Source organism: Chenopodium album, chromosome 18 (genome assembly GCF_948465745.1).
Source record: "Chenopodium album chromosome 18, dcCheAlbu1.1, whole genome shotgun sequence".
NCBI classification, from domain to species: domain Eukaryota; kingdom Viridiplantae; phylum Streptophyta; class Magnoliopsida; order Caryophyllales; family Amaranthaceae; genus Chenopodium; species Chenopodium album.
Window position 1 is genome coordinate 50,086,661 of NC_137851.1, and position 72,089 is coordinate 50,158,749.

The following is a 72,089-nucleotide window of genomic DNA, read 5'->3' on the forward strand; positions in this document are numbered from 1 at the left end:
GCGATGAGCCACACGCCCGCCGGCGAGCCTCATAGCCGGAGAAGAAGAAGAGGGGCGGCGGTTTATGGGAGAGAGAGAGAGAGGATTTTTAGAGAGAGAATGTTCCTCTAATGTATTTTCTAATATATGTTCCTCTCCCCCTTAAAATTTCTTATTTTCCTTAATTTTATTTTTCCATCTCACAAAGATTTGATCATCTTATTTTCCTACCTTATTTCATCTTTGATTATTCCCCAAGTAATCTCTTTTGCCATATTATTTTCATGACAAACACACTTTCCTAAATTCTATTATTCTTAATCACCTTATTATCAAAAGTTTTTATATTTCTTTATTCACTTCTCCAAGTAATTTCCTTAATACTTTTTACCATAATTCTTCCCACATTCTCTTGTCATAATTTTTGCATGAGCTAGCCTATAAATACCCCTTCATACCTCTCATATTCTTCACACCAAAACTCAATTCTCTTCTTCTCTCTTATTCTTCTTTTCCCTAAACCTTTTCATACTTTTCTTCTCCTCTTTTCATACAATTATTATCCCGTATACCTTTGAAGCCAGTTTTCGGGCACTTCTGGTCAGTTTTTGGGGTATTGATGTTTCACAGAAGATTGTTCCTCTCGAAAAATCCTTGAGGTTAGGCTAATCACCCGATTCGGAGTTATATTGAAGGAGTTATGACCTCTGCAAGTTCTGCCTATTCTTTCCAACGAAAATTCAATTCTCTTTAATCCTATTCCTTTATCTTATTCATGGTTAGTTTTCTAAAATACAAATACCTATTTCAAAGCTATAATTTTATATTAAAGTATTATTTTAAAAGAGTTTTATAGTCCATGCACATTAGATTTGAGTTTATGTTGTGATAACCTTATGGTTATGTTATTTGTAAGGTGTATTCGTGATTGAACTTTGAAAGTGCAAAGTGTTGATTGATATTTGGAATAAAGGTTCTTGAGGTTCTTTTTGTGTGGTTTTTCTAGCAAGGATCAAGGTACGTTTAGGTGGCTAGATACCTTTGAAAGTGATTGGTTTGAATAACATGTTTTACATGATTTGATTGGTCATTGAATTAAATTGATTTGAATTATGATTTTGAAATAAATTATGTTTGAAGGTATTGACTTTAATAAAAGTATCTTGAATGATTGATTTTTAAATCATGTTTTGAATGGTTTGGATTACTTATCGTGTTTAAATAAAGGAATTGATTTTAAAAGGCTTGTTGAATTAAATAAAGGTTTTTCACGGAAGAGGTATTGATTTCAAAAAGTTATTAATATGAGATTATATTCATGTATTTATTTACAAGGTTTGATTTTGAAAGTATGTGGAATTAATTAAAAAGGATTTTGAATTATATTGGAACTATTGGATATTAAAAGGATTTATTGAACCATTGAATTGTTATTATTAATGCTTTATAAGCATATTAGTAATCCCACTATGCGAATTTGGTTTATTGATAAGGCCTTGGACTTTGTATGACCGGGTCTTTCCTCAAGAATAGCCTTGTAATATAAGGAGACTAGCTTGGGGGGTGTGCACACTAGGGTGAGGAATTGGATTAAAAGAAATTGGTTCTTAATAAAGGAATTGGTTTTATTAAGTATTATTTTGAATATTGAATCATTGGAATCGGTTTTAAAATAATGAGTTTGGAATTTATTGGATTAATTATTGGAATTGATTTTTAAAGCATGTTTGCAAATAAATTGAGTTTACATTATCTTGCACTTATCGTACTTAGCATAATTTGCTAATCCGTATTTCCTATTTGTTTTGGTTCGCCCTGTTTACCTTAATGGTAAGCAGTGTTGACTAATTTCAGGTAGAGTCAATGATTGAGCATGTGGAGTCCCAGGAATGGTTTCACCTAGATTAGGAATGTTGGTCTTTATGTTTTATTTTGAGTACTCATGACAATGGTTATTATTATGGTTTAATTAATTAAAGAGTATTGAAGTTTCCGCTGCAAAGTATTGGTTTTTATTTAGTAAGTTTTGAGTAGCCTTGCGTAATCACGCGACGTTAATACGCCCAAGTCTATCTCTACGGTATAATTATACGTATTATACTGGTATTTTCGTACAGGGAAATTTGGGGGTGTTACAATTAGTATGGCACATGATTTTATTTTGATATATTTTTGTAGGATAAAAAAGCTGAATACATTTAGATAGATTTTTTAGAATAAAAAGTTAGTTTAAGGTTTTGTTTCCAATAAAATTTGGATAGATTTTTAGGATAAACTAATTGGTTTAGAACACTTTTATGTATAAATTGAATTATAGCTTTCAATCATTATCTTATAAATTTTGTTTCAAAAAAAAAAAAAAAATTATCTTATAAATTTAATATTTTTATGTCATATTGGTTTTTCAAATAATTCAGGAAAAAAAAAATTTCAACAGTGCTTAAGCCACTATATAAAAATATTTCAGCCATTATTAAATATAGAGGTTTTTCAGTGTGACAGGCCACATGATGTGGCAGGGGTTACTTGTATGGTGTTACTGGTTTTGTCAGGGATTGTAGGTATTACTTATATTCTGGGGTTACTTGTAGGTGTTACTGTATTCTGAGTAACCCCTACAACTAACCCTAGACTAAACCCCCATACCAAACCAGTAACACCCTACAGATAACCCATACAAGTAACCCTAGAATACAAGTAACCCCTGACCAAACCAGTAACATCCTACAAGTAACCTCTGACCAAACCAGTAACACCCTACAAGTAACCCTTGTCACACCATGTGGCCACCCGCATACAAAAATTTGTATATTAAATAATATAAAGTTATACGATTAGTTAAGCCACGATATAACAATACTTAAGCCATACGATTAGCCAAGGAAAATTCCAACTTTTCGTAAGTGTAGTGTCGGTAACAACTAACCATACATAAGTATGTGGCTACGAGAGATTTGAGCCAAAAAGGAGGTTACAAATAGGTTTATTGTAACTGGCAAACTATTGCCCGTTACAAATAGGGGGTTACAAATGGCATTTTTTCCACTAGGATTTCATGCAAATAGGGTTTATAATTTGAATGTTGAATATTTTTAGCAAAGCTTAATTAGAATAATTTATGAGTTACGGGAATCTACATATGTATCAATATCAATAAACAATTTGGGCATCGCCTGGGGCACAAAATTAGTATAAAGAATAATTTAATTTATATTAGGCAAAAGCTAACGAAAGCCGCTCTAGGAGTGTTAGATAAGATTTTGACATTTATTTCCAAATTTATATTATTTTAGGAATCTAAATATATTAGATTGTTATCTAAGTATTGTATTTTCTTGTTTACTTTTATTTTACAAACTATGATGAACACTTTGCCTTTGCTATGACTCTTAATGTCTTTGACTACAAATTTTTAATAAATTGTGAAAAATGGATATTATGAAAGTACATATTCCAACGAGATAATAAAAGTAATTATCAAGGTCCAACATTGCAAGAATCTAATCCGAAGGCCAAAATGGGAAGTTGAAGTGAAGCATGTTTATCGTGAAACGAACCAAGCCGCGGATTGGCTAGCCAACCAAGGAGTTAATCAGAACAATAAATTTGAGTTGATTCAAGTCCCCCCCTTTAGCCTTAGATCGTATTTTACATAATGATGTGGTGGGTATGGCTGTGCCACAGTTTGTTCCACCTTAGCTTTCTGTTTTTATTTTTATGTTCTTTTTTGGGACCTAGCCTCTCGTCTGCACCAAAAAAAAAAAATATTCCAACAAGATCCGTTAAATTAGACGTCCCTCTAAAACACATAGTAGTAATTTTTGTTATTTTAGAGGAGCTAGATTAAAGAAATGCTTGCATTGGAGTTATAAGCATGAGTGTCATTGGATAATTATTACATTAATATAATGCATACTTGCATAGTATAGATGTTCCAATATCTTTTTTCATATATGCTCGTACCAATTTAGAAAATCGGTTAGCGTACTCCGTACCGTAGGTATGATTCAAGGAATACCTAATTATGGACCACAAAGTATTAGACCCCATTCACTTCACCTTATTTGTGCTAAACTGAAATCTATTAACTATTCCTGTCAAAAAAAAAAAAAAAAAAAGAAATCTATTAACTATTACTAAAACAGAAGTTGCTGACGTCACCATTGCCCACGTGTCGGCGTGTCGCTTTCTCAATAAAAAATTTTCCGCCTAAATGCAATGATGATGTCATTTTTTTTTTGTTTTGTTTTTTGTAGAGCTATCATATTTAAACATTTTTGAAATTTAAATATTGGAAACTTTTACGACATCTATTAACTATTACTAAAACAGAAGTTACTGACGTCACCATTGCCTACATGTCGCTTTCTCAATAAAAAAATCTCCCGCTTAAATGCAATGATGATGTCATTTTTTTAATTTTTTTTTTTAGCTATCATATTTAACATTTTTGAAACTTAAATATTAAAAGCTTCTACGACATTACAACTAAAACCTATCAATTTATCGTAGGAAATTGAAACAATTTTAGATAGCACACTAATAAATGACCTCCTACAGAACTATGAATTAGACAACGTTGAATAGATACTATATCATAATTTTGATGAAAATAAAAAATTTTAAAATTACAAAATATACATAATTCTTATTTATATTCATGTATAAAAGCGATTTATTTTTAAAATGTACAAATTAAAAATAGGTTTTATATAAACCGTGCATCGCACGGGTTCTAACCGAGTTAATTTTACTGAAACAAAATTATATTTGTTAAACTTAAATTATTTCTGCTAAACTTAAATTAATTTTACTGAACTGAAATTATTTTTGTTGAACTGAAATTATTTTTACTGAATTGAAGTTATTTAACTGAACTGAAATTATTTTTACTTAGGGCCTGTTCACATTTACTTAATTTCAGTTCAGTTCAGCTCCAATCAGTCCAGTTCAGTTCAGTTTAATTCAGTTCAGCTCTTAATTTCCCTCTCTCATAAAATATTCATTTCAGTTCAGTTCAGTTCAGTTCAGTTCAATTCAGCTCAGTTCAGTAAATGTGAACAGACCCTTAATATTATTTTTTTTAAGGTGAAGTGAAGAGGGCCTTACTGAAAGTTTTTTTTTTTTTTTTTTTTTTTTTTTTTTAATAAAAGATACATATTGTAGATTAGGAACGGCTTCTTACAGAACTGTAAGTGCCCTAATCTGATGATGAAAGAGTATATCTCAAAGTTAAGACTCTACAATGACTCTACAATCAAAGCTATACACATGCATGCATAATACATTCTCTTTGAGAAGATAATATGGTGATGGAGGATTATTATATTATCAATAAATTTAGAATATTACTAAATTTTTTTTTATTACTCACCTAACAGACCTTGATGCAATTCTCAACGATGCTATCAATTTGGGAGCAGCTTACAGTTACACAAGGCTCTACTGGTCACATGTGAAGCGTGAAGGAAATGTGGTGGCACACAATTTGGCAAAGTATCTTCCTAATGGTTTAGAGCAGATTTGGGAGAATAGCATTCCTGATGATATTTCTGATTATGTACTTATGGACTATCTTGCTGTTAATGCTTTGCTCCTTTTCAGAAAAAGAAAAAAAAAAAAAAAGAAGAAGAGTACGGAGTATTAACTTTTAAACTAGATTATTTTTGCACAAATTGACAATTTTAAGTAGATGTACGGAGTAATATATGTTCTTAGATTTTAATTTCATTTGTTCAAGAATAATTGATATGGTCAAATTAAACACACTTGATAATACATTAGATCATAAATATATACAATAAACTATATGTAAAATTTATCCTTAATAACAACAACAACTACAATAATAACATTTAAAAAGTTCAAGCAAACTATTATGAATAGATTAAGGACATTTATACCCGTGAAAAAGTAAAAATGTTTGTTTACACATTTATACTCATTAATGTCAGCTGCTTCTTTTTTTGAATTCTTATTAATATGTGAGGACACTAAAAATATTTGTTCACATATTTGCCCTATTTAATGTTAACTATCAACAACTAAATTTGTGGTATAAGGCCAAGTCAAATAACCTACTCAAACACGTGCGCACATCATCACGCGCGTTAGTCCCCTAATAAAATAAAATAAAAGAGTTGATATTATGAAACTTTATTTACAGTAACACCTATTTAAAAAGAATCATGTAGTTATTCCAACCCGGAGATCTCAGCTGCTGGTTGTTTCATTCATTTTAAAACCAATGGAGTATAACTTAAGCATGACTTAATTTTGCATGTTGGTTAGTTTTATACTTTTTATCCAAAAAAATTCTCCAAACACACAATTAATACTCAAAATATATGCACTCCAATGTACAGTACTCCGTATCATAATTTTTTTTTTTTTTGAAAAAAAAAAACTTTTTCCAACAACTCGTATTAAAGAATGTCTTGCTTAATTGTTTCAAAAAAAAAAAAAAAAAAAAAAAAAAGTATTGCTTAATGAAATGTACTTGGTATATCACATGCATTAGGATTTAGGAATTAGGAGTAGCACGTTATAATTATATACGAGTATATACGTTGTATGGATTAGAGAGGATTGACATTGAAGGCAAGGTTGACATTAGTGGGAGTAGCAGCTAACTAGTAACTACCACTCAATTAGTCTTCATATTTACGTTCTGCTAATCAAACTTCCTTCTCAAGGAAAGTATCAATTCAAGATATATTATATATGCCTTTTATTTTCTTGTATTTTTTCTGCTTATTTTTACACCATTGATTAATTCTATTCTTATTTCCGTGAGGGTAAGCTCCACCATCTTCTCTAGTTTAGGTTAACTAGTGGAATATATATTTGTATTTGTATATAAATTTCTTTTATAGTATGATTAATTAATCTTCAATTCTTATATTAAAGATTTATTCATCCAAATTCTACGAGCATATAGGTAATAACTAGTTTTGTGCCCGGACGATACCCAGATTGTCCTAAACTTTTTAGCTTGAAGGTTAAATACGATATTATAACCCCATTTTAATAATGTAAAATATTTCGACATTCGATATCATATCGCTCATTTATATAATAGTGTACTTTTTGTAGTTTTATTTATATATAAATATCTATGTTATTATTAATTTGATATTTTTGCACTTAAATTAATTCTAATAAACATATTATAAATGGATCTCATTTTAAAGAATTTTTTAAAACGAATTTTATGATGGGAATAATACTGAGTTATAATATATTTATAAAAAGTTATAATTAATTGTGTATATATGAAATATTAGAAGTATATTGATAATAAAACACTATACTATACAACATTTTAATCTTAAAAAATCTATCCAAAATTCACTTAGTTAGCATACTATGTGTCACAATAATACCTATTTAACACCTACGTGGCTCGTCACTTGGCGAAAAACTAAAATGTCAAGTGTCGATGTATTTTGGCCTGGATGCGAGACCGGCTTTATATATTAGTGATATGATTTAGAATAAATACGTGTTACATGCAAAACCTAATTAATCAAATACACAACACACTTATATATATATGTCCTTCATGTATAATATGTACCCTAGTACAGATGCTCAATTTATAATATAATATATTACGTACGAGTATCGACAGGCTCCCTATCACCTCCAAAAATATAATAATTCTTTATTATATTAGCATTATTATTGCATAGAGAATAATCTCCAAATTAGATATTAATGGGTTTTTGGAATGAACCCTTTACAAAATGCGTGATTACGCCTAGAGCATCCACTAAACCTCGATGCGAATGTGCCTTAATTATAATGGGAGTAAGAGTAATCTTGAAAACCCTCCAATAAATACTATATATAGCATTTAGAGAACAAACAAAGTCATGTGCCCTAGAAATTTAAAAAATGTAATGTTAATGGTGAATAAAGAAATACATGTCCCCTCATAACTATGTCCTGTTTTGCTTTATAGGAGTATATACTATTATGTACTTTAGAATATAACATGAACTACATCACTTTTTTTACCCAATACCAACAAACTTAGCTCCGCCAACTTCATATAGGCAAAGGATCAAGGATGATGGATGCCAAACGATGCGACAATTATATTGATGTTATATATACGCTTGTAGACGCATAAATTTGATCACTAATAATATTCTACTGGTAAAATTTGGGAATACTCAATTTTTTGAAATAATTCAATAATATGTATTTACATATTACGGAATAATATTTATTTTTATTTATATTTTAGTAAAAAAGTATATATCATAGTTAGTTGTATGCTGCAAAAGTTGAAGGGTTGTGAATCTTAAAGAACGGACTAGGAAGAAGTATTGTGGTTAGCTGACACTAGTAATCAATCAATGGAGTTGACTGGTATCACTACATCAATAATAACACTATAAAAAGTCAATTAGTTGGCATTGTTTAATTTATAGAGGTTGCGTTAGAAGTTAATACGGAGGAGTGTCTATTACGTATTTATCTAATTTAATTATTATATATTGTTATTGATACTTGTCACTCTTCAAAAATCAATTCAATATAGATCATCTATTGACCCTTAGTCAAACAAAGCTTGAAAGTTAGTAAGTACTACAGTAGTACTTAACAATATTTAATTATTCATGTCATCGCCAATAACATGAAAAAATTGTCACAAGATTTTATGGTTAATCAACTTTTCCCTCATGTCATCGAGTATATATGTAAGTCTTTACCCACTTGTGTATATAATTTTTAGCTTGCGAATATATTTTATTAGTATTTTAAATATCGATAATAAAATATATGGGTAAATTATTCACTAAATAGATAAATATTTTCAATCAAATAACGAGCATTATTAGAGCATAATCCAATGACAAAAGAAGTCAAAATAATATTGGAAGTTGACAAAAGAAATTTCCGTTGAGTAGAAACAAAATGGAGAGACGAGGGTTGTTAGCCTACTAACAATTATAGTGGTAAGACAATGCAATGATTAATACCAATTTAAAACTCTTACTACAAATTTGGTTAATAAAGATAACATTTTATATTATTTTTGACCACTAAGTTGGAAAATTGTAAGTAAATGCAATTGCAGACAGCAATCATCTTTCTTATATTTGGTGAATTTATTTGTCTTTAACTTGTTAATTCTTATGACCTAACATGACACAATTAATGGCCTAAACAAGGTCCACGTACCACGTTAATCACTTGTTATTAATTATTATACTCGTGGTTCATGTAAATCTATGGTGGTTAATTGGTTTTTATATAAAAGTTATTTTTTATAAGAGGAGCTACATTACTTAAAAGGTGCTAAATAAACCCCAAACGAAACCCATTGTGCAATTTAAATAAAATATTAGCCAATAATGTTATTATACATTTATACTACTACAAAGTACTATATATAACGGGGAATAATAATAATACAAAATATAATTTAATTGAACAAAAATGCATCTATTTGCCAAAAAAGACAAATAAAATGGTTATAAAATTGGATTTTATCTCTAAAATGGAGGTTTATTTATCTTTTGGTGAACAACTAGCTCTATATAGACTATAGAGCACTTCCTAAATGTAGCAACAAGAATTTAGATAAGTGGTACTTATTTATTTATTTTATTATTATTACTTTATTAGATTGAAAAAGAAAAATAATATTAGATTGGAAAGGAAAAACGCTTGGACTCTTTCGAGAAATGAATGTTGTTGAATAGAATTGTACAAGTACACACACATGGTAGGGTAAAAAATAGTGATACAAATTAAAGAGTAATTAATGAGATAACACTTATCACACCCATCTTTGGCCATAAATAGGAAGTGTGAAGAATAATAAAGAGTGGATAGAATACGTGGCAAAAATATTGTACTAATATTCTAATCTTATACACATTCTCTTTTGGTTTAAGTTTATCAGAGCGCAGTACATTTCTATTTTTTTTTATCCAATAAATTTTGTGTATATGAATCTTTTGACATCCCTTGAGAAATTAAGAATTTAAAATTAATCTTGCGATATAGAGTATAGCATTTGAATTTGCATTATATGCATTTTTGCCTCTAAAAATCAAGCTAAGCAAGTTAAGCACAAAGATCATGAAAATTGACAACACGCGGCATTGCCTAGGATGCACAGTACTTCCTATGTTATGTAATGAACATTAATGTATTTAGTTTTTGAAAATTTGCAAAATATTTGCAACATAATTTATTTGACAAAAGGTAGAGTTTATTTTAATCTCATTCATATTATACTTGTTTATCTTTTCTTCTTAAAAACTTGTGCATCTCTCATTTGCGATTATTAAACAACAATTGAATTAAGTAGTAGAGTAAACTAGTAACGAAATAAGCACTCCTCTTTATATTTTTTTTTAAATTTGTAAAAGCAAATCCTTGCCATTTATTCCTCATTCTTAGGAACCATCCAATTTGTTATTTGTTAATGCTCACAAGGCCCGCCATTTTGTCTCTATCAAGCAATTTGGTGTGCAAATCAATTTTCCTTCCAAAAAAGGGGCAAAAAATATTGATAACATTAAGCTCAAAATCTACGCTAATGCGTTTTCCAAAAGCATAAAGTTTAATATAAACTCGTTTTACATTCCAAGTTACACTATCCTACCTTCCCTTCTAAACTAAATACATTCAAATTCAATTATAATGGAAATATGGAATTGACTTGTTTCTCCAATGATGTCATAATCCACCATTCTTTGTTGGAGTGGTGGAAGTTATAATTTTATATGTTTTCATTTTCATAAACTTAATTTTGTCTAGTTTCATATCAGTTTTACTGATTACTTCCTCCGTTCATTTTCAATTGTAATAGTGAGAGTTTTACATTTGTCACAATTCAAATTTTTTTAATATTATTAAAAATATTATTATTTATTTATTATTAGAAGATCTACTCAACTAAAAAATTAAACTACTCCCTTCGTTTCAATTTGTTACTCCCCCCGTTTCAATATAATAGTCCCATATGGAATCAATCACATAAAATAAGAAAACAAGAATATAATATTTGGAATCTAACATTAAAGTAAAAAAACAGTTCATAAATAGTTTTGTCTTATTTAAATTGTTTTGATTTTTTTAGGAAAACCATCAAACATAATTGCATAATTTAAGGAAATAATTTCTTTACTTAGAGTCATGTCATCAATTCACAATCAATTAATTAAACCAATCAGAATTTAATATGTATAAAATAGGAATTTAAAACTAAGTTAAGAGTGGAATACATTCAATGTGGGTAGATCTTTTTAAATCGCCCAAAATAGTATATGGGACTAACAAATTAAACGGAGGGAGTAGTCCATATACTATTTTGGGCGTTTAAAAAAGATCTACCCACATTGAATGTATTCCACCTTTAATTTAGTTTTTATTTCCTATTTTATACATATTAAATTCTAATTGGTTAAATTAATTGATTGTGAATTGATGACATGACTTTAAATAAAGAAATTACTCCCTTGATTTATGCAATTATGGCTAATGCTTTCCTAAAAAAAATAAAAAAATTTAAATAAGGCAAAATTATTTATGAATTGTTTTTTACATCAATGTTAGATTTTAAATATTCTCCTTTTCTTATTTTATGTGATTGATTCTATATGGGACTATCATATTGAAATGGAGGAATAATATTTTTGTAAGGGTAATCCTCTTGGAGTCGTTTGTATTGATTGCTTTGTATATTTCTTGAATCGAAGAGGTGGATGAGATTTGAAATTCTAGTCACACTGACATTCTTGTTACACCGATGCTTCACACAATGTTAGCATATCAACGTAATCAAAAGCTTAAGTTGATAATTAAATATATCCAAAATTGGTTTATATGGTCTATTATTTTATGTCATTAATAATCCAAGATAAACCTATCTTTTGATTTAATTATTAGTGGCAAGATGAGATACCGATAGTAATACTAACTTTAAAATATATTCGTATAAGTTTATTTCTACATAATATCATTACTTTGTTGAAAATCAATTAAATTTAGAGCTTGTTCACATTTACTAAACTGAGCTGAACTTGACTAAACTGAACTGATTGGAGATGAGCTAAATTGAACTGAACTGAATAGAGCAGAAATGAATATTTTATAAAAGAAGGAAATTAGGAGCTGAAATAAGTTGAACTGAACTAAACTGAATTGAACTGAACTGAAATTAAGCTGAAGTGAACAAGTCCTTAATAATATGCTCGACCTATCTTCAAATAGCCATAAGTGAATAATTCATATTCAACTAAGTTATCATTAATTTAGAAAAAAAGGAAACTAAATTAAATTAGATAAGATGAACCGAACATAGCTTAAATACAACCCCTATACAAACCTCAAATTTGGATCACAATCATAAACTAGAAAGGCTACCCTTTAGTTTAGTTATGTGGGGGACACTACACATTGCACAAGCTGTTTGGATAACTAAAGATAGGCATGAAATTTGGTTAAAGATTGACTCCAAAAAATGACACACACATTAGGCAAATGGGCAATTTCCCAGCATCAAATCATCTCAAAATGCAGAGAAACCCAAACAAAGCCTAATAGTAAGGATGAACAAGCAGTGATTCTCCCTCTTTCCACACCATTTTTCAGAAGAAGATGTGCAATTCTAACTCCTTTGCTGTCAATTACCCTCATTTCATTGCCTCCTCCTTCCTTTGCAAGAGAGAGAAGGAGCAGAAAAACCATCCCTCTTGAAGATTATCTTACTAGCTGTTAGTTTACTTCTTTAATTCTTGATTTATTTCTTACTTGATTTCTTTCTATTATAATACTGCATGATGATATTTTTAGCTGTTTTTGGCACTATTTTGATGATTTTTTCTCATGTGGGTATGATTGAATTTTAAGTGGAAATGAATAATTGATTGAATTTGATGTATCTTATGCAATGTTAATTTGTTCTTTTGTTGATTTTGCACATGTGGTTCTTATAAAGTTGCAAACTTTTGCTTTCTTGGTGGGTTTTTGTCTGTAATTTTGTGTCAAGTTAGGTTATCCTGATAATTGATGTGATATTGGACTTTTGAGGGTGGAACTGAAAATTTATGTGCATCTCGAATGATTTTTTTAATGGTTCATAAGATTGTTGGTTTTGATGTTGGGTTTCTATTTCATAGAATTGGGCCTCCTTGAAACAATGAAACCTCCATTTGCAGGATATATACTTGTTTGTTGATTCGTTGTTTGTTTAATATATACTACTGATGCTTGTAAAAGAGCTGTCAGACTCGAGTCGAATCAATTATTTTTAACTTCATGATTTCAATTCTTTGTGGCTCAAAAATTCTGAAAAATGTTAATTGAATAATTCCCTTTGTTTCGATGTCAATGGTCTCCATAACCCTGGGATAAAACTATGTAACAGCCTCTTGCCTCTGCATGCTGAAGATGAATACAAGGAATAATGATCTTTTTTATCCATAAATTTATCCTTGTGCAAGGCTATGTCCGCTTCTTTGACCTGTTGATCAGAGTTGGATTTGTTTCTAATTTCTGATAGCTCAACAAATATAAAGCATCATGCGCAAAGTACAGTCTATTTAGGTGTCTAGTTGTTACACTTTATACATGCAGAATGTTAAATTGGGTTGTCAGAGTAAGACAATAATGGAGGTGTATAACATATGGAGTATAATCTAGTCCAAACAATTCTGCAATGACAGCCAACTTATATTGTGTTGATGGCATCTCTTTGGTGAAGTCAATACGTATGCAGATTTTGTTAAACTACTTGAAGCCAGTAAATGGCTATTTGCAAACCCTCAATTAGTGGCCAATGTAATTTCAATCCAATTTAAGTGCATAGGCATGGCGACATTTTACTCCTAAACTTTGGTTGAGAGACGAGGACATAAGTGCAGCAGCAACACTACAATGTTTTCAATTTCAGTAGCTTTTATAGAATTAAGCGGCACAACTATTCTTTTTTTTATTCCCTTTTCTCCTTCATTGGTGTGTTGTAACTCTTGTAAGAGAAGAGGCAGGGAAGAGGCCATTTTTAGAGCAAAAAAGTGAAAAGAAAATAGATACTTGGAAAATGATTGTTTAAATCATCTAGGATTTGTTGCTATTTTAAAGAATTGGTTTTTCATCAAGATGATACTGTAGGATATACCTGTGTCACTTCCTTGTAGATTGCTTTATTTTGGCTATTATAGTCTTTTTCTTGGTCGAGATATAGTTTTTCCCTCACCCCATCCCCCCTTCCCTCTTGTTCCTCTTCCTAGCATTTCTGTAAGCTCACCTAAACATGAACTTTGTGTGAATTTGGAAGCAGCTGATGGATTAAAGTACTATGATATTGATGAAGGGAGGGGACCAGTGGCTGTAAAGGGATCAATAGTTCAGGTGTGCTTTACTTTTGATTTTTTGTGCCTCTTCATGTATTATTTCAAATAGCTTACTCTGGGGTTATGGTTTACAGGTTCATTTTGATTGTGTTTATCGCGGAATAACAGCTGTCTCAAGTCGAGAATCTAAGCTTTTGGCTGGAAACCGGATCATCGCACAGGTTATTATGTTTTTTGCCCATCTCTTTCCTTTTATTGTCACTTTAGTAAATGATGTTTTATAATTGGCATTTTGAAGATAGTAATATTGGACTATTGCCCAGCTTTCTGCAGACATAGGTTTATTTATGTTTTCTTGTTTGTTCTATCTTATATAGATGCTTATGCTTTATTGTCAATTCACTCAAATGTTCAAGATAACTAACCTTTTCTGGCCTATGCCCTTTTACAACTTCCAAGTATCAGTATAGTGTGTTGTCTGCAGTGCAATACTCAGCTTCTGCATTTCTTCCTGCACATTTTGCAGCCATATGTATTCCAAGTCGGCTCTACTCCTGGAAGAGAACGGAAGCGCGAGTTTGTTGATAACCCAAACGGATTATTTTCTGCCCAGGCAGCTCCTAAACCTCCTCCAGCTTTGTACAGTATTGTTGAAGGAATGAAGCTGGGAGGCAAGGTGCAGTGTTCTTCCCTCATCATCTAAACCGCATATTTCTTATAATAGTCTTAATTATTTTATGTTGACAACCTTCGGATATTATTCACAAGCTAAGTTCTACATTCTCCTCTATCTCTCTGATCTCTCTCTCTTCCTCTCTTTTGGGTGTTTGGCTTCAAATGCAATAGAGGACTGTGATAGTTCCCCCAGAACTCGGATATGGGAAGAAAGGGTCAAACGAGATTCCGGTAATTTTTGATAAGTACTTGCATTATTTGATCAGCTTTGTTCAATTTTATTGCATGGTTCATTTGAAAACAAAAGCTGACATTAGAGTTTATTATTAAAAGCATGTCAAATTTTCATCTCACTTAGACTTCTCTTTCTTTGCCTTTTTTGCATTTGTGAGAATGTTTATATTTGGTTGAAGACATAAAAAACAGCTATGATTCACTTTCCATAACCCATCATATTGATCTTACATAATGAACAAAAGAAACATCAGTCTGTTCGTCATTTAAAAGATTTATTAAAAGACGATATAGCATGAACTGAATTTCTTGGTCCGGTGTTTTGAAATTCTGACATTTATCTTCAATATGGGCTATGTTCATCCTTTTTGCCTTGTGACTGCAGCCCGGAGCTACATTTAATCTAAACGTTGAGCTCTTGCAAGTAATTCCACCAGAGAAAAGCAGTTAACAGATGTTATTCCCTTCCTAATCGATCCCAAGGAGGATTAACAATTTTCCAATATGCTGATCTGTTTGCCAACAGTAAGCCAATATATGAAGCAAATGACTGTATAGCCTGCTGCCCTGGAAAACACAACGCCGTGATAACCTGTGTACAAATACTTTATACTCTTATTGTTACATGTCACTCTTCACATTCTTCATTATTTTTTCAACCCCTCAATCTCATTTTTCCTTATGTAGAGGCTTTCCTAACTAAGGGAAAGTAATGTTCATACATGTATTGGTAATGATTGAATTTTGGCTGATTTGGAATATCGTATCTTTGAAGTTTCAGAGAAGGGAAACCTTCAATGTAGAAAGGTTAATGCAGAGCTTAGTGTTACCGAGAGGATTGCAACTACAACTGCAAGGAAGGTTAATACAAGTCTTTGGTTTCCTAAACTACATAGTTTAAGGAAGAAATTTTAAAAAATAAACCGGCGAATTAGTTAAAATGATTTAAACTTTGGTGTTAGGGCTCGTCTTGTGTGAGACCAGCCACATCGTGTGGGCCAACTTAAAGTAACCCTTGTAATACCAATGATCAAGTAACCCTTATAACTACTTAGCCCACTTGTGTAAAATACTACTAAGGTCCATCTCATAATTCATATCTAATCGTTTACAATATAAACAATACCTCACCTCTTCTTCTTTCCATGTGGGATAACCTCCCACACATAACATTATTATTGGAAATACCCCAACAGATGATAGATGTTGCGAATGTAAGTAAACCGATATTGTGCGTGGACTCATACGAGTACCTCATGCAAATTTAGCACGTGTGCACACATTTACCAAAGAACACGCTGTAATGGGTTTATACTTGCTCATTTATGACTAGATGTTGGAACCATGGTTGCAAAGGATCTTTTTCTCCCAAAGTGTGCACAAACAAGAGATTCTGAAGGATCTAAAATGCAGCATTTGAGGGTATCTTCAGGATCCAAAATACAAAATAAGCAAAGCTGCTTGTTTTTGGGGTAAAGAGGTTATGTTATTTCAACATCTTTAACTTTAGTCTATGTTATACTGATTGCTTTCCACGAACTTGTATAGCAATAATGCGTGTATGCGTCAATAATATCATTATCAATGTTGGTGTTGTGGTATGCTCATCTCTTGCCTTTTATATAGGCTTGTAGATATTTTGAATAAACGTACGTAGTATTAACCAACTACTTTTACGAATACATGATTAGAGGTTTTTATTGTAAAACAACGACTTTGTATAATAATTGTTTAATACTTGTTTCGGCAAAAAATGAGCAAACTGGGCATTGAAGGGCTTCTTATGAAGCTCGGATTTGGGCCTTGAATGGACCTGCAAAATGAACCCCGAGCTCCAGGGGTGGACCCCGGGGCGGAGCCTCCGACGCCCCACTTAGATGCCAAACAATGTGTATTTTGAGAGGAGTTTAGGGGAAAGAGAGTGGAGGAGTGTAGTCATCTTAGTGTAAGAGTGACCTCCCCTTACCTTTGGCCCCTCAAAGGGTATTTATAGTAGTACATGATGAGTATTAGTGAAACCTAGTAGTACATATATGGGCCATATTAATACATTGATTTGGTTTATTTGGAGCCTTTTAGGCCTTTTTAAACCCTTTGGGCTTATATGGATAGAATTACCCTTGACTAAAATAAGTATGACCATTTTACTACCCAAACAATACTGATATCATTTATGTATGGGCAAGTATATCACTTCGAACTTGTATTGGTGTGCAATTTGGGAAGAAGGTACAAGTTTATCACCATGATAAAATCACGTGATAAGCTTATACTCGGTTCAACCTCATATATGTTGATTTTATTATGAAAAAAAATATTTTGCTGATTGATTTTTTTTTGTTGACTAAGTTGTAAATTTGTCAATTAATTTGTATTTTTCGTACTCTATGGTGATAAACCGAGACATTCTTCTACTTGTGCCTATGTGTTTATGATCTAATTTGGAATTCTCACTTTCTTCAAATAATGTGAAATTGTCATTTTTTTGGGTGCTGATATTACCAAGGCAAAAAAGCCATTTCCAAGGCAAATTATCTACCTGCAACCTGTAAACTTTAAGGATCTAAATATGTCAAGCTTATTTATTCAATAAAATGCTTTGTAATATTTGGTTGCTTTTAATATTAGTAGCTAAATATTCCATTCCCTAAAAAAAGTAGCTAAATATTCCAATTAAGATCATATTAATTCAACTCCAAATACGTTTGATGCATCTTCAAGGAGTTCTTCACGATTGATACTGTGTACTAAACACAACTAACATGCACATTTTCTTCCATCATTATATGATTATCAATAATCTGCCAAAGAAATTGGTAAATAATTAAGATGCAATATTTAAAAACCTTTGTCTACTTACAAAAAAAAAAAAAAAAAATTGAAACCAATTCTTAAGAATGTCTAGCAACTAGATTTTAAGAATTTGAGAATTGAAGTATCCCACGTATACAGACATAGTGCAATTTTTTATACAAAAAAAAAAATAAAAAAATAAAAAAAAATCATTAATGTAAATTTTCTTACATCTAAAAAAGTAAATATGAAATTTGTTTTGATAGCAAATTTAATAATAAAGGTACGTTGAACATCAATAGGTTTTAAGTTGACATGAAAACACCTTTACAAACTAATTAAGGGCTTGATAAATAAATGAAATTTATTAATAAAACAAATTTAGAGGTAGCAAATACTTGTAAAGCTTTGATAATGGTGTCTCTTCCAATAAAATGTCAATTATAGTGATTGTAAGAAGATTATACAAATGCCTTGGGAATATCAGTGTCCTTTTTTTTTATTTTATTTTTTTTATTTTTGAGGACATGTGAAATTGTCATTTGTCACCATAAAATTCACTCTAAAAATCTTACAAGTGTTCTTGAGTAAAAATTGCTGGTCCTTTTTTAAAAATAAAAAATAAAAATAAAATTAAAAATAAAATTAAAAATAAAAGCCCTAAAAATCTAATTCCAAAATTTCGATGTTTGTGAATGCCAATGTTTTGGCTTCTCCCCTGCCAAAAATGGCGTCTTTGTGCTCCCTTCGATTCCACTCTCAGGTACCCCTCTTTCTTTCTCTCTCCTCTTTGATTCATAAAAATGTCGAATTTCATAATACTCCTTCAAATTAAATTGCCTGCAATTTGTCTTGTTTCTTCAATTAGCATCGAATTTGTAGCAATGGCGTTGGAATTGAGCTCAGAACTGAATTTGGATTTGATTATGCCAATTTCAAGCTCAATCGTCCCAGAAATCATGGCGGAAAACTTGTGTTGACTGCTTCTACTACCGATTCCACCGTTTCCACTCAGTCCGATTCAAGTCGAAATGAGCGAAGTGCTTTCAATTTGGGAAAATCTTTCCAGAAACTTCAACAAGCTGTCACTTCTCTTCCTCCTGTTGTTGTCGTGGTCAGTTTCTGTTATAATCATATAATATGCTCGATTATTTATTAATTTGTGATAAAATGTCGATGAGAATTTCTAAGAATTGAATTGGAGATTGTTTTTATTTATTTTTTATTTTATGTTTTGGTATGGTACTTGGAATGAGGATAGTTAATAGTCTGAAATTGTTGCTAATAGTTTAGGAAAGGAGGAGTTTTGCACTTTCTATTATGTAGTCTTAACCTCAAAATCTAGGTAGTAACCAGTAATTGGGTACTTGATAAGCTGATAGCATGAACTTATTAGCGTCGAAGACTTCGGTTATTTGTTGGACGAATGCAGTGCAGCCTGGTTGGGGTGGGGAGCTGTTGTGCTCATGAATTATGATAGTTTCTTTTCAGTAATCGTAGCAAGGATTCGGAAAGGGTAAATGGTGTTCTTATTGCAAATTTGCAATGCTAGTGGGTGGCTACTTTCAAAGCTGTTGAATCTCTGGTTAAATTTCTCTTGGGAAGTTTAATTTCGTGGCGAGGATGGATGTTCTTGTTAATCTTGTCTAAAAATTTATTTCTACCTAAACTCTTGTGCTTCCCGCTAAATGTCAGATGGGGATTCGAGGTTGTGTCATTCCATGGAAACGATTATATTAATTCTCGATTTTTGAGAAATACTTTCAGCTTTTACAGGGGAAAAGATGTTGGAAGGATTGTGTGATGGAACAACATAGTCCTTTATGCAAGTTTTTTTTTTTTTTTTTTTTTTTTTTTTTTTTTTTTTTTTTTTTTTTTTTTTTGGAAACTGTATCTCTTGAATCCAGTCGCATTAATTCCCCCATTATACATGGTATGAGGTTGATTCAGGGCGAGAAACAAAGATGTGAAGGGAAGTTACAAGTCCGGTCATTTCTGTAGAATTGCTATCATTATGTAGATATAGATGTGTTAAGCTTTTGTACTCCTAGCTCCTAATGTATATTTATGAATTATGGTGCTTGCCTTAGCTTTTAATGTGAGTGGATGTGTAATCACTTATTATTGCCATCTTGAATTGAACTTGTCAAATTCCATCGGTGATATTCTATTCATTTACGACGATATGCTCTTCATTTAAGGACATTAAGGTGACATAAAATTTTTGCATTGCTGCATTAAATTTTTAATTTTCAGCATTTAACCTGATGATTCTTTGTTTATCAGATCAATAAGCATTCTGGAGCAAACTTAATACTTGGATTTTTTATTGCAACTACATGCCTGATTATTGCTGTGAGAATTTATGTGGCAAGACAGTTGAGGGACACTAGTCCTGGCTCTGTGGCAGATCTTGTTAGACGTGGCCAGCTCAGATCTGATAGAAGAGGCATGTATGAGTCTGATCTCTACTATTTAGCCTTTGTTACCTCTCCATAAGCTAGCACTGAATGTGTTTTCATGCTTTTTGTGCCTACTCTTTGTAAAGCTTAATATCTTGTTCTTTCTTTTTAACCCTTGTTAGATGCAACTTAGAAAATATCTACATATTATCAATTTTTGTATAGTTTTTAGGTTTGATGCTAGAAGTCATTTGGCCTATTATTTGAATGAGGGAATGTTGCAATGACTTAAGAGTGCAAGTGATGAATGTAATTGATGTCTGTTTCCTTGCAATGTATTCTTACAGCTCCAAACCTCTCAAATATGAAGACCCATTTAATAATCCTATGATCAAAGTAAGCAACAGTAATACTTCAGTAGAGATGTGTGGAACGGTTTATCGGCTGGCCCCAGTAACTCTGACAGAAGAACAGCGAGCAATCCATCAGAAAAGAAGATCAAGAGCATATCAGTGGAAGCGCCCTAAGGTGTTTCTTAAGGAAGGGGATGAAATTCCACCCGATGTTGACCCTGATACAGTCAGGTGGATTCCAGCAAATCATCCTTTTGCAACTACTGTTAGCGATATTGATGAAGACCTTGCACAAAACAATGTGTATCAAAAGCATGGAGTTCCATTTCGCATTCAGGCTGAGCACGAGGCATTGCAGAAGAAGCTGGAGGCCTTGCAGGGTGTAAGTTCTTGTCACATTTATTTGGCAGAGTAGAAAACCAAATTTGTAGCAGTCATAAAATCTTTTGTTTGAATATGATAGAGCTCTCTGTTACTCTTCTAGCTATTATGCCACTGTGTCAATGTCCCACTTCTTATGTATAGGTTTTTGTGACTTGGTTGATACGTCATAGATGTATCAGGGTGTATCCAAGGGTTGGAATCTGGATACAGGTACCTTGATGTAGATGAAGAATCTGAGTAGCATTCCCATTTGTAACCAAAGACAGCTACTAATATGTGAAACTATACCTTTCTAAAAGCTTAGACTAAGGGATCTAATGCCTAAACTTCTGACAAAGTGCAAGGAGCCTAAGCTTTAGTTGGCCATATATATATATATATATATATATATATATATATATATGACCAAGATCTGTGCTTTTTTATAACCTGGAATATGCCTGAGAGTTTGACCTGGATAATACTGTAGACCTAATTGACCTACAAATTGACATCTGATAACCATTAAACATTTTAAGTTAGAATTTTGCTGTACAAGGCTATGGTTAGTGTAATTAGTATTTCCTCTCTGCTTCTTTTGGCTTAAGAATAGTTTTACTTCTGAAATTATTTCAAAAGTAAGCTTGTCAGTTGTCGAGAGAGGGATTGTTCAAGTTCTGCTGTCAATTTATTATTTTGTCGTAGTTGATTGCAGTAGAAATTTGCTGTTGATTGGTTGAACTTGTTCCAATAGACAATACAAGCCACTCGATGTTAACGTGCACCATTATTTTGTCTCTACTGAGTTTTATTGTAAACTTTTTTTATACTCTTATTAATGATGCTCTGGCAGTCTGGTGTATCAAATCGCCCACTTCAATTTATCATTCTTTTGCTATTGGTTGCCAAAATATGCCTTCTGTTTGTTCAGAATCCTAAATAAGTTATGACACATTTTGCAGGAGCAAAAATTCAACAAGTTAGTTATTGATCCTGTGAATGCCAAAGATTTTGAAAGGGCCTACAGGACTCAGTCGAAATCACATGATCGTGCAGAGAGCAGGACTCAAAATGGCCAATTAAATGAGTCTAAATCTCCCAAATCAGATCCTCTTCCCGAGAATTCAGACAGCAATGCAGCATCCCCCGAAGATTAAGTCTGAGTATGCAGCTTCCCCTCTCCATCCCAGACCAAAATCACCAAATGTTTTATTCTATTGCAAAATTTTGCATGTCAGAGCTGAAGCATTTTATAGTTCATACAGCAGTGTACATAAATACTCATTTAAGTTACAAAATTTAGTGGCCGTTACTCGAAACAATACCTTTAAGATCTCCCCCTAATCTCCCTTTTTGAAGAACTGGTATTTAAGTTTTCTGAGCGCTAAGTAGCAATGTATACAGTTTTCGCGATAACACTTGATTTCCTGTAAGCATGTTGAAGTCTATACTTCAACTACATTTGATGAGTGAGAGCCTGACGTCGAGCAACAAGTGTAGGCAATGGATGTAAGAGATCTAGCAGCTAAAAGGGATGAATGAATTCCAACTTAACGTCAGTATGATAACTGAACATTAACTCTGGATCTGCTCACAAGATTGCCCTGGCCACACCTTCATATTGAGTTTCGACCAATCTCCAAACGGGGTGTTTTTTTTTATGCCATGAAGCCTCCCTTGTTTCAAGCTATCAACTTGAGGTGCTCAGTATTTCTAGCAATTGGTGCGTGCAATGCAAAAAAGTCCATGAACAATGGAAATCTGCTTCACCATAGAAAAAAAGTATGACAGTAGCGATAACTTCTAAAGTTCCTAACATTTAACTCCGTAGACGTTTTAGTATTTCAGACAATTTAAAAAGCTCTGAGGAATGTCAAAGAAGCAGGGCCGTGACCCATGTTTTGGTTACTGGTTGAATCGAAATTAACTGTATTTGAATCGAAATTACTTCCATCATGAAAATCACTAATCTCTACAAGAAAATGACTTCTCTGGTCAAATTTTTGCCCATTTATGATCAATTCTTTCTACTCGCCTACTCAGTCAGCAGCTTTAATGTAAAATACAATTGTAAAACTCTGATATAACTTCTAGAGGAATAGCCTTTGTTTCTGGGACCTTCAGGTAGACAAACACCAAAGAGATGACACAAACAACAGCATACAAAGCGAAGATGCCCTCCAAGCCGATAGTAGTAAGCATCACGGGAAAGGTGTAGTTAACAATAATATTGCATATCCAGAAAACTAAGGCACAGATTGAGACACAAACACCACGGACTCCAATTGGGAAGATCTCAGAACATAATAAGTTTGGTATGGGTCCATAACCCATGACGAATGTGCAGAAGTATATAATGACACAAATGGTTGAGATGACAGCATGAATCACGTCGCCCATGCTAACATAGCAGCTAATTACTAGGATGACCAATGATGCTATCAACACGGGAATTGTAGCAAGCAGCAGTGACCTGAAAAACAAAACCCAGATATTACCAATTTACAGTCAATATAGAAAATATGGGAGCATATATCTAATGCTATCTAGATTTTACAGATCATGCGTAAATTAAAATGTTATATTTGATCTGGGATATCCGTTTTAGGTAAATATTATACTTTAAACTGGGACGGAGGTAGCATAAGAGTAATAGAATAGATAACTGAGGTTAGTCACAGGATATATAATTAGGTGACAACAAGTTGCACACCTTCTACCAGAGATATCAATAAGCCTCATTGCAATAGCGATGCAAGGAAGCGCCAAGAAGGTCATCAGTGCACTGATAAGGAATGAGGCAGATGTAGAACTGATCCCTACATCAGATAGAAGAACTCCCACTCCTGCCTCCTCGAGAATTTGTGGGGTGTAATATAGAACACCATTTATACCAGTGACTGCACAATCAAAGAACAGTAAGAAAATAGTGTATAAATGCATGATGATACAAAGTAGACAGGATCTGAAGTAACTAATAGCACAAAACCAATGCTCAATTTGAGTTGCAGACAATGACATATAGAATACATAAGTTTTTTAATTTTTTTCAAATGTAGGAGTGTGTAGGACTTGTTACCTGCTGAAACATCTGAATACCAATTCCAACAACAAATGCCCTCTTGACTCCTGGTTCAAGTAGAGCCTTCCAGCTAGGATTATTTACAAGCCCTGACCCCTGAACACAGTCTTCCCCTCCCTCGAAAACACCACCATGAAGTGAAAGAGGAGACCAAGGTATAGAAGTAACCAATGGAGCATGCAAATTATCGTCGAAATCCTCCCCTTCTTCATCTTCCCCATCTTTGTCACCTTGATCTCTGAAAGCGTCCCACTGATTTCTGAGAGCATCAAGTTCTGCAGGCCGAGGGTAGCGAATGTTGCACTCTTCTGATGATTCTAAAAAGTAATCTTCAGGCTGAGGGTAGCGAATGTTGTACTCTTCTGATGGTTCTATAATGTGATCTGCAGGCTGAGGGTAGTGAATGTTGTACTCTTCTGATAGTTCTATAATGTAATCTGCTACTGTAGTTTCATACCCAACATGAAGGCCTTCAACTAGCAAAGCCAATTCACCTGTGAAAGCAACCTATTGAATTAAAAACAGATTCACCAGCAACAGCTGCTTAATCAAGTCATACATTTAAGCTATCGGCATCAAGGTTACCCCAATGCCTCTTAAACATAGCAGTAGAAATAGTGACTCAACACACGCTCTTTGGAGAGTATTAATGCTAGATACGTCATGTACAAACAATTCCAATCATTTAAAACCAGCATATTTAAATACTCTCGAAACTCCAAGACATGAATTACTTAGGAGCTCAACATTTAGAATCAGCATATTTAATGAGTGACTTATATAGACTGACAGGTGATTTTGATGGTTGGAATCCTAAATTGTATGTAAATCCTCCCATTAAACTCAATCTTACCAATTAAATTGTTAAATGTTCTTGTATAAGTCCATTTCTTACATGCCAGGTTCTTGCTGTGTTCTGTTCCTATCAATTACTACCAGAAATCTTAAGCATGTTAGACGAGAAAATTTAAGCAGGATATATAGTATGGAAGACTTAAGAGCTAACTAAACTAGTGCGTATCCAAGGAAGTATTGAAACTATGACTATGAGAATAAACAGTGACCATCCTGGTGGGATATCAACTCGACTGCTAAATCAAAGGGCATGGCATCTCAAAGTTTAGACTACTATGTTTAGATAGCGAATATTTAGATAGTTAATACACAGCAAAAAAAAAAAAAAAAAAAAAAAAATACTCAAAGACCAGGAACTAAGAAAATTCATACACACCGAGATGAAAATATGAAACCGCACTAGGTTACTAAGTAAAGAGTCAATTTAAGCTAAATCACTGTGGATGAATTGAACTATTATTTGAATCTACCAGTATTGCGCATTCATCAATTTAAGTCTTCACATTTAATACTAAGAAAACATCATGTTACAGTTTCATTTCCAAAATCATATTCAAACTTTGAGCTAAGACTTCGCCAAAGCATAATGCATCAATACCCCTTAATCAGCACTTAGTATGCATGCATATCTGACTGATGGATTCATAAAAATAACCACATATGACAAATAAGTAACCTGCTGGTCTTCTTGAATGTTATAGCTAGATTCTTTAGACATGTAAATTTAGTAAGAGAGTAAGAGATTCATCACCTGTGACATCATTATTGCTGCGTAATCTCATTAATTCCTTCTTGGCTTCAGATAATCTTCCCTTGCTGACAAGCCACCTTGGTGATTCAGGCAAGTAGAAGAAAGCAAACAGAAGATAAAAAACCGAAGGGATCCCAAGAACACTAAGCATTATTCTCCAGCTAGGTGATGCCATGAGTGACATCCCGAAGATTGAGCAATATGATAAGAACATTCCACCAGAACCGGTAAGCTGAGGAAGTGTATTTAAAGATCCTCTAATCTCTGGTGGTGCAGTCTCGGAAATATAGACAGGAACTTGGGTCACGGCCAACCGTATTCCAAAACCATCCAACAACCTTGCTAAAAGCAAAATATAGACATTAGGTGACCACAACATCACCAAACTTCCCACAAAGTAAAATAATGCAGACAATATGAGCAAAGGATGCCGACCAATACTATCTGATATGGCCCCCGAGCATGCTGTGATGACAGTGGCTCCAATGAGAGACATTGCCACGACAAGTCCCTCCATAAAAGTCGATAATTCAAGTTCTTTCTTGATGTAAAGAATAGCCCCTATGTGAAAATTGTGTAAGAACATCATGTTTCACAAAATTCAAAAGACTAGATAGATCAAATAAAATAAATAACAATGCTTAAGAAAACTAATAATGAACAGATAATTCAACCAACTTCAACCAAAACATGCTTTAAAAATGTTGACAATAAAGAATGAATCTTTAACTGCAGACCCCGGCAAAAGGACAAGCTATGTTAAGGATCATATGCATGAAAATTAGAGCAAACTAGTCGTCTGCTGAGAAGACGTAATCGTGGGAACTTGTAATATCCAAGTTTAAATTAACCAAGTCTTTATTTAAATTTTTGTAATTATTTTAGTGGACATTATTCAAAATCAATACTCTTAAATCTTCCCCCACGCTCCCTCCTTGAAGTAGCAATGTCTACAGTTGTCGCGATCACACTTGATATCCTTCACCACTGTAAGGCAATGGATGCAGGATCGCAGGACATCCAGCAGCAAAGAGGAATGAATGGACCCCAACTTAACATATATATGACAACTGAACTTAATTAACTCTGGATCTGCTCACAACATTGCTGCCCTTGGCCACACCGCCATCATATTGAGTTTCGACTAATCTCTCCAAACTGTGTTTTTTTTTTTTTTTTTATAAAATACCATGAAGCCTCTCTTGTTTCTAGCTATCAACTTTGGTGCTCAGTATTCTAGCGATTGGTGCATTGCAAAAAAATAAAATAAAATAAAAAACCTGAACTTTGGATAGTCTGCTTCACCTTAGAAAAACAGTATGACAGTAGTTATAACTTCTAAAGTTCCGAACATGTTAGATGTTTTAGAACTTCAGACAAACTAAAAAACTCCGAGGAATGTCAAAGAAGCATGGTCGTGACCCATGGTTACTGGTTGACCCAACAGGGTTATGTCTTTAATTACCAGTGGCTACTTAATATTTACATGTTCGTAACTTAGCCTTAGTGTGATAAAATTTGATTATTAATAATATATAATTAAGTACGACCATACGGAAGGGTTATCGTTCCCTAATACCTCTCAAAACAACCGCAATTACTACCACTAATACAATGAAAGGAACTACAATATGGTGCAAATAAATGGGAAACGATGTAAATTATTATGATCATTATGTAAATTTTTAAGGGATAATACAAAATTGATAAACAGAAAAGCTTTCATTTTCTATATTTAACTGTATTTGAATCGAAATTAGTTCCATCATGACAATCAACTAATCTCTACAAGAAAATGACTTCTCTGGTCAATTGTTTGCTCACTTATCATCAGTTCTTTCTACTCAGTCAGCAGCTTTCAATTGAGATGCAACTGTAAAGAACTCTGTGATAACTTCTAGAGGCATACCCTTTGTTTCTGGGACCTTCAGGTAGACAAACACCAAAGAGATGGCACAAACGACAGCATACAAAGCGAAGATGCCGCCCAAGCCGATAGAAGTAAGCATCACAGGCAAGCTGTAGGTGACAATAATATCGCATATCCAGAAAACTAAGGCACAGATTGCGATACAAACACCACGGACTCGAGTTGGGAAGATCTCAGAACATAATATGTTCGGTATGGGTCCATAACCCATGACGAAAGTGCAGAAGTATACAATGACACAAATGGTTGAGATAACAGCATGAATCACGTTGCCCATGCTAACAAAGCAGCTAATTACTAGGATGACCAATGATGCTATCAACACAGGAATAGTAGCAAGCAGCAGTGACCTGAAAAATAAAAACCCAGATATTACAAATTTACAGTCAATATAGACAAAATGGGAGCATATACTAATGCTATCTAGATTAATATATACAAAGGCACATAAAGCCTGAACTGATTTATGTTACTTATCATTGATCATATAAAAAGCATCTTAAAGTGAAAATCAAGTGCCAAATTAGTACTCCCTTGTGTTGCAGGTAGGGCAATTTAGGGCCCAAAAGAAAAGAAAAGAAAAGAAAAGAAAAAAAAGACTAGGGCAAATCATGGGTAAAGTAAAACGTTATCTTTGATCTGGGATATCCATTTTAGGTAAATATTAAACATAAAGCTGGGACGGAGGTAGTATAATTGTAATAGGATAGATAACTGAGGTTAGTCACAGGATATATAATTAGGTGACAAAAAGTTTCATACCTTCTACCAGAGATATCCATAAGTCTCATAGCAACGGCGATGCAAGGAAGCATCAAGAAGGTCGTCAGTGCACTGATAAGGAATGAGGCAGATGTAGAGCTGATCCCTAGATCAGATAGAAGAACTCCCACTCCTGCCTCCTCGAGAATTTGTGGGGTGTAATATAGTACACCATTTATACCAGCAAACTGCACAATCGAAGAACAATAAGAAAATTCTGTATAAATGCAGACTAATAGATTTTGAGTTGCAGAAAAATGACTGACAAATAAAATAGAAGTTTTTAATTTTTATCAAATGAAGCTTATTATGTAGTTATTCACATACAGTGGAAACAAATTATCTGCTATCAACAGCATAATTAGTGCATTGTCTCCATTAAACTCTTTCCAGAACCGCCGATGAAAGCAATGCTAAGAGATATAGTTGTCTATAATATTCTAGAGTTGCTTCTTATATGTATACAAAACCCAAGATTGACAAAGTCAATGGTTACAATTATTCCCCAATCTGACCGACACTGTTGAAAAGGTTCGTATTTAATTTTATTTTTAAAAATACTCTTTCAATCTACCCTGAGTAATACTCACCACAATTGCTACCGATTATATTGAAGATTTCCAATCTGAACATATTTAGTTTATTATTCCCACAAAAGATACAACACTATTATACATTATGATTATAATAGGCTACAATATAATAGCTCATTAAATTTTTCATGGTTCTTATTTATTGTGAATTAGCAAAAGATTGTTTCTTGTTATATCAGGTCATCAGAAACAGCTTCTTTATAATCATAGGGGTAATCTGAAATACCCTGCTAAGGCGGGATAATCCATCATGTACTTTTTTAAAAAAGTAAGATAAAAACATTGTTGATCAATGAATAAAAGTTCAATGCAGCCAATTTATCTGTATCAGAAGGGTAAGGCAGCATACATTTTGAGAACCCTAACCCCGTTTTTGTCAAATTCCTCTAGCAGTCTTGGGGTGATATCCGTATTGTTATCTATTTAAATGGTTGAGGGGTATGGCACTAACCACTAACCACTGACAAGTGACGTTATATTAAAGGGACAAAATATGAAAACCTTTTCAAGCAAGCATATAAAGAAACTGTGATGTTCATAGTCAGATAGTAAAGCGTATAGGATTTCTTACCTGCTGAAGCATTTGAATACCAATTCCAACGACTAATGCCCTCTTGACTCCTGGTTCAAATAGAGCCTTCCAGCTAGGTCCTTGAGAAGAAATTTCAGTTGGATGGACCATTGCAGGACCTACAGGATATTGATCCAAAAGCTCCTTGGAATTCAGTGCAGGATTATTTACAAGCCCTGACGCCTGAACACAGTCTTCATCTCCCTCGAAAATACCACCAGGAAGTGAAAGAAGAGACCCACGCATAGAAGCAATCCCTCCATCCTGATGCAGATAAACCCTTTTAAACTCTTTCTCTTTCTGTCCATCTTCGCCTTCTCTACCCTCTAATGTCCATGCCAACTGCCAACCCCCTCCAATATCTGTAGATGATACATCTTCCCCTGCACCTTGCCAGATGTTTCCACCACCCAAGTCAATAACTGTACCATGAGAAACTGGAGGAATACCATCATCCTCCTTATAAATGCTTGTTTGGTGTGTAATCAATGGAGCATGCAAATCACCATCATCAAAATCCTCCCCTTCTGCTGGCTCAGCTGTTGGTTCGTAATCATCTTCCCCATCTTGGTTTTCTTCGTCCCACTGATCTCTGTGAGCATCAACATCTGCAGTGCTAACCATGCTGCCAAAATTATGGATACTTTTCATGCTTCCTTGTTCAGGGAACTTTTCATGGACACTTCCAAAGAGAGTCACAAGAGGGTCAACAAAACTTTGGTTCACCATGCTTCCATGACGGGACCTAAGGCCAAGAGTACTCTGTCCAGTAGCAGGTTTTGCAATCCAGGAAAGGCCTTCTGTTGCTCCATATAACTTTTTCTTGTCTTTCTCGGTAGCTATTTCTGTCTCCTCTGATGGTTCTAAAGTGTACTCTTCTACAGAAGTTTCATTCCCAACACCAAGGCCTTCAACGAGCAAAGCCAATTCACCTGTGAAAATGACCAATTGCATTAAAAACAGTTTCACCAGCAACAGCTGCTTAATTAAGTCATACATTTAAGCTATCAGCATCAAGGTTACCCCGATGCCTCTTAACAGCTTTCTCCCTTATCATTACGATAACAGAAACCCATATCTTAATCGAAAGGGTAACAACTTTCTGCTAACCCACAATGAATAATATTTTCAGGCATTTAAATGAGCAATGTTGATTAGTCCATCGTTATCCAAAACCAAAGAAGAGCAAATAATGGAGATATATGTGACGAAAATTGGAAAATGTATAATCCTAGAAAAGTAAACTCTAATTATAACAGTAGAAATAGTGAACACATACGCTCTTTGGAAAGTATTAATGCTAGATATGTTATGTACAAACAATTCCTATCTAGTGTTAACAGACTCAAATGCTCTCAAAACTCCAAGACATGAATTAATCAGGGGATCAACATTAAAAACCAGCCTCTTTTTTTTTTTTTTTTTTTTTTTTTTTTTTTTTTTTTTTTTTGAGGAACCAGCATATCAAATACAAGTGACTTGTATAGAGGGTCAAAGAATCATCATTAGAACAGGTGATTTTGATGAATGGAAACCTAAATTGTAAGTAAATCCTCCCATAAAACTCAATCTTATCAATTAAACTGTTTAAAGTCCTTGGTTAAGTCCATTTATTACATGCCAGATTCTTGCTGTGTTCTGTTTCTATCAACTACTATCAGAAACCTTAAGCATGTTAGGCGAGAAAATTAAAGCAGGATAATATTGAAAATCTAAGAGCTAACTGAATGAGTGCATGTCCAAGGAAGTAACCGACACTATGAGAATAAACAGTTACCATCCTGATGGGATATCAACCCAATTGCATAATCAAGGGGAATATTATCAAGAACTACCACTAAATATGTCATTTTGTCAACAAGTACCCGATTAAAATTTTTATCATATAAAACTACCCTTAAATTTAAACTTTGAGTAGCACTATCCATTTGTGAATTCAAGCAAGAATATCCGGTGAGTGAGTGAGGCTCAATTTTTATTTTTTACTCCTAAAATAGGTTCTAACCCTCATATATATAACTACTCACCTCCTTTTTATCTTCTCTTCACAAAAACCCACTAACTTTCTTCTTCTTTAACTTGTCAAAATCTAAAAACTTTGGATTTTGAGATGTGTTTTTGTGAAGAGAAGATGAGAAAGAGGATGGGAAGCTATATATATATATATATATATATATATATATATATATATATATATATATATATATATATATATATATATATATATATAATGGTTAGAACCAATTTTAAGAGTTAAAATAATTTTAAAATGTGCGCCATTCATTGGAGATTCTTGCCGCAATTCACAAATGGTAGTGCTACTCAAACTTCTAAAATTTAAGGGTAGTTTTTTTGATAAAAATTTTAAGCGAGTACTTGTTGACAAAATGACATATTCAGTGGGTAGTTCTTAACAATATTTCCTAATCAAGGGGCATGACATTTTAAAGTTTAGTCTACCATGTGTACATAAATGTAAAAGATGGCATATTAGAACAATTGCAAAAGATAATAGTATAATAAATACAGCAGGAGAGCAACTCATAGTATAAAAAATAACACTCAAGACAGAGGCTGCAAGGACGATATTGCTAACAAACAACCAGAAGGTCAACTATTCATCTAGGACTAGTGAAGCTGAGGTAGATGCTGTTAGTTATTTACTGCAGGTGGGGTCAAATTTGGGGTATTTGCAAGAGGTTCTTGTTTCGAAAAGTTAAGATTAAAGTTCATGGCTTTAGTCCTAAATTTCTGTTTGGGATGAAGTTTGTAAGCTAAGGAGTGTCTTTTAACGCTTTATCAGAGTCTTTGTAATGAGGGAGGGGAATAATATAGCTCATCTTGTTGTTAGGTGGAACGGCCCCTCAGAGAGGCGTGTAACAACTTCCGAAAATAATACTTCCTTAAGCATGAAGTATAAAGCTATCCCATTTTCTCTAACAAAAATCAATGACAAATTACATAAAAACTAAGGTGAAAACTTAAAGTATGATGTATTAACATGCATTGCCATGAATTTTCTTTTCAAAATATGATAGCTGGTGAACATAGATGCTATCAAACACTAATTTAGCTGCCATTTCTCCAAAGGAAAATTAATAAACCTAACCAGAAACATAGCAAATATCTAGATACACAATACACAAAAAATAGTACTCAAAAGACCAGGAACTAAGCAAATTCATACACACCAAGATGAAACCACACTAGGTTACAAAGTAAGAGTCAATTCAAGGTAAATCCCTGTGGATGAAATGAAATATTATTTGAATCTACAAGAAACGCGCATTCATCAATTTATGTCTTCACATTTAATACTAAGCAAACATCAAGTAACAGATTCATTTCCAAAATCATATTCAAACTTTGAGCTAAGACTTTACGAAAGCATAATACATCAATACCACATAATCAGCACTTAGTATGCATACAGACTGTTGGATTCATATAAAGCCTCAAATTTGAAAAATAAATATCGCACAGGTATTCTTGAATGGTATAGCTAGATTCTTTAGACACTACTTGAATCTAAAAACAAGGACAAAACTAAGTTTAATATACAACATATAAACGAAAAATTAAGTAAGAGATTCACCTGAGACATCTTTTTTGCCACGTAATCTCATTAGAACCTTCTTCGCTTCAGACATCCTTCCCTTGCTGACAAGCCACCTTGGTGATTCAGGCAAGTAGAAGAACGCAAACAGAAGATAAAAAACTGAAGGGATCCCAAGAAAACTAAGCATTATTCTCCAGCTAGGCGATGCCATGAGTGACATCCCAAAGATTAAGCAATATGATAAGAACATTCCACCAGAGCCCGTAAACTGAGGAAGTGTGTTTAAAGATCCTCTAATATCTGGTGGTGCAGTCTCGGAAATATAGACAGGAACTTGGGTCACAGCCAACCCTATTCCAAAACCATCCAACAACCTTGCTAAAAGCAAAATATAGACATTAGGTGACCACAACATCACCAAACTTCCCACAAAGTAAAATAATGCAGACAGTATGAGCAAAGGACGCCGACCAATACTATCTGATATGGCCCCTGAGCATGTTGTTATAACAGTGGCTCCAATGAGAGACATTGCCACGACAAGTCCTTCCATGGAAGTCGATAGTTCAAGTTCTTTCTTGATGTAAAGAATAGCCCCTATATCAATATCACGTAAGAAAATCATGTTTCACAAAATTCAAAAGACTAGATAGATCAAATAAAATAAATAACAATATTTTTTAAAAAAAAAAAAAATAATAAAAAAAATAAATAAATAAATAAATAACAATGCTTAAGAAAACTAATAATGAACAGATAATCCAACCAACAACAACCAAAACATACTTTAAAATGTAGACAAAAAAAATGAATCTTTAACTGCAGACTACAGCAAAAGGGCAAGCTATGTTACCAGCAATCATCGCGTTATCCCACCCTTGTAGGAAATTACCAATGGTAGCAGCCAGAGCAACAAGTACAGCACCCTTCATTCTGTAAGAGCTCACAATTTTGTCAACCTATCAAACATGGTCAACCATTAATCTCAAAACAAATAAATTAAAAAATAACAGAGATCTTTTAAATTTTATCAATCACACTCAATTCCTCCAAAACTAAAGGAAAAACAGATTAAAATAAACAAAAATAATAATAATAAAATTTACTCTTTTTTTTTTTTTTTTTTTTTTTTTTTTTTTGAAATTGCCCATAATAAATTAGAAAATATATCTCATATTTTTTGACCATCAACATAAAATATTAAAACAACAATTAAAAATTGATAAAATTTTCTCAATTTACAGAACCACCCAGATAATTATACATCTCAATATAATAAAGTTTGAACTAAAATATCAATATTTTTAATGGAAAAAATAAGAAATGGGAAATCACAATCAGCATAAAAAAAAACAAAGTAAAAATACAGCTACATAAAAATAACATTTCTCTTTCATCAAAACATTTCTCAATCTACATAACCACCTAGGTAAAAATAAAGTTCAACCATATATACTAGTACTTTTCTCTCTAAAAAAAAAAAAAAACTTTCGTGAAATCTTTAACGGTAATTGACAATCAAATACAGTATTGAAAATAACAAAATATACTCTGCATAGTGTATACAGAACTGCCTAGATAATTATACATTTCAAGATAATTAATTTAAAAAAACTTTCAAACAATTATTGAAAGGGAAAAAAATGGGAATTGACAATCAACCTAAAAATAAACAATTTAAATCATTTATTTACAAAACCATCCAGATGAATATAAATTTCAACAGAATAATTTCAAAAAACTTTCCAAATAATTTTAATGGAAAAAAAAAGGAGGAAATTGGGAATGGACCATCAACATCAACAGATTCTGAATTTTTTGATAAAAAGATTCAGCCTTTTTTTTTAGTGCAAAAATGTAGCAGCAAAACTAAGATTCAAACTCTACTGAAAAAAAGCTTAATTTGAGAGGTTTACCTATATGATAACCCAGAAAATTAATTAAATTTTTTGTGGGAAATGCAGTATAATGAGGGTGATTATTGATACAACTAAACACACATGAATCACCCCAGTAGGAGAGAGAAAGAGACAACCGTTACGAAATCATCTCTATTAAAAATGTTAGCAATAATACAAACCAAAATCAACCCAGAAATGGTAACAAATCAAAATGCAATTATTGTTGTGATTTTAATTAAACATGTTCACATTGATTAAATTGAAATAATAAGAGGTTAATTCATGTGATTGGTTGATTGAATAACAAAAAGTTAAATGCATACATACCTTGATTAATTGAGATGCTAGCTCCCCCAGTTACATGAACTGGGGTGAGCCCAGATAAATTAACCCAACAATTGGATCAATTAACAATAAAATTCAATAAATGAATAAAACCCAGAAAAATTGAAGGGTAATTTGGAAGAAAAATGGAGAATTTAGAAATAGAAATGTTAAGGATTAAATAGATGAAAATTAGAGCAAAGAGTTTAACTAGTCGTCTATTGAGAAGACGTAATCGTGGGAACTTGTAATATCCAAGTTTAAATTGAGCAGTTCTTAAAAATAAAAAAAATAAAATAAAATAAAAAATTAAATTAAGCAATTATTTATTTAAATTTTCGTAATTATTTTACTGGGAAATCTTTTTAGTTGTTGAAAAAAATGTAGATGAGGAGAGAGAAAACAAAACAAATTGAGGAATAGGATGATTGATTTGTTTAGCCAATATTGCAATTTTTATGACTGATAATGATTGATCATTGAAGCTTATATTATGTCATTGTCAAATTAAAGTAGGCAATGTTTACTTCTTGAGATTTCTTATTTGATCATCTATACATTAGGTTAGTATTGTTTCTACTAAAGATTAGACTATTGGAGTGATAAATTTGGAAATTCTTTTTAAAAAAATTATAAGTGATAGAGTTTGTGAGTAATAGACTTATAGTCATACGACACTTGTAGTGGCATCAAATACAATCATAAATAGTTGTATTTATTGAAATCCGTTAGTTAAATAACCGACAAAAAACTAAAGATGATACAATTATCTAGGGTGAATCAATTATCTATTTAAGCAAACTCGCATTAATGGCCTATAATTCACCACGTGTAGGTTAATTATTAGAAAGCGGACTTATGAAAATATTATTAATATTGAGCTAGGGATTGGTAGGTAATATCACTTTTTTTAATCCAATTTTCTCTTAAATGAAATTATGATTTATACTTATTTGAAATAACTTACAATAATTATAACTCATAAATAGTTGTGTTTATTGAAATTGACTAGTTAAATATTCGACAAAACACTAAGAATGATACAGTTATCTAGGGTGAATCAATTATCCATTTAAGCAAACTCGCATTAATAACTTATAACTCACCATGTGTGGGTTAATTATTAGAAAGCGGATTTATGAAAATCTTATTAAAATTTCCATTTTTTTTTTTTTTTTTTTTTTTGTAAATAGAAAAATTTATTATTGAGCTAGGGATTGGTAGGTAATATCACTTTTTTTAATCCAATTTTCTCTTCAGTGAAATTATGATTTGTACTTATTTGAAAAAACTTACAATAATTATGAGCTAAGCTAGTATTAGTAGTATAACCCTTATTGTTCCAAACTTAACTTATAATAACCTTGAACTCCACTTATTTAAATTAATAACTTTTCAAGTTAGTAATTAAATTAGTGGAAATTTTATAGGGTGTTCACTTATATATATATATATATATATAGAGGAAGGCTTATATAAGAACCCTCTTCTATATAAGAACTCAATCTTATATAAGAACCAATTTCAGCCCTTTATTAGTTTTGATCTAACCATCTAAAATGATCCTTTAATAATGGCATTTCTGTAATTTTGCGGAGTAGATCCCTCCCATATATATATATGACGTATTCCTCCTTGGATAATAGGTATTATAGCTGGTATTCTTGCGATCGATTTAACAGGTATTTTCTTTTATGGTTCATATTTAAAAAAATCGGCTTTTGTAGTAAATTCTATTTGTTCTTTGCCGCTTTGGGTTGTGGGGCTCTAAGACATAACCGAATTGGTTGAAGAAAAGGAAACCCCAACGACCAAGTACTCCCACCCCAAAAAGCGAAAACCGAACAACCACCAGGCTCGTCTGAAGAGGAGGTGGCGTATATATAACACATACATCCCCAAATATTTAGATCAGATATACTTTTCTTTTCAGCTATTTATCTCAGTTCTCAATCCAATTAATTTCACAAACTTTATTTTTCAAATATGTAAATTATCTTGGGACAAACGTGGTATCATAAGGTCCAATATAATCTTTTTAAAAGCCAAAAAAAATTACAAGTCAAGTTAATTAGATTTTGATCTCTTAACCCTTACTAAACTGGAATTATTTTTACTGATTAAAATTTATTTTTACAAGCTTATTTTTATTGGACTTTAACAGGGAAGAGAATAAAGCCTTATATAGAGTTGTATAATTATACATTATATATGACTCCTTATGTCATAATTGGTAAGGAAAAAATCATCTAAAAAAGGAATGCAAAGGTTATGTTTGCTTTACAAATAAAATAAAAAAAAAAGTATATATAACTTTTGAAATGTAGATATTGTTTTCATACACTATATATATAATTAAAGATTCAATTCACATAAGTTTTAAAAAGCAGGAAAGGGGAGAAAGGATTTTAGTTTTAGAAAATATCTATTCTATATGGAAAGTGACATGATTTTTGACATTATTAAAAGGAAATATGTCAATAAATCTCCAAAAGATTGATTTCTTTCTATGTATACCTTTGATATTTCCTTCCTTGTCTACACACTTCTAAAAAATCATCTTATAAAGAGGAAAAAAGAAACGTTCATTATGCAATACTCAGCAATCACTTCATCTATATGTGCGCTTAGCTTCTAGACTTAAGCAACGTTCATCAAGATTGTTCTTCATACACTATGTGATGCTTAGCTTCCTAATTTACTTACATCATTTTTTAATTGGCATGTTTTGACTTTATATACTATTCACAAGTCACAACTTTAAATTTTACTAACTTTTATGATTTATAATTATAATGTAAATATATAATATTCATGTGAAGCCTTATTTGAATCGTTTCAGTGTATATTTTTATCATAATATCAACTTTTTAAACTTTTACTTGTTAATTAGAGATATTATTACTGTTAATTGTTGAATTTGTGTGTTGGCAGATATGATAAAACAAACGTGTCAAATATCTATTATACATGAGCATATGTATAATATGTGCCATATGGTATTTTGGTAATTTCATTGAATATTTAATGCCGTTTTAGTAAATCCATTGACGGGGTTTCCAAGGAAGAAAATTGTTCAGCTTTTTGTACTTTTAAAAGTTAATCTTGTTATACTATTGAAACCAAAAGTTATACATCAAACTAATAAATAAATTTAAAAAAAAAAACCCTTTGCAGTTTACTATCAATCAATAATTATATACTAAAAATATTTCAGTAATGACACATGTCACCTTCTAGTGCGTTCTTGATTTTTTTTTAAAAAAAATAATAATTCTATTTTGGGAACAAATCTTAGGAAAAATTGGTAAAAATAATCGCAACTTTTGTCCTTTCGCTCAAAATAATCTGAACTTTGGGGAATACTTGCTCAAAATAGTCCCAACTGATCAACAGGGTAAGGTGGACGTGTCACCATGTGATTGGTTGGTAAAAAAATTATTAACAAAATAATATTTTTTTTTAAAAAACAACAATTTATTTTTTAAAAAAAAAAACTAAAGCAGTCATCACCTACGAAGTCACGAACCACCTCCCCATCACCACCTACAACCCCATTCCGGAGCCCTTATCCTCCAGAACCCACTCCAGCCGCCACCAAAACCCACCCTCATATCAGCGCCCCTTCCCGATCTCCAAAACCACCAATCTCGTAACCCTAATTAAAACCCGTCCAAAATCCCTAAACTACCTCCCCCACCGCATAAAGACCCCCAACCGCCCCTCCCCCACCATCAGAACCCTAGCCCTAATTACCAATGCACATTCACCAGATAAACTTCCATCCATTAGGCCGGGCACAATATATTGAGAGAAATTGTAGCAATAATTTTGTTGATTACAGGTGATAAATTAACATACAAATATTTTAGGGTAAGCACATGATGATGATTTAATTTAAGAATATTACACATTATTATATTTTATTTTGTGGACTCAACTAATTCAAAATGAGTTAAAGAAATTAGGAAATTTTGTCAACAACTACCAATTAAAGAACGTGTTTTGAAAACAACTACCTATTATTTTATTTTTTATTTGTTTAAAAAAAATTACCACAAAGTTGTAAAAAGTTCTAACAATTTTGGCTAGAATTGCCAGCATTTGAGTCTCACTTTTTATCATTTTTTACCTTTATGAAGGGTAATTTAATCAATTTAGATGGTGATTTTATGAGGTAAAGGTAAAAAGGAAAACCTACATGCCGAATATTCTAGTTGGAATTATTAGAGTAGTAGTGTTACTTATACTTTTTACAACTTTGTGGTAGTTCTTAAAAAAAAAAAAAAAAAAAAAAAAAAAAAAAAAAAAAGGTAGTTGTTTTCAAAACACGCGCTTTAATTGGTAGTTCTTGATAAAATTTCCAAGAAATTATATTAGAGACCACCATTTTATTAAAAGATGACAAAATATTAAATAATTTTAATAATTATATGTATAGGAATGAGGTTTTTGAAAAATATATATTGAGACGTATCCAATAATTAAGCTCCCACTTAGTGACATACTTCGTAATTACCTTTAGATTAGTGTTTGGATAAAGACTCAATTAAGACATCATATTAAATTTGACCAAACCATTCTATTAAGAACTAGACTTGATCAAACAATATTTATAAAATTTTCGTAGATAAACATCTTATTTCTGGTGAAGAGAACGCCAAATTCTGCATTAATATTATTTGTAAACTTTACATAAATTGACATGCATGATAACTAAATTGCTGCAAAAAAATGATTACCCTAACAATACCAAAATCAGATGAACTAGTTTAGATATGCTTTAAATAGCATTTACATTAAAATATACTTCATATAAATAATAGAAATAGCAATATTAAATCTTAAATTAATTAATGTTTTTATTTTAAAAAGTACTTGTCAACACGACCCCAAATATTTTTAGTTGTATGTTCATGCGCAAGTGCAACAATACATGCAACCTTATTATTATTATTAATAATTTAATTATTATACATATATTGCAGTGTAACATGTTTGTCATTTGTGTCAAAAACATGTATGTCATTAATAGAGTAATCTATAAGAAAATTGACTAAAATTTGTACGTCTTATAATATTTTAATAGTTAGGTCCACATAGTTGATTAATAGATATATATCGTGCGACTAATAATAATAATGCCTAGTAGGAGCCTCGTAAGCTATGACTCATGTAATTGCATAGATTTGCCTACGTGATCAAAACATTCCTTTACATGCTTCTCAATTGCCCACGTACAACTAATAACGTCAACTTTGGTCCTGTTTTGTAATTAGCGGTTAGTTGTGATAAGAGCTGGTTGCATTGGCTGTTTTGACTAGCTGGTTGCATTAGCTGTTTTGACTAGCTGATTTATAAGAGCTTTTTGTGTAGAGTTGTTTGGTAAAATTAGCTTATTATTTGTAATTATTTGTTAGTTGCACATATAAAATGACAATTTAGGACATTGATAATTTTTTTTACTTGACTAGGGTAAGAAATTGGGAGGGCAAGAATGTGAATTAAAGTAACTTTTAGGATAAAATTGTCTTTTGACATTCATTACTCAATAAGCTAATCTAAAAAGCTCTATTTTTTAGCTTTTTACAAATTAGCTTATTTGCCTCAATATGCTCATTTAAAAAGCTCTTTTACCAAACAACCAAATTAGATGATTTATGTAGTCAAGCTCTAACTTGGTCAAATAAGCTCATTTTTGGTCAAAACTCTAATAACCAAACATGGCCTTTTCAGCTAGAGAAAGTGATGGACATTGAACAAATATAGTGGCAGGATACGGATATATATAGCCCTATATTATTGTATGATACTTTAAATGGAGCCTTTATTTCATGTTTAAAATATATTTGATGCATAACGTTTTATATAAACCAATACATATATCATATATTTTAGACCCACAATAATCTTTATTACCTACCCAATTAAGATGCTTTTTGTAGACACTTGATTGTGTCTCTCCAAAAATCAAACCCAGTGATAAGTACCTTTCACGTCTTTGATTATTGAGTTAGGTGAAGAGTTGAAGAGTCTCGTGAATTTCCCTTTAGCCTTAACCATTTCCAACCTTTTCTTAAATGTTTTAAACTAAAATCATTCATTTCGTATCCCTAAAATCATCCTTTTCGTGTCCTATTTATAAAAAACGCCCAATCTTGTTTATTTTGATCCATATTCTGAGTCCAATGATTGTGTAATTGGATGAGCCTTGAAAACAAATTTTCAACAATATATTATAAGCCCAAATCCGAGTTATAACGAATAAGTTATGACCAAAATACTAAAATGGGCCTAAACCGAGCTTTATATGCGAATCCAATGATCATGTGGAGGGTCTATGTATCTTAACTTTATTTCTTAAACCATTAGTGTTTTTGGTGTTTTTGTCCCCCGGGAGAGTTACAGCTCGAGGACTGATCCGAATGCGCCTGTACCTGCAAAACAACGGAGACTCCGGGTGTTTGGAGCTCCGCCTCCGACGGTCAAGTTAGTACTTGAATATGAGTAGGAGAAGGTGCAGAAAAGAAAATGAGATCTTCTCGGATTCCGAGTTCAGGTGTTTCTCTGATGTGAGAGAATGTAGGGTAGGTGTAATAAATGATTGGATGTCGTCCCCAAAATTTGGGGAATATCTCCCTATTTATAGGGTCATTGGAGAATGCGCCCCTTCTAGGTCATTTGACCTAGATTTGGTGGGCTGCGCCGTTTTGCGGTGTTCTTGGGAATTGGGCCTTGAAGGCCGCAATTCAGGAAGCATCTGAGGTTGACACGTGTCAGCTGGCAATTGGCCCAAATGGACCTGCCCAGGCTTGACACGTGGTCCTCTCTGATTAGTCCACATGGACAGGGTAATTTTACCCAAAACATTTGCCCCTCACAGGTGGCACGTGACTGGCCACGTGGCGCCTATGACACGCGGCATTCAGTAAACGGTGAATAATAAAAACTATTCACCTTCTAGGATTTACGGGGATGCCCCTGCTTTTACCCTTCTATAAATAGAAGGTTTTACCCTCTCTCTCTCCCCATTTCACACCAGAGCCTTTGACTTCTTAGAGAGAGAAAGAGAGAGCTTTTTAGAGAGAGAAACTCTGCATCTGTTTTGCTGTGATTTTGCGTTTTTCTGGCTGCATTTCAAGGAACACATCCGGTCACCGCGTGTAGCTGTTTTCATATATTCAGAGCTAAGTTAAAGGTAACCGCCTATACCCCTTTCAAGCTTTTTATACTTTTCCGCTTGTGTAGTTAAGCTTTAAAGATAAAATAGACTCTCCATCGACCCACACGGCACTGCCTAGGTCATTCAGCCGGTCTCCTGGTACGGCTGAATATAGAACCGGGGGTGCCATTTCTGGAAATTCGGACCTACATTGCTCATCCCCGAACACCTCCGTCTTTGTGTCTATGCAGGACAACATGGCCAGAGTTAAACAAACGACATTCAAGCCGAGCAGGCGGCGCGCTAGAAGAGTGCCTGCTGATGAAGTTATTTCAGATGAAGAATATGGGGAATATCAAAGTTCGGAGGAAGAGCAAGAGCAGGCGGGTTCTTCTCCGGGTGGCACCCCTTCAACCCCCAGTGACACAATATTGGAAGCGGCAGACGGCGAGGACGATGCCTCTCCCTTAGGGTCTGATGAAGAGGGGTCAGGCGGCGAGGAAGCCGCCGAGAGGTCCGGCTCAGAAGCGTCGGGCTCTGACTAGGAAGATGTAGCGGTTGAGTATCAGCAGCCAGCTAAAGGGCCTGATCAACCAAATCCCTTGACAACTAAAATGCTTCCTAGGGACTTAGCTGTCATGCAAAGCAGCTTTAGGGCTTTTGCTGATGTGCACCCTGTAGGAGAGGGATGGAGAATAGAGGTTCCTCCGCCTGAGGCAACGATTGCCTGGGGGGACGATATTGAGAATGCCGACACCTGTTTCGGCTGTTATGAAGCGGTGATTAGAGCCGGCCTCCGCTTCCTCCTTCACAAAGGGATTAAAATAATTTTGAAGGGGTATGACTTGGGTGTCTGGCAGCTTACCCTAAACTCGTGGATTAACATTTTAGGTTATATTTCTGCCTGCGAGTATCAAAACATAGAGCCTAGTTTTGCTGCGTTTGCTCATATGCATTATATGAGCCGGGCCCCAGGCGGGTATGGTGCGTGGTACACTCTAACCACACAATCGGAATACTTAATAACCTTGGACAAGCCGTCCAAATGGTCCGGGTGGAAGGACAGATTTTACTTGATCTTCTCTCCAACTCTAGGGCACAACCGGTTCCTTCGCCGGTACAATCAAGATCCGGCGCTGCTCGGAAAGAAGTGAGCCTTGCCCCGGATGTCTTCTAGGGCTTACGAGCAGATCATGGAGCCGGGCTTTTTTAAGACAACAACTATGCCCTTGGAGGATGGGACCCAAATAATTGTTCCTAGGAACTGGATACCCCATCCAGACTTCTTTAAGAACGAGGCCTTCCTCTCCGCCTGTGGGCTTAGCCCTATGTTCAAGCAGGGTAGATTTATAACACACCCGGCAATTTGTCGTCTGTATTAATACCTTGTTTTTTTTTGTTACTCTTTTTGACCAATTGTTTCCTTTCTTACTGCAGACGAAGCAAAGAATATGGTTCCTCCTGAGATGACGCCTGCTAAGTCGGTTGCTCTTCTGAGTAAGGAGCAGCTTCTGGAGAAGAAGGCGGCCTTGGAAGCCAAGAAGGGAGGGGTAAGCCACCGGCTGTACCCCATTTGTCCAACTTCTGAATTACCCGGCTGTATATCTCACATTCAATTTATGGATTTCCGGTTGTAATTCTGTTGATATTTCTATTCTTTTGTTTGCAGGGCGGAAGCAAGTCTATCCCCGTTCAATTACCAAATTGTTTAAACGGTCGGGGGAAGAGCTTGCCAAAACTCCGTCTAAGACGGGGAGAAAGAACCCCTCTACTCCCTTTTCAACCAACCCAGATCGTCCTACAACCGGGGGCAAAAGCCCGACTGCAATGAAAGCTTTGAGTGAAAGCTCAGGGCAATCTGCTGGAAAACAGTTGGATGCCTCAACGGCATCGAAGGGTGGCATGCCACCCACTGCTACAGACGGCTTTGTAGCGGCTGAAGGGGAAACCCCTCAGCTTCGCGTCCAAGGTAAGACAAGGATAGAACTCCCTTGGCCGGTTGACTATATGCGAGTCAAGACTCTAATCAATCCGCCTGAAGGCTCGACGAGCAGCCGGCATGAGTCGGGTGCCGCCTATGCTACTTTCTCACCAAGTAATTCTTTTGGTGCAGATGCTCCCTTAGCTCTGCCTGACATGCAAGGGTTTGCTAAGAGGATGGTGAGGACTCTCACCCAGTCAGAGAAGCTCTCTGTGCTGGATGTCCATGTCGTGGATTTTGACTATATCCAGGGCCTGATGGCTGAGGTAATCCCCTACTTTTTATTTAACTTTTTAAGTTTTAAGCTTACTCTGCTTACCGCCTGTATCCATCTTTTCAGACAATGCTGAGGGTAGACGGGCTAAGGGTCCCCTTCAGGCAGAAGGGAGAAGAGGTAAATGACGTTAAACAGAGGGCCGTTCAAGCTCTCAACTCTGCTGAATACAGTAAAATACAATGTGATGTTGAAATTAAAGCAGTAAAGTTGAAACAGGAGGAGCTGATAAGGAATCTGACGGCTGCTAATGACGCCACAAATGAGTGGGTGGCCAAGCTCGAAGAGGAACTGAAGACTGCTCAGTCCAACCTTAAGGCCTTGGAGGGAGCTGATACGGAAAACGCCCAGCTGAGGGCAGACGTCAGCCGTCTGGGGGTTGACCTTGTCACCCTTAGGAACCAGCACAGGGACGAGATTGCCCAAGAACAGAAAAGACTGGTTGCTGAGAACGAGCGGGACACGGAGGCCCGGCTGCGTATTGCGTGGCGTCTACTCCACCCCAAAATTGAGTTTGATGTGCTGAAGCTTCGATACGACTACGCCACTGAGGTGTACGATGCACAACAACTCAACGAGGAGGCCCCGCCTCCCTTCAAGGCTTGGGCCCTTGAGCAAGGCTATGAGGTCTCCGATGACGAGGGGGAGGAGGATCCGGCTGTAGGCCAGGACAATCAGGTTCAGATCGAAGAAATTGGAGATGATCAAGTCCAAGCTCCGGGTGATCAGACTGCAGCAAGCCTCCCAACTGGTCAGGACTAGCTGGAGCTGACCCAGCAGCAATGATTCAACTTCCCTCTTTATTTCAGCGGTAGTATGCCAACCTCTTCCTCTTTCCGGCCTGCGAGCCGAGTATTTGATGTATCTTTTTACCGACTTAGGAGTCCGGTGACAATTTTTCCTTCCTTTCTGTGTTCCGGATGAAAATCCGGTTAACATTATTATCCGGTTTTTACCGTTTTGAATGAAGAACTCCGACTGAGTCGGTTTGATGAATGTGCTTACTTTAATTTTTGCATTTAAGTTTTGCACTTTTGTTTGAAATTTTTTGCCTATTTTGCCTATCTTTTTGAAGCATGCGGCAATTCAGACAACACACCGGCTATTCTTGCCCCTGGCGGCTGTGTAACTGGTTTCGGTACTTGTAGGATTGATTGACTTTGGAATGTTTGATACTTTAAAGAGTATGGAATGTTCCTGAGTCAATCAATCACAGTAGTGATTGCCCCAAACCAAGTGCACAGCCATCAATCAGCAGTCGTTTTACCGAATCTGGGTATTCGCATATGACTCTTTGTTAGACAGACGGGTGATTACCGCCTGACCATCAATGGAACAAGGGACATATTATCCACCTGTTTGATGGATCTCAGACGGCTTAAAGGCCGTCTGGGACACCTTCAATCCATTGTACCTTAATCGCCTGCCCCATTGGGGTAGTCGGTACAACTTCATTGAGTAGTCTAACAGAGAACTTTAGCAGTTTACCGGCTGATGTCTCTTGACATCCGGTTTTAAGCTTGATCATTCTTTTAGACTATTTTGGTCAGACAACTATGAGTTGACCAATTTGGTCGTTCAATTTTTGCCGTCTGCGTATCTTGGTAGAGCAAACGATAGAATGCCCTCTGCGACGATAACACCCGGAGGGGCGTCGCCGGACGCCATACTCAAATAGGAGCAGACGAATTTATAAAAACAATATTGCATCCGGCCATTGGCCTCGGTTTTAATTTTAATTTTAGCCACCAAGTCTTTTGACTTGGTAAATTTCATATTTAAAGGCCCGCCTGTGCATTGCCCAGACGGAGATCCGACTTAAATATCGTTAGCCGCTAAGTTTTAACCTAGCTTATTCGATTTGTTGTCCGCCTGTGTTTTCAACAGACGGTAACTTGGATGCGCAGGTATATATACAAAGCAATTAAATCAGTATTGAAAACAAAAAGCAACTCTTTCATTGATGGGCTTTTTTATTTACAAAAATTTACAGGCCTCAGAAGTAATACTTTTTCAAGTTATCTGCATTCCAAGTTCTAGGCAGCCGCCTGCCGTCTGGAGTTTCCAGGCGATAGGTGCCATTTCTTACTTCTTCATAGATCCGGTAGGGGCCTTCCCAATTAGGAGTTAGTTTTCCCTTCTCATTGGCCCTACCGGTTGCCTCCATCTTTCGTAACACAAAGTCCCCAACTTTTAGGGGTCGTTTGTGCACTCTCTTTGTGTAGGCACCAGTTATTCTCAGACGGTAAATCTCATGACGCAAGGCGGCATTGCCCCTATGCTCCAGGAGTGAGTCCAATGCTAGCCGCATGGCCTCCCAGTTTGCCTCTTCATCGTATAGTATGACTCATAGAGTCGGCTCATAATGCTCAATGAGCAAGACAGCTTCAGCACCGTAAACCATAAGAAATGGGGTTTCACCGGTTGCCCCCTTTTCAGTTGTCCGGATGGCCCATAGGACATGAATCAACTCCTTAGCCCACAAACCACCGCCTCTTTCAATTTTCTTCTAGATACCGTTTGAGATTTGTTTGTTGAAGGCTTCAACTTGGTCGTTTGCTTGGGGTCGGCCGACTGATGCAAAATAATGTGAGATCCCTTGATCTCCCAACCAAGTTTTGAGCTGAGGCGTCTCAAATTGAGGTCCATTATCAAATACCATAGACATAGGTACCCTGAACTGGGTGATAATATTCTTCCATATGAAGGAGATGACATCTTTTGTCTTGATGCCTTTGACCGCCTCTGCTTCCACCCACTTGGTGAAATAGTCCACAGCCACAAGAATATAGCGTTTTCGGCCTGGTGCAAGCGTATATGGACCTAGAATGTCCATGCCCCATTTAGCAAACGGGACTAGGCTGTGGATTGCCGTCAGATCAGTAGCCAGGCGATGGATGAGCTTGCCAAATCTTTGACACTTGTCACACTTTTTAACAAATTCCATGGCATCTGACTCTAGAGTGGGCCAGAAATAATGCCGCCTGGCTCTAACGGCTAGGGATCTGCCGCCTGAGTGAGAGGCGCAGTATCCCGTATGCAACTCTTCGAGAACTTCTTTCCCCTTTTCCGGGGTAACACACTTCAATAAGGGCTTCTAGAAAACCCGCCTTGAAGAGCTCTCCTTCTCTTATCTCGAAGTTTGCTGCACGCTTTTTCAGCACGGCTGCCTCCTGGGGTGAATCAGGGAGCGTGCCGTTTGTGAGATATTGTAACACCCCCAAATCTCCCTCTACGGAAATACTAGTATAATACATATAATTATACCGTAGAGATAGACTTAGGCGTATTACCGCCGCGTGATTACGCAAGGCTACTCAACTTACCAACAAAACAATACTTTGCAGCGGAAACTTCAAAACTCTTCTTTATTAATAATAACTATAAATAGAAACCAATGTTATAAGTACTCAAAAATAGATACAAGGACCACGATTCCTAACTTAGTGAAACCAAATCTCGGGACTCCAATGCATCAATTTATTCACTCCACCTGAAATAACACTGCTTACCATTACGGTAAACAGGGCGAACCAAAACAAACAAGAAATACGGGTTAGCAAAATATGCTAAGTACGGTAAGTGCAAGATAATTAAACTCAATTTATTTGCAAACATGCTTTTGAAATCAATTCCAATAGTTAATCCAAGAATTCCAAACTCATGATTCAAAACCGATTCTCAATATTCCAATATCAATAATCAATAAAACCAATACTAATTATTTTAACACCAATTCCTCATTATTTTAAAACCAATTCCTCATATTAAAAACAAATTCCTCAATAATAAACCATTAAAACCAATTAAACCAATTCCTCTCCCAAGTGTGCACACCCCCCAAGCTAGTCTCCTTATGTAACAAGGCTATTCTTGAGGAAAGACCCGGTCATACAAAGTCCAAGGCCTTATCAATAAACCAAATCCGCATAGTGGGATTACTAACATGCTTATAAAGCATAAATAATAAATTTAATTCAATGATTAAATAAATCCTCTTTAAATCCAATAATTCCAACCTTTAATAATAATAATTCAAACTCAAAACCAATCCTTTTTAAACATGAATAATAAATTAATTAATCAAAACATATTATAAAAATCAATACTCCAATTTAATTATTAAAACCAATCCTTTAAACATACTTTTATTTCATAAACCATAATTCAAGTCAATTTAATTCAAGCAATATAAATCATTCAAACATGTTCATTCAAATCGATCACTTTCAAGGTATCTAGCCACCTAACGTACCTTGATCCTTGCTTATCCAAAAACACCTCAAAAGAACTCTTAAGAATCTTGATCGAACACACCCTACAAATAAATATAACCTTAATCAATGTAAGGTTAACAAATAATCACAACAATTAAAATTAAAAACCCCCCAACTATATGTACATGAACCTTTTAAATTAATTTTCATAAACATCATCAAAAATCTAATTTTATATAATTAAAACTACTCATAATAATTTTTATAAATCCCCCATAATAATAATAATAATAATTGAATAAGAGAAGAGAAGAAGAAAAGATAAGAAACCAAGGAAAAGAGAAGAATTGGATTTTTGTTGGAAAGAATAGGCAGAACTTGCAGAGACTATAACTCCCTTGATATAACTCTGAATTGGGTGATTCTTGAGCCTAACCTCAAGGATTTTTCAAGAGGAACAATCTTTTGTGAAACAACAATACCTCAAAAACTGACCAGAAGTACCCGAAAATTGGCTTCAAAGATAAATGGGATGATTTGTGTAAAAAGAGGAGAAGAAAAGAAGAGAATTGGTGTGAACAATGTGAGAGGTATGGAGGGGTATTTATAGGCTACCTCATACAAGAATTATAGCAAGAGAATGTGGGAAGAATTATGACAAGTATGGTTTAAGGGATTACTTGGAGAAGTGAGTAAAGATTTAAGGAAGGTTTTGATATTGAAGAGATTGTGTATAATTGAATATGGAAGGTATGTTTGTCATGAAAAATATTAAGGATATTGGAATTACTTGGGGAATAATTAAGAAGAATGAATGGCAAGAAAATATAATGATTGGATATTAAAAAGATGGAGAATTAGATTTAAGGAAAATAGGAGATTTTAAGGGGATAATTAAAAATACAAATTACCAAAATATTTTTCCCAAAATCTACATGGGATGGCTGAAATTTTTGAGCTTTCCTAAGCTCATATTTTCGGCCCTCCTATTTAGTACTTTAGGAAATTATTTTTCTAGTTTTAAGGAATTAAAATAATTGTGTAAATAATATTTATTGTAATAAATAATTAAATAATAAAATACCAAATATTCACCAAATAATTTAACTAATAAAATCAGATTTTCTCTTAGGAAAATCCGAAATTTATTAGCCAAATAAATGGGATTTTCGAACTTATTAAAATAATAATAAAATATAGCTTTTGCCTTAATTAAAATATCCAAAATATATAAATAATCCGGTTTTTAAAATAGGATAAATGGATAATAAATCTTATCCAAAATAATAATTTGTTTTTAAAATACTTTTGGCGCCAAAATTCAAATATCGTTTTGGCTCCAAGATTTAAATAGTAAGTTAAATTTCTAAAATACCCTTTTTAGAAAATAAGAATTAATTAATTAATTAGGAAAATACGTATAAAAATACGGGGTATTACAGATACGCCCGGATGCCATCCATCCAAATAGAACTTCGGTCCAATACTCCAATGGGTTCATCATTAGATATGCTTCGTTTTTCCCTTACTTCCCAAAAGACCGACCGAGGCGTATCATAGGAGGCGGAGGATGCCAACTTAGACAGAGCATCCGCTTGGTTGTTTTCAAACTGGGGCACTTGACTTAGATGAAATTGCTCAAGGGTCCCAGCTTCAGCCTTGACCACCTGCAAATATTTGATCATAGCCGGATGGGTGGCTTCATACTCACCATGGTATTGCCTAACGACCAACTGAGAATCAGAGCAGACGTCCATTTTTGTTGCCCCTGCCGCCTTACACATGCGAATGCCGGCTAGCAGGGCTTCATATTCCGCCTCATTGTTTGAGGCCTGAAACTTAAACCGTAATGCATACTCATATTTATCTCCTTCCGGAGATTGACAGATTATTCCTGCACCACAGCCATTCATAGTAGAGCTCCCTTCTACATGCACCTTCCAAACCTGATCAAGTTTATCCGGAGCAACCGACCTTGTCATTTCGACAGTGAAGTCGGCAAACGCTTGACCCTTCACTGCCTTTCTTGGTTCGTAGGTGATTTCAAGACTTTGCATTTCAATAGCCCATTTGAGCATTCTTCCGGATGAGTCCAGGGTTGTCATTGGCCGTTTGAGGGGCTGATCTATGTAGATCACCACCGGATGTGCTAAGAAGTATGGTTTCAACTTCTTAACAGCCATGTAAAGAGCGAGGCCAAAATTTTCAACCATGGGGTACCGGAGTTCGGCAATTCTGAGCACATGGCTAATGAAATAGACCAGGAGCTGATTGCCGTCTCTCTCAGCAAGGAGAACAGCACTGAGGGCATGATCTGAGACGGCTAGGTATATGAAGAGCGTCTCCTTTGGCAGAGGGCTAACAAGCCTTGGCAAGGAGTGTAAATGTTCTTTCAATTTCTGAAAGGTCGCCTCAGCATCATCTCCCCATTTAAATCTAGTCTTCTTCCTGATTGCCTGGAAGAAGTAAAGACATTTGTCACCTGATCGGCTGAGGAATCTCCCAAGCGCAGCCAGGAAACCGGTGAGCCTTTGAGCTTCCTTGACAGAGCGGGGTGACTTCATGTCAAGCACCGCCTGTATCTTCTCGGGGTTAGCCTCTATCCCCCTTTGGTCAATCAGGAATCCGAGAAACTTCCCAAACTCAACACCAAAAACACACTTTTTGGGATTTAACATGACCTTATGCCGCTTGAGTGTGGTGAAGGTTTCTTGGAGATCAGCAAGGTGATCCGTCTGTAGCTTGGATTTGACTATCATGTCATCAATGTACGCTTCTACATTCCTTTCAATCTGATTAATGAAGACTGTATTAATCATCCGTTGGAAAGTAGCCGGCGCGTTCTTCAAGCCAAACGGCATCACAGTATAACAGAATAACCCCTGATCAGTGACGAAGGTCGTCTTCTCCTAATCTTTTTTCCACATGGGTATCTGATGGAAGCCGGAGTAGGCATCCATAAAACTCATCAAGGTATGCCCGGCTGTAGAGTCGACAAGGCTGCCGATCTTTGGAAGCGGGTAACTGTCCTTTGGACATGCCTTGTTCAAGTCAGTGTAGTCAACACACATGCGCCAAGTTCCATTCGGCTTCTTAACAAGCACCACGTTCGTAACCCAATCAGGGAAGTTACATGGCCGAATGAACCCGGCGTCTAACAGCTTCTTGACCTTGGCAACTGTCGCCTGCCTCCTTTCCTCGTCGTGGTTTCTTTTCTTTTGTCGGATGGACTTCTTTTTCGGATCCACGGCAAGTTTGTGGACAGCGAGATCCGGGCTAATGTCTGACATCTCTTCCACTTTAAAGGCAAAAATGTCTTTGAATTCCTTCAGCAGAAGGTGCAAGTCTACACCAAGCCTTTCAAAGGCAGCCGTCCCCACCTTAACAGTCCGCTCTGGATGGCTGTCGTCTAGAGGAATATCAATGTGCTCACCAGCCGGCTGGGGACGGAGATCATCTGACCGTTCCCCGATCAGTGATTGCTATTTCTTCTCCTTCTTCACCTCCACCAGCTATTCAGTTTTCCTTTTCTTTGCGGCTGTTGGAGGGGGTGAATCAGGGTCCTTGACGTCGTCAAGGTCTATTGGCTCCTTTGGTTGACCGGCTGCAGCAGCGGTCGGCTTGACGTCTGAGAGATAGCACTCCCTTGCTGTCTTCTGATCCCCGTTGAGGGAGCTAACAGAGCCATCATCCTTTTCATACTCAAGGAGCATGAGGGTTGGGATTATGACAGCCTTGCACTCGTTCAGAGTGGGTCGGCCAAGAATGATGTTGTAGGCGGTCAGCTCTTTAACCACCAGGAACCGGACGACCATGTGCCGCCCTTGTCCCTTCTCCCCCAGCCGGATGGGTATGTCAATTTGTCCGACTGGGTGCACGAATCCTTCCCCAAAGCCAACTAGTGGGTGGGAGACGTCGCACAGACCGTCCCGCTTGTAATTAAGCCGGGACAGACACTTGTAGCTGATGAGATTAGAGGAGCTACCCGTGTCTATGAGGATCCGGCCAACGTCCGCTTGAGGCTATAGCAGTTGTTGGTGTTATGGCCCACCTCCTGATAGAAGTGACAGAATTTATTCTTGTTCCGCGACTGAACGGAACTCTTCATGGGATTCGGCTTCTCAATGGTCAGCCGGTCCTTCACCTCTGTAAAGATGGTGTAACAGTCTTTATTTAATTCATACCGTGAGACATACGGTTTGAATTCATTCTTCTTCTTTTTGGACGGCTGATCAGGTTCCTCAACTGCCCAGACTTCTTTTCTCTTTTTTCTCCCAGCAGCTTTCTGAGCCGGCTGAGCAGACCGACTCTCCTTTTGCCTGTCGGACTTCTTAGAGTCCGACTGGTTGCTGGACGAGCAGAGGTCGGTGGCTTGAATAAAGCTCTCCGCCTCTATCAACGCCTCTTGGAGGGTGAAGACCCTCTTTTGGACAAGGTCGAACTTAAAGGTTGACCCGTCCTTCAGACCCTTGAAGAAGTCTGTATAGGCTACCTCGTCAGACATCCCCTGGATTTGAATTCTCACCAAGTTGAACCGCCTGACATAGGATCGAAGTCCTTCTCTATCTCCCTGCCGGATGGTACTCAAGTCAAGACTTATTTTCTTGGCAGGAATGTTCATTGAGAAGTTGGAGGCAAACAGGAAGGCAAGCTTCCTAAAGCTATCGATACATCCGGCTGGCAGGTTGCCAAACCATTATTGGGCAATGCCCTTCAATGTAGCCGGGAAGCACCGGCAACACATACCATCCTCCAGACCCTGCATGTGCATGAGGTTAGAGTAGGCCGGCTACATGAAGTGAGGAGAATACGGACCGTAGACCATAGGGGGTACATACGGTGCATTCCCAATCATTTGAGGGCCAAAATGGACGGTATTAGCGCCTGTATGGCTCTCATGCAAGGATTGAATATTCTCTGCAGATGTGTTTTTGAAGCTGTCTGGAAAGCTCGAAGTAGAGGCTGACTCAGATAGCTGCTGACTTCTCCTGCGCTCGATGATTCGTCAAGCGTCAGGAGTAGAATTTTCGTTACCCTCCTGTTGTTGCTCCCGGCTGGGCTTTCTTGGACCCTTCTAGGGCAGAAGGATCTTGGACCAGTCAAGGGTTGCGGCTGCCTTGTCCTTTGGATGTGGAGTTGGCTGCCTGTCCCTGACTGGCTTCTTCCTCGCAGTTCGAGGAGACTTCTTGGCCGGCTGACCCTTACTAGAGCCATCCGTTTTCTTTTCGATCTGGTCCTTGATCTCACCCTTGAAACTCGTCATGAATTTCATGAGCTCGTCTCTGATGACTGGAGCCTAACCTCTTGCCGACTGGGTTTCCCCTTCCGGCTGACCAGGGGGCCTACTGGTACCCGCCTGGCTTTCACCGCGTTCCAGTGTCTCTCTGGGACGGATGCGCTTAGTGATGAGAGAGCCATCTTTGGCTATGTACGTTTCAACCTGAGGATCATCATCCTCATCGTCTGCAAAGACCTCCAGCTGGTTAGCCTTGGGGTCAGGAGGCGGTACATACTCTTGAACCATCCTTGAGGTACTCTCCCCACAGACGGCGCCAAATGTTTTTTGGTGTTTTTGTCCCTCGGGAGAGTTACAGCTCCAGGACTGATTCGACTGCGTCTGTACCTGCAAAACAACGGAGACTCCGGGTGTTTGGAGCTCCGCCTCCGACGGTCAAGTTAGTACTTGAATATGAGTAGGAGAAGGTGTGGAAAAGAAAATGAGATCTTCTCGGATTCCGAGATCAGGTGTTTCTCTGATGTGAGAGAATGTAGGGTAGGTGTAATAAATGATTGGATGTCGTCCCCAAAATTTGGGGAATATCTCCCTATTTATAAGGTTATTGGAGAATGCGCCCCTTCTAGGTCATTTGACCTAGATTTGGTGGGCTACGCCGTTTTACGGTGTTCTTGGGAATTGGGCCTTGAAGGTCGCAATTCAGGAAGCATCTGAGGTTGACACGTATCAGCTGGCAATTGGCCCAAATGGACCTGCCCACGTGGTCCTCTCTGATTGGTCCACGTGGACAGGGTAATTTCACCCAAAACAATTAGGAAGTTATCATAAGCTTCTAGAATTATCTAGAAGGTTGTTTGGAGTCCTAATTCTATTAGGATTTATTATTTGCTTCTAAAATAATTTATCCTGTTTTTGAAAAGATAAATACTTTAAATTTTGTATCGGATAAAGCACTTGTTTTTTTTTTTAATGATTTTAATTATGATAAAATTAGAATACGTACGGAAACACGGTTAACCCAATTTGATTGGGTACGGATTCTATCTTCATAAAATATCGCGTCGCGGTGGAGCCCGTCGCGCCGCGACCGCGTTAGTCCTATTGCGTCGCGATGGACCCTGTCGCGCGCAATGAAAGCAATTTTATTCTAATTCGAATTCAGACTCTTTTTTTTAATCTTTTACATTGTTTTTTTCCCTTATAAATAGAGGACAATTTCCTCTGTTTTCACTCACCAACAATCATTATCTCTTCTCCCTCTCTAAGCAAAAGCTTATTCTTTCATTCTCTCTCTTGATTTCCTAAGCCTAGTATAAACAAACACACATCCTTGTTTTTTTTTATTAGTCATCATACCTCATTGACGAGACTCGAATAAACCTAGCCAAGCTCTAAGTTGCCTAATACCTCGACGTAAAATGTAGATAGTTCTGAGGGTTTGGTCCCAAATCCATATTTCAAATTATTATTTGATTATTTGATTTAACCATTATTAAAGTTTACTAACGTGTGTATTATTTTAATAAAATGAGGTACGAGGCTTCAAAGTGAGTAATTCAATTGCTCTATTCCTTTAAAAATCATGCTTAGAATATTATTTTAATTCCTACACTAGTAGAAAAATGGAGATTGGCACCGAGCAAAGGCCACCGTTTTTTAAAAACCGGTGGGGAAAAATGGGTGGGATTTTGAGAAAAGAGTATTGGCACCGGTTCAAATCGGTGGGATTATTTTCCCCACCGGTTCGGTTTGAACCGGTGCCAAAATTTTAAAAAAAACAAACCGCCCCATACCCCCATTTTATAACCCTAGCCTCTCCTTTCTCCTCCTTCTCTCGTCGTCTCCTTCTCTCTCTTCGATCTCATATCCTTCTCTCTCCTATTCTCGTCTCCTTCTCTCTCTTCAATCTCATCTCCTTCTCTCTCCTGTTCTCGTCTCTCCTGTTCTTCTCCTTCGTTCTACTCCTTCTCTCTCTTCTCCTTCGATCTCGTCTCATCTCCTTCTCTCTCCTGTTCTTCTCCTCTTGTTCTTTCCCCTCAAAGCCCACCACCACCACCGCAACAATAACACCACGAAGACTGACATCAACAATAACACCGACAGTTCGATCTACATCAACAACAATTTCTAGGTTTAATTATTCGAGGTTAGGGTTTAATTGCTGGGTTTAATTCGAAGCCTTGATTTTGGAATTTTCTGTGTTTCCGGGTTTAATTGATTTTGTAATTGCTGGTTTTAATCGATTTTGGAATTTTCTAGGTTTAATTGATTTTCGAAATTGCTTTGTTTAATTGATTTTTCTGGGTTTAATTGATTTTAATCAAATTTCTTGGTTTTTAGGTGATTTTTGGTTTTTTTTTTTTTTTTAAAAAAAAAATTTATTTTGAGTTCATGTATTTTCTGAGTTCTTGAAATTTCTGGGTACATGCATGAGTGTTCTGGTTTTCTTTTTTCCCAGCTGATAATGTGAGTTTTATTAATTTTAATTTGGTGTTTTAATTGATGCAGGTATTAGTTTATGACTCCACATAGAAGAATCAAGATGTTGATTTTGGAATACTGATTTAGATGTTGTAATTTTTTTTTGGTTTTTTTGGTTTTTTTTTTGGTATTGTACAATAACAATTTAATGATAATTATATTTCTGATTATATTTCGGTTGATTATGATGTTGCATTGCTTAAATTTAATTGTTTGATTATATTTCAAGTGAAAAAGGCAAAAAAAAAATAAAAATAAAATGAAATGGCACCGGTTAACCGGTGCCAATTACTTTATTACCAACTAGTGGCAATGTAATTTATTCCCACCGGTTAATCGGTGGCAATGCGTATTATTGCCACCGGTTTTGAACCGGTGGCTTTTAATTGAAGAATTGTCATCCCTTAAATACTCAACAGTTCAAAATCGGTGGCATTGAGGGGTTTTGAACCGGTGTCAATGTTCTTTTTTCTACTTGTGCTATTATCATGTTAGGATGCTTTTATTGATTTTTAGTATCAGATTTAGGTTAAAGCTTTGATCTTTATTTAGTGACATGTTAGGATGTAATACCCCGTATTTTTATGTATGTTTTATAAAGTATTTAAGTATTAATAAAATGTATTGTTAAGGGGTCAAGTATTTTAATTAAATATTTTAAAGGGTTAAAGTATTTTAAGTATAAGGTTTTATAAAAGTAAAATATATTTTGGACCAAACGTTTATTAATTATTGGGCAATGTAAATTATTTCTACATACTCTTATCGGAATAACCCATTCCAAAACCCATAACTTAAGCCCTATCCCATAACTTAAGTCCACATTTTTGTAAGCCCAAATTTACTCTACACTCCCTACTCTATAAATACACTATGAATCCCCAAAAATTTCCCACACAAAAAGGTTAGTCTTATTTTCTTTCTCCTTTATTTTATTAATTTGTGGTTTTGATTTTATTGTTTGAAATTAATTTAATTAGTATCAAATTGTATTCTGATGATTAAACTTTATAATTTCAGATTTTATAAATGTCATAATTTTCAGATTTTGTAAATTTTATAACCTAGGGTTTTTAATTATTGAAAATCACGATTTCAGGGTTTTTACGAACAATTGATTTAGGGCTTTTATAGTAATGATGTTTTGAAATTTTGGTGATTATAACTAATGATTACTTTAACTTAATTCCAGATTATTTTGAACACGTAAATTCGTGTTTTAAATTTTAGATTTCCGTTTGTTAATATTAATCCCGTTTTAATCCCGATCAGGTTCTGAACTCATCCGATTTTGATAAAAAAGTAGTGTTTTCCATGTGTAAACAACGTTTTAAAAAAGTAGTGAGAACCACCCTCTCGTGGCCAAATTCAGCCTCTAAATATGATTTTCGGGCAGTTTTTGATTTTTAACGAAGTTTTTTATGCTTAAAATTTTATCCTTGAGTTTGATTAATAAAATTAATTATGTTTAAAGTTAATTAAGCATAAATATATGTTTTATTGAAGTTTTAAGAGGTTTTTCATCATATTATATTGTTGGAAATTATGTGGGTTAGTAATATTAATTGTTGTTTTTTTTAGGAAGTGATTATTTCCTAGGAGACTTATAATTGAGTATTAAAGTGATGTGTTGATAAAGTTTTGAAGGGTTTTTTTTTTATTTAATCTAAAGTGCTGGAAATAGTTTCTAAGTACTACTTTTGATGTTTTATAAAGAGGGTTTAATCACCCATTAAAAAGGGAGAGTATATTAGGGGTTTTTAAATAATTTTCAGATTTTTATTAAACTTTAAACTTGCTGTAATTTCATGTATAAGAATATATTTTAAGGTTTTTATGAAGAAAATTTAAAGAACTATATATAAGCCTTTAATTTTAACTAAAGGGAAGGTTTTAAAGTGTTGTTTGATTTGGATTTTGAAGGTTTTAAAGTAAGTTAGTATTGCTGTAAATTTGATTGATTAGGTATCGATTGAGATGTTATTGTTTGGTTTAGGAGAGGAGTTTATTGAAGGTGATTTCTAGATAGTAAAGTGGCATACCAATTCGTTTATTCAAGGTACGTACGAGTTACAAAACCTTGCCTGTAGAAGCATGTTTAGGGATGTATCGCGAACTTAGTATCATGTATAGAGAAGACTGGGAATGATTGTTTGGTTATACATTGTGATTTTCGTATGATGTGCACTATTTTACTTTGCAAATATTATTTATGCATTAACTTTTCAAGATGCGCTTAGAGGCAAAGGTATGTGAATATGTGGAATGATTTATTTATTACTCATTCATGATTATTGAAATAGAATGAGTAAAGGAATAATTCAAGTCTTATGAGACGAGGTTAAGGTTTTGGGGGTGCCTTATGCACTCAAGGTGTTTATACACCGAGGTAGTTAAAGGAACTAATAATGAACATTGCTTGTCACTAATTAATCAAGAATTGAATTGGAAATTTGGTGTACTTGATTGAATGGATATTGGATTGTTTGTATTGTTATGCATATGAGTCATCACCAAGTCTAAACTTGTAAATCACGTAAAGTGCAAGATGGATGAGCAATAAAACTCCGGATTTGTGCACATCTAGAGTAATGACAAACAGGGGTTGGGGTACACAGGGTATTAGCCGTGCACTTTTCTCGAGGTCGTCTGATCTACGAGTCTCTTATTTCAAATAATTTTCAAAAACTAGGAGTTAGGTGAGATCTCATACTAACTACGATCCCGTAGTCGCACCCGTGGTCGTTGGATGTTTATTGATGTTTCCGAAAGGAGGCATGGAGTTTTTCTTTTATTGATGTTCCAAATGGAGCATGGGTTGGACAACCTTGTCTATTGCTTAATCCAATGAATAAAAAATGATGAGTTAACTACTTTTAACTAGGCCTGTTCACGGATCGGATATCTGATCCGAAATCACATTTCGGATCGGATATCCGAACCTTCGGATATTAGATTTTGATATCCGAATCCGATCCGAAAATTTCGGATATCCGATATCCGATATCCGAAATCATTCGGATCGGATGTTTCGGATATCCATTATCCGATATTAATGAAAATTGTATAAATCTCATTAAATGTTTTGCTTTTTGTATCGTTAAGCATAGTAGTCTTTTAGAAGACTATTTAATTGGCATACATAATAAACTAATAAAGTCTATTTAATTACCACAAATACAAAAAACTATAACAGTAGCAGCCTTCTTTGTTAGTTTGGCGATAAGACCAACAAGTTGGTGAGCAAACCCAACAATAGAGGAGACACATACACATATTAAAAATCAAAATTCCCAACAGATGAATCCTTATAATCTTTTAATTACCAGAGGAGAGTTGAATGGTGATTTGTTGAGCAACGGAGAACAAACCAACAAATTGGCGACTGAACGGCGGAGTTTGGAATATAGGGTTCCTTTTAGAGAGATGAGAAAGAGGCGGAAGTAGGTGAGAACTGAGAACTCACTAGGTTTGTTGGGCATTAAAAATTATTTTATAATATTATTATAAAAATATTTTTGAAAATTTTATATGTACTAATGTATTGTCATATACATATCAGGCTTACAATTTCAGATATCAGTTCGGACATCTGAAAGAAATATCCGATAATATTCGGATATTTTTCGGATATCGGATATCCGAAAATTTGAAAATCAGTATTTGAATCCGTATCCGATATCCGTTTTTTCGGATCGGATATCCGATCCGAAATGATTTTTCGGATCGGATATCCAAAAAATCGGATCAAATACGGATCGGATTTTCGGATTTTCGGATTCTCGGATAGTTTTGAACAGCCCTACTTTTAACTAATGGAGTCTTAGTAAATTGATAGTTGAGTCATGTGTTGAGTCTACAAATTAATGATGTGTGTTGATTGATTATTAATAGCATGCTAGAGATTTCTTATTATGTTTCGCAGCTTGTATGTACTCAGCTTTGCTGATTGCGTACTTTTATGTGTGTCTTTCTTTGGTCACGCCCTTCGCCTTTCAATGACCCTGTGACGATCCAATTTTTACACTTGTAATATTGGGGAGCAGATTAACCACAGGTTCTTACACATTCAGCATTCGCATCAAGGTTGTGGGATTTTGAGTGGAGTGTTGGTTACTTTTCACTATTTATTTTGCTATTTACTTTTGAATTCATTAAACTCAATTTCATTTTATACTATTTTAACTAAATTGGGTTTTGAATAAGGGCCTTAATGGTTCCAAGTTGTAAGATTTAATTTAGTTTTGGTTATTGGTTTTGAAACTTATTTATAACTGATTTAGTTTTCCGCTGCTAATTTCTGATATAGCCTTAACGTTTGAACACGTGGCGGTAGCACGCCAGTAATTCTCTTGAATATTGTTCAGGTTACTCCCAGGTTTAAAGAGAGAATTATTGGGGTGTTACATAGTATTTGTTATTAATCTTGTTAGTATCATGCCTAAGATCTTAATAATATTATGCTTTGAGGATTTTATTATTATGATGATGATTGTTGTGTCAAGATATATATAAAGTTTTACGTAATTTGTTAATTTACGAATAATTTATATACAATTTGTTAATATATGGCCTATTTTCTTCTAACTCAGTGACCACTTTTCTATCAACATCAGGCTTATTAAACTCATCAAGGCGATTAATAAAACTTGCTTTTGTAGCCTTCACAACTCCATTACTTCCCTTTAAGATAATGTCTTGCTCATTAGTTTTCTCAAATATCTGTTGTGTTATACGAAGAGATCGACTTTTTTGATCCTTAGGAATATTGTGTCTAGCTGTAGAAACAACATGCTCTCTCGATCAACACTTTCTTGTTTTAAGACACTTGTTCAATTTTGCACGATAGTACATAGCATGAGTATACAAATGATTAATGCAAGTTTTCTCTGCATTAAATTTTAGCATGATAATATAAATACAATAGATAATTTCTTCAAGAGACAAAGATATTGAGCAACATAATGAATCAATCAAAATTCGTAGAAACAAAATGATATTCGGGAATGATGGTACAAATCCAACCTAAAAAAGATTAGGCCTAAATCATTGTTAATTATCTTATTAAGCGTGATTTCAAGTACGAATTCCTTTTAAACCTGCAGGAGAGGTCGTGATCAAGCAATAACAATAATATATAAATAATCAAGCAAGGTATAATTAATATGGACACAACAAATCATCATCATAATAATTCTCCAATCATAATATTAGCAAGATCCTAGGCATTATACTAACATGATTTATAACAAATCATGACATGTCACTAAACAATAAAAATCAAGGCTTTATCCTAAACATGATACTAGAAAGCAATAAAAACATTCTAAACATGATAATAGAAATTAAAGTAATTTACGCATGATTCCTAAAGAAATAGAACAATTGAATTACTCACTTTGAAGCCTCATAAATCTTTCTATTAAAAGAATATACACGTTAGTAACATCAATGAAGAATAAATCAAAAAATCAAAACAATGTTAATTGAAATATGGATTTAGGACCAAACACTTAGAACTATAAACCTTTCACGTCGAGGTCTAAGGCAATTCCGAGCTTGGCGGGGTGTATTAGAGTCTCGCAAAGGACGTATGGTGTGTGTTTAAGAAAAGGTTTAGAAAATCAAGAGATAGAGAGAAAGAATAAGCTTTAGCTTAGAGAGAGAAAGAGATGATGATTGTTGGTGAATGGAAACGAAGGAAATCGTCCCATATTTATAGAGAAAAACGACCGAAAAGATCAGAAAACGATCCGAATCCTATCCAGAGTAAAATAGGTTTCATCGTGTGGGCGATGGATTCATCGCATCGCGATGGCTTCATCGCTTTGCGATATTTCCATCGTTGCGCGATGATTTTCAGAAGATAGGATTCGTACGGAATCCGACTTCCAATCAAATTGGGTTAGTTGAATATTCGTACTTATCCTTATTAAATCAGAATTAAATCTATTAAAAAAACACTTGTTTTATCCGACATAAAATTCTTAATAATTATCTTTCAAAAATAGGATATATTAGAACCTTCTAGAAGATAATAATCAATCCTAATGTCTTTAGAATTTAAAACAGCCTTTTAGATAATTCTAGAAGCTTAAGATAAATCCTAATGGTTTTAGAAATATAATTAATATTGATAGACCTTCCATATGATCATTGATTCCGCATATAAAGCTCGGTTTGGGTTCAGTTTAGTATTTTGACCAAATTTCGTTATAACTTGGAATTGGGCTTATAATATATCGTTGGAAAACTCTTTCCAAGCCCCATCCAACTACACAATTATTGGACCCAAATTATGGATCAAAACAAACTGGATTAGAAGTTTTTCATAAATAAGACACGAAATGAATGATTTTCACTACTAGAAAACACGCCATTTGGAAAAATTCCGTCGGAAACACCATGTTTTCCGTCGGAACCGGTTTTCGAAAAAGTTGTGGTAGGAAAAACGACCTTTTCCGACGGAATTCTTTCATCGGAAGAGATTTTCTGGCACCGGAAAAGTCCGTCGAAAATTTCCGACGGACACAAATCCGCCGGAAAATTCCGGACGGAATTTCCGTCGGAAATTGATTTAATGTAATTAAAAAAAACACGCCGCGTCGGTGCACCACCAGCGCGGCGTATCACCACCTCAGAACACCACCAGCCCTTAACTAACCCTAAGCCCAGACCGCCACTCCCCAAACTAACAAAGATCTAGCCACCAGAACCACCGAACCCTAACCCAGACCCACCTAAATCAGCCACCATCACTGAAAACTAACCTAGATTCACCAACTACCACCACCGAACCATAACCAAAAACTAACCCAAATCAACCAACCACCACCACCGGACCCCCTTACCCTAAATTCACCTAACCCAGACCCACTAAACCCAAACCCTGATCCACCAAAATCCTAACCCAAACCTTGACCGAACCCACACCCAATATGACCTACCTACAACCATCATCATGAACGGCTAAACCTAACACCACAACACAAAAATTTAATAAAAAATTCAAAAACAAAAACTAAAAACATTAAAACGAACCTTCAAAATCGAATTAGCTTCTAATTTCACCTCGAACTTGGTTTACTAAGGCCAAATTCGACCATGAAAACTCAAAATCTAGCATTTTCATGGTCGAATTTGACCTTAAAAACAATTAAAGTGTTATAAACACTCACCATTTTCGGCTTTTTCCCACCATGGAAAAAATCAGAGAGGAGAAGAAGAGTAGTGGGGCGTGAGAAGAGAAAAGGGCGTGAGAAGAGAAGAGGGAAGAGGAGATGAGAGAGAAAGAGAAGAGAGGGAAGAGGAGGGGAGAGGGAAAGAGAAGGGGCGTGAGAAGAAGAAAGGGAAAGAGAAGGGGCATGAGAAGAAGAGAGAGAAAGAGAAGGGCATAAGAAGAGAAGAGGGAAAAGGAGAGAGAAAGAGAAGAAGAGAGGAGAGAGAAGAAGAGAGGCGAGAGAGAGGAGAGAGAAATGAGAAATGAAAGGGGGAGGGGAATAATTCTGTTTTAATTAGGGTATTCAAACTATATACAATACCCCACAAGCTTAAACCATAAAGTCTTGATAAAACAAAGAACCAAGATAGAACAAGAGTACAGTCAACCATACAAACCAGAATATAACTTTTGAGAGTCATTTGATCAGTTTTGGAAAAAAAAGGGCAGTAGATTGTCTGGAAAAAAAAAAGGAATAACAAAGATAAAAATCTAAAAGTACACAATCCAATTCAGGAGAACCTATTAGAGTAGTCTTCATAATAGGTGTTTTGTGAATAATGGGAAATTAGTCCCACATTGGTAGAATAGAAGTTGGTTGTATAGGTTAGTCTATACAGCTTAATGTTGGGATGGAAGTCCCACATTGGTAGAATAGAAGAAGTTGCCTTGTTCAATTCTATTTAACATGTTGTTGGGAAGAAACTCCCACATTGGTTGAATAGAGGATGATAGCTTACTCTATTCTATTTAACTTGAAATTGGGAAGAAACTACCACATTGGTTAAATAGAAAAGTATCGCTTGGAGCTAGTCCATAAGTTACTCTATTCTATTTAACTTGATGTTGGGAAGAAAACTCCCACATTGGTTAAATAGAAAGGATTAGCTTGGAGCTAGTCTATAAGTTTAATATTTGGAGCAAAACAAAATTTTAACGTGAGTCATGGTTATGACCACGGGCCCGGTCGGGCGGGCTTTGCCCGATCGGGCGCGAGTATAAACTTAGGAAAATAATAATTGCTCGCCCGATAGGGCTAAGTTAGCCCGATCGGGCGCGAGAGAAAATTTATTTTCCTAAGTGTAGATGGCCCAATCGGGCGGGCATTGCCCGGCCAAGCGCGAGCTTAGTTAAAAGATTCGTCCGTTTATTTACCCAACCGGGTGGGCTTGGCCTGATCGGGCGAGTGTCAACAGTCACTTTATTACTGTTAAATTGATTATGATAATAATGACTTTTCATTAAAAGTTAGATTATCTTAATTAATTATATTTAGGAAATAGCGACTCTTGGTTTAAAAGGCTATTCATTATATATAGTTAATTGGTCCAAAACTATAACTAACCTTTTTACTTTATCTTCTTCTTCCTTATCTATTCTTATTGTTCTTAAAGTGTTCTTAGAGAGTTCAATTACATTGCTTTAATTGTTCTCGAACTTAGGGAAATCCTGGGAGCATATTAACCGGTAACCCATAGCAATCATAGTGGGGGTTAAAATTGCTTTAAGGACAGTATAAACACGTCCCAAATTCTTCATCCCCATAATTATTTTAAACAATCTTAAAAGCAATTTTAATATTCTGTCATGGAGAATGTCATGAAGAGTGTTGGTGACGCTGGGAAACTTGATCGATTCGATGGTTCCAATTTTACTCGTTGGAAGGAGACCATGAAGTTCTTTCTCATCACAATGAATTTGTTCTATATCCTTAACGTTGATCTTAATCCCATTCCTGAACCGAAGGAAGATGAAACTGATGTTATGAAGGTTGAACGCAAAAAGTGTGTTGAGGATGAAGCACTATGCAGAGGATACATTCTGAATCATCTTTCAGACCGCCTATATGATTTCTACGTACTGATGAAGAATCCATAGGAAATCTAGGACTCTTTAGAAACTAAGTACAATTCTGAAAAACAAGGGGCGGATAAGTTTATTACTATGCAATTTTTTGAATTTACTATGAATGATTCTTCATCTGTATTAGACCAAGTGCATGAATTTCTTATCTTGGCCTCTAAATTTAAGGATATTGCTATAACCATTCCGGAAAAACTACTTGTGGGGGGAATAATTGCAAAATTACCCACTAGTTGGAATGATTATAGGAAGAAACTTTTGCATACTTCTGAGGATTTTACTTTGGAACAAATTCAGAAATATTTACGGATTGAAGAGGAAACTCGAAACCGTGATAAGAAATTTGATGGTGGTTCTAGTTCCAAAGTATTATGTAAGTAATGATCAGAAGGGGGGAGGCAAGAAAAGAAAGGCTAATAAACAAAATAAGCGGAATAATTCCAACAAGAACCCTAGAAAAAATTTGTCTGATGTTGTTTGTTACAAGTGTGGCGAAAAAGGGCACATTAAGAAATATTGTAAGAACCCTAAGAAGACTAAAAAACAGAAAGAAGGTGGTGAGGCAAATGTTGTAAAGAATAACACCAATGATATTGTTGCCATGATTTCTGAATTAAACATTGGTAAGATTCAAGAAATGCATATGGCTTCGCTCACTACAAGTGATGATTGGTGGTATGATTCGGGTGCTACAGCACATGTGTGCAACAACAAGGCTCTTTTCAAGACCTACACCGATTCTTCCCCTGATCATGAAGTTCTTATGGGTGATCATCATTCTTCCAAGGTCCAAGGTTCTGGAACAGTCGAAGTACAATTTACTTTTGGGAAGAAAGTCATTCTCACCAATGTACTTCATGTGCCTCAAATTAGGAAGAATTTAATTTCTGGTTTTATGTTGTCTAAGAAGGGTTTGAAAGTTGTAATAGAATCTGACAATGTAATTTTATCTAAGGCTGGAACCTTTGTTGGAAAAGGCTATGCTTGTGATGGAATGTTCAAATTATCTATCAACAAAGTTGAAAATTCTGCTTACTTTGTTGTACAAAATGTAGAATGTGTTTCTTTTAATTTATGGCATAATCGTTTAGCACATACTAATTATAAGAGTATGAAAGTTATGTCAAAAAGTGGTATGATTTCTTATGGCAATGATAGTCATGATAAATGTGAAGTTTGTGTGCAATCGAAAATGAAGAGAAAGCCTTTTCCTAAACTTGATAGAAATACTGAAATATTAGAACTTGGTCATTCTGATATTTGTGAGTTCAATGGAAATTTGACTAGAGGTGATAATAGGTATTTCATAACTTTCATTGATGATAGTTCTCGTTTTACCTGTGTTTATTTGCTAAAGACAAAAGATCATGCATTTGATATGTTTAAAGTGTATAAAGCCCTGGTAGAAACACAAAAGGATAAGAAAATTAAGATATTACGAAGTGATAGAGGTGGAGAATATTTTCTCACGGAATTTTCTGATTTTGTGAATCTAATGGCATTATACATCAGGTTAGTGCCCCATATAGACCCCAACAAAATGGAGTGGCTGAAAGAAAGAATGGTGTATTAGGTGATACGGTAAATGCCATGCTTGTTAATGTAAATTTGCCGCTTAATTTGTGGGAGGAAGCTTTACTAACCGCATGTCATGTACACAATAGAATTCCTTCTAAGAAAAATAAGGTATCTCCATATGAGTTATGAAAAGAAAAGAAACCTAATATTAGTTATTTTAGAGTTTGGGGTTGTGTTGCATATTATAAGGTTCCCGAACCTAAGAAAACTAAATTAGGTCCTAGAGCTTTAAAGAGTGTTTTTGTGGGATATGCTGAAAATTCAAAATCCTATAGGTTTTTGGATTTGGATTTTAATGTTATAGTGGAATCACGAGATGCTGATTTGGATTCCATAAACATTGATGATTCGGCACTACCACAAGTTTCTCCTAATAATGTTTCTAGCTTAAGTAATGTTAGAAAATTGTCCGATTTCTCTAGTGAACCTAGAAGAAGTGTAAGGGCAAGGAAGGAGAAAATTTTGGGTCCAGATTTTATTAGTTCACAAGCTATTCTCTTTCTTGTAGAAGGTAATAGGTGTGAGGTTACTAATAAGATACCTATTCTACTTAATGTTGATGTTAATGTAGAGGATGATCCAAAAACGTTTAAAGAAGCAATGTCTTCTAGAAACGCAGCTTTTTGGATGGAGGCAATAAATGATGAGATGGATTCCTTGATTTCAAATAATACTTGGTATCTCACGGATTTGCCACTTGGTTCCAAAGTTGTTGGATGTAAGTGGGTGTTTAGAATTAAAAAGGACACAAATGGAAAGATAATATCTTTTAAAGCTAGGTTGGTAGTACAAGGTTTTACTCAGAAGAAAGGGGTGGATTATTTTGATACTTGTGCACCCGTTGCTAGAATTACATCCATTAGAGTCCTTATGGCTTTAGCTTCTATTTATGGCTTGCTTTTTCATCAAATGGATGTAAAAACAACTTTTCTAAATGGTGATTTAGATGAGGAAGTGTACATGAGGCAACCTGAGGGTTTTGTTCTTCCTGGCAATGAAAGTAAAGTTTGCAAGTTGGTTAAGTCCTTGTATGGATTAAAACAGGCACCAAAACAGTGGCATGAAAAATTTGATTTTGCAATTTTGTCACATGGTTTTACTCATAATTCTATTGATAGATGCATTTATTCTAAGTTTACAAAATATTATGGAGTCATTGTATGTTTATATGTTGATGATATGTTAATCTTTGGGATGAATATAAAAGGCATTAATGAGATTAAGGAATATTTATCTTCTTGTTTCCAAATGAAAGATTTGGGTGAAGTGGATACAATATTAGGAATCAAAGCTATAAAACACAGTGGGGGTTATGCTTTGAGTCAGTCTCATTATGTTGATAAAATGCTTGATAAATTTAAGCATTTGAATATCAAAGAAGCCAATTCCCCTTATGATTCGTCATGTAAACTTGAAAAGAATAATGGTAGAACGGTTGCTCAACTTGAGTATGCAAGTGCAATAGGTAGTTTAATGTATGCATCACATTATACTAGGCCCGATATTGCATTTGCAGTTAGCAAACTTTCTAGATTTACTAGCAATCCTAGTGTTGAACATTGGAAAGCTACTGGTAGAGTTTTTGGTTTCTTAAAGAGAATTAAAAATTTGGGTTTGCATTATAATAGATTTCCATCTGTTCTTGAGTGTTTTTCAGATGCTAGTTGGATTACTAGTACTGGTGATAATAAATCCACTAGTGGGTGGGTTTTTATGCTTGGTGGAGGTGTTGTTTAATTTCTTGGGTTTCAAAGAAATAGACTTGTATTACTCATTCCACCATGGAGGCTGAATTTTTAGCCTTGGCGGCAGCAGGGAAAGAAACAGAATGGCTAAGGAACATGTTATTAGATATAGAGTTGTGGCCACAACCGATGTCAGCCGTTTCTTTGAACTGTGATAGTGAAGCTACTTTGTTTAGAGCGTATAATAAGATTTACAATGGAAAATCTAGACATATTAGTTTAAGACATGCATATGTACGTCAGTTAATATCATATGGAATAATAACCATTGTGTATGTAAAGTCTTGCAATAATTTGGCGAATCCTTTTACAAAAGGGTTACCAAGGGACATGGTGCAAACAATGTCCAGGGAAATTGGTTTGAAACCAATTATTTAATCAAGAACAACAGAAACCCAACCTTTCCTATAGTACTACCCCTGAAACCAATTATTTAATCAAGAACAACGGAAACCCAACCTTTCCTATAGTACTACCCCTGAAACCAATTATTTAATCAAGAACAACGGAAACCCAACCTTTCCTATAGTACTACCCCTATATTAAAGGTTCAATGTGGTAAAAACAAGTTGTTTGTTGATGATATATTGATTATTGTTGAGTATAATTAATATATATGTGTAAGGGTAAGTTTTTGACTCTTAATGAAGTTTCAAAGGTTATTTTTGTACTTCACCTATATGAACATATAGGAATGGTGTCGTTCCTAGCAAAGGTGTGTTTTACTTTTGAAGATGTTCATGAATACCAGGATGAGCACATGGCCATAATAGTGCTACCAATTCTAAGAACACTTAGTTTAACAAAATTGTGTGTGTAGAATTTCCGGTAATCATATTTAAGATTGTGGTTCAAAGCTACATGCTACCATTAATTTTGTTGTTACTTTGAAAGTCTACACTAGGTGGAGGTTCAAATCGATAAAATACCTTCATTAATGCATAAATTTGTTGGTTAAGAACATTCACCAATTTTGAAGACTAAGTGGGGGATTGTTAGAGTAGTCTTCATAATAGGTGTTTTGTGAATAATGGGAAATTAGTCCCACATTGGTAGAATAGAAGTTGGTTGTATAGGTTAGTCTATACAGCTTAATGTTGGGATGGAAGTCCCACATTGGTAGAATAGAAGAAGTTTCCTTGTTCAATTCTATTTAACATGTTGTTGGGAAGAAAGTCCCACATTGGTTGAATAGAGGATGGTAGCTTCCTCTAATTCTATTTAACTTGAAATTGGGAAGAAACTCCCACATTGGTTAAATAGAAAAGTATCGCTTGGAGCTAGTCTATAAGTTACTCTATTCTATTTAACTTGATGCTGGGAAGAAAACTCCCACATTGGTTAAATAGAAAGGTTTAGCTTGGAGCTAGTCTATAAGTTTAATATTTGGAGCAAAACAAAATTTTAACATGAGTCATGGTTATGACCACGGGCCCGGTCGGGCAGGCTTTGCCCAATCGGGCGCGAGAGAAAATTTATTTTCCTAAGTGTAGATGGCCCGATTGGGCGGGCATTGCCCGGCCGGGCGCGAGCTTAGTTAAAAGATTCGTCCGTTTATTTGCCCGACCGGGCGAGTGTCAACAGTCACTTTCTTACGGTTAAATTGATTATGATAATAATGACTTTTCATTAAAAGTCAGATTATCTTAATTAATTATATTTAGGAAATAGTGACTCTTAGTTTAAAAGGCTATTCATTATATATAGTTAATTGCTCCAAAATTATAACTAACCTTTTTACTTTATCTTCTTCTTCCTTATCTATTCTTATTGTTCTTAAAGTGTTCTTAGGGAGTTCAATTACATTGCTTTAATGGTTCTCGAACTTAGGAAAATCCTGAGAACATATCAATCGGTAACCCATAGCAATCATAGTGGAGGTTAAAATTGCTTTAAGGACAATGTAAACACGTCCCTAATTCTTCATCCCTATAATTATTTTCTAACAGAACCACCAACAAAAAGTTGGGGGAAAACACATTAAGAATATTCATTTGAATAACAAGCATAATCAATGTTAGAAAAATAGAGATACATGCAGTAATAAAGAGCTAGAGGACAGTAGTTATTTTTCAGCTTGGTAATTGTGCTGTACGCCTAAAGCTAGCGTCTTTTTCCCTTTGTAGAAATGAGATTGTGTAAATTTCACCTTTATTTACAAAAGTGTTAATCAATTAAATTCATAAGTTAAAAATTTTGGGGTGATTTAATCAGCTTTAGAAAGATAAGATTGTTGATTAAATAGTAATAAACATTACATGATAATCATAATATGAGAGAGAAGAACTTGAGTAAAATTCAAGAAGAAGACATAATTATCAAGGAAAAAAGCAAAGAAAATTGGAATTTTTCACTTTTGCTGCCACTCAAATATACCCTTATTTCACTTTTGCTGCCCATCTAAAATTTTATTTTATTTTGCTACCTGCTAAAATCACAAAAGAGAAAAATCACTACCACTTAACGAAATTTGTTAGGGTTCTGTTGATTAAATGAGCGTAACATTATTTGAATCATCGTCGTTGTCATCAATGCTATTGTGAATAGCTCTACAAAACTTCAAGAACCCATTTTCGTCTTCCTCTTCTTTGTAATTTAATTCAATATCATTATCATCAAATTTGTTGCAACCCCATTTATTAAAATTCGATTAAACAAATATTTAAGCAATTAAAATATAAACTTACAATCTGGGGTTGATTTAAATTCTGAAAAAAAAAAAGGATTAATGTACTCTATAAAGTTGCTAAGAACACTTACATTGAGTATTATCAACAGTGGTACACACTATAGAAAAACTTACCTCAATTGCTGCAAATCCAACAATTGAGTGATTACCTCTCCCGAAAATCCTCAAAACATAGCTCTCATCCACTCCAAATTGA

General features: G+C 34.9%; 4 protein-coding genes across 5 annotated transcripts; 2 read left to right on the forward strand and 2 right to left on the reverse strand.

Annotated features, from left to right (window-relative positions):
• Positions 1-12,354: 12,354 nt before the first annotated feature.
• Positions 12,355-15,961, forward strand: LOC145592518 (peptidyl-prolyl cis-trans isomerase FKBP18, chloroplastic-like). Of its 2 annotated transcripts, none has more exons than XM_081649010.1 (6): positions 12,355-12,722; positions 14,285-14,358; positions 14,435-14,521; positions 14,827-14,976; positions 15,147-15,206; positions 15,595-15,961. In XM_081649010.1, exons 1-6 carry the CDS (start codon positions 12,470-12,472, stop codon positions 15,658-15,660), a joined length of 690 nt encoding a protein of 229 aa, XP_081505136.1. In that variant the 5' UTR covers positions 12,355-12,469; the 3' UTR covers positions 15,661-15,961. The 2 variants fall into 2 exon arrangements, with proteins under 2 accessions (XP_081505136.1, XP_081505137.1); XM_081649011.1 differs by having other exon boundaries at positions 12,357-12,722; positions 14,288-14,358.
• Positions 15,962-18,618: 2,657 nt separating this feature from the next.
• On the forward strand, positions 18,619-22,513 carry LOC145591033 (protein MULTIPLE CHLOROPLAST DIVISION SITE 1-like). Its single transcript, XM_081647421.1, has 5 exons — positions 18,619-18,765; positions 18,871-19,116; positions 20,289-20,455; positions 20,752-21,139; positions 22,083-22,513. Exons 1-5 carry the CDS (start codon positions 18,688-18,690, stop codon positions 22,275-22,277), a joined length of 1,074 nt encoding a protein of 357 aa, XP_081503547.1. The 5' UTR covers positions 18,619-18,687; the 3' UTR covers positions 22,278-22,513.
• A 659-nt stretch (positions 22,514-23,172) lies between these two features.
• Positions 23,173-26,364, reverse strand: LOC145592321 (monosaccharide-sensing protein 2-like). The gene is made up of 4 exons (XM_081648764.1): positions 25,809-26,364; positions 24,193-24,696; positions 23,834-24,020; positions 23,173-23,593 (listed from the first exon to the last, which is right to left on the reverse strand). Exons 1-4 carry the CDS (start codon positions 26,323-26,325, stop codon positions 23,173-23,175), a joined length of 1,629 nt encoding a protein of 542 aa, XP_081504890.1. The 5' UTR covers positions 26,326-26,364.
• Positions 26,365-27,458: 1,094 nt separating this feature from the next.
• Positions 27,459-35,820, reverse strand: LOC145592519 (monosaccharide-sensing protein 2-like). The gene is made up of 6 exons (XM_081649012.1): positions 35,452-35,820; positions 34,077-34,182; positions 33,260-33,820; positions 29,665-30,596; positions 28,501-28,688; positions 27,459-28,088 (listed from the first exon to the last, which is right to left on the reverse strand). Exons 2-6 carry the CDS (start codon positions 34,153-34,155, stop codon positions 27,653-27,655), a joined length of 2,196 nt encoding a protein of 731 aa, XP_081505138.1. The 5' UTR covers positions 34,156-34,182; positions 35,452-35,820; the 3' UTR covers positions 27,459-27,652.
• Between the last annotated feature and the right edge of the window lie 36,269 nt (positions 35,821-72,089).

Coding starts and splice junctions, on each gene's coding strand:
- LOC145592518 (XM_081649010.1), top strand. CDS start 12,470: ATGACACACACATTAGGCAAATGGGCAATTTCCCAGCATCAAATCATC. Junction 14,522..14,826: donor GAAACCGGATCATCGCACAG/GTTATTATGTTT, acceptor CACATTTTGCAG/CCATATGTATTCCAAGTCGG. Junction 15,207..15,594: donor AAGGGTCAAACGAGATTCCG/GTAATTTTTGAT, acceptor TTGTGACTGCAG/CCCGGAGCTACATTTAATCT.
- LOC145591033 (XM_081647421.1), top strand. CDS start 18,688: ATGTTTGTGAATGCCAATGTTTTGGCTTCTCCCCTGCCAAAAATGGCG. Junction 19,117..20,288: donor TTCCTCCTGTTGTTGTCGTG/GTCAGTTTCTGT, acceptor TTTGTTTATCAG/ATCAATAAGCATTCTGGAGC. Junction 20,456..20,751: donor AGATCTGATAGAAGAGGCAT/GTATGAGTCTGA, acceptor GTATTCTTACAG/CTCCAAACCTCTCAAATATG.
- LOC145592321 (XM_081648764.1), bottom strand. CDS start 26,325: ATGGAGGGACTTGTCGTGGCAATGTCTCTCATTGGAGCCACTGTCATC. Junction 24,697..25,808: donor CAGCAATAATGATGTCACAG/GTGATGAATCTC, acceptor TTGCTTTCACAG/GTGAATTGGCTTTGCTAGTT. Junction 24,021..24,192: donor GATGTTTCAGCAGGTAACAA/GTCCTACACACT, acceptor TTGATTGTGCAG/TCACTGGTATAAATGGTGTT.
- LOC145592519 (XM_081649012.1), bottom strand. CDS start 34,155: ATGAAGGGTGCTGTACTTGTTGCTCTGGCTGCTACCATTGGTAATTTC. Junction 33,821..34,076: donor GGATAACGCGATGATTGCTG/GTAACATAGCTT, acceptor ATATTGATATAG/GGGCTATTCTTTACATCAAG. Junction 28,089..28,500: donor ATGGATATCTCTGGTAGAAG/GTATGAAACTTT, acceptor TTTATTTTTCAG/GTCACTGCTGCTTGCTACTA.